General features: G+C 38.7%; 1 non-coding gene and 1 pseudogene across 1 annotated transcript; one reads left to right on the top strand and one right to left on the bottom strand.

Annotated features, from left to right (window-relative positions):
- Positions 1 to 8,757: 8,757 nt before the first annotated feature.
- On the bottom strand, positions 8,758 to 8,864 carry LOC136401907 (U6 spliceosomal RNA). Its single transcript, XR_010750831.1, has one exon. It is a non-coding gene; the product is annotated as a U6 spliceosomal RNA (small nuclear RNA).
- A 1,865-nt stretch (positions 8,865 to 10,729) lies between these two features.
- Positions 10,730 to 42,978, top strand: LOC136398322 (small ribosomal subunit protein uS2-like; annotated as a pseudogene).
- The last annotated feature ends 29,111 nt before the right edge of the window (positions 42,979 to 72,089 follow it).

A 72,089-nucleotide genomic window follows, 5' to 3' on the forward strand; every position in this document is an offset into this window, starting at 1 on the left:
ACCTCCAAAACTATAGCAAACTTATTTTCCAAAAAAACCTATGGTTAGAATAAGATTTTCACCAGACCTCTGAACGTAGGAACTTTAAAAAATACTTCTGAAAAGAATCACACATGGTTTTCACAAGAAATGAGGCCTTTCTTCGCCTGTATTTGATGTGTGTTTTTTGAAGTACAGCTTTTCTTCTGTAAGTGTACTATTTTACATTACTATGAAACTGATTTCATTTAAGAAATCACTGTAAAAAACAACAGTGTCAATGGGGAAAGAGAGCGTTTGCAGAGTTTTAAGTTCCTAGCAACAAGGGGGAAAAAAGAAATTTATCATGCATAGTATATTTCAGGGGTTTTTTTGTTTTGTTTTGTTTTTTACAGAGACAGAGAGAGAGTCAGAGTGAGGGAAAGACAGGGACAGACAGACAGGAACGAAGAGATGAGAAGCATCAATCATTAGTTTTTTGTTGCGCATTGCGACACCTTAGTTGTTCATTGATTGCTTTCTCATATATGCCTTGACCGTGGGCCTTCAGCAGACCGAGTAACCCCTTGCTTGAGCCAGCGACCTTGGGTCCAAGCTGGTGAATTTTTGTTCAAACCAGATGAGCCCACGCTCAAGCTGGTGACCTCAGGGTCTCGAACCTGGGTCTTCCACATCCCAGTCTGACGCTCTATCCACTACGCCACTGCCTGGTCAGGCAGTATATTTCAGTTTTGAAAGTGAAAATTATATTAGTTGATCAAATCATCATTAAACAAATTTTAAACATGTGAGACTAGATAAAAATAAATGAGATTTTAAATGTTATTAATAATTGAAGAATATGCATAAACTGTTAAGAAGTTAGTATTTTTTACAGCACAAAATCAAAATAAATAGTAGCACAGTTCATAACTGCCAAAAAGAACCACAAGAATAAGTTGTCAGATGAACAGCCAGCCACTCAAAACAAACATGCATGTGTTCCTAGTGCTGTGTGAACAGCAACCTTCCTCCTGCAACTGATGTATAGCCAACAGCTGCATGTGATACAAATCATGTTCTCTAATTACTGTATCTCCATATATCCTACTTGTACTGTGAAAACTCTTACTGTGGAAGAAGTGCCTATTCATTATATCTGCCAGTCTTAGTACAAAATTCAATCAGGAAACTCTAGCTCACCAACACTAAAGTATCACTTTACCCTTCAAGGAACCTTAAAGATAAGGTATAGGTGTGATGGTATGTTAAAATTCTGACTCCATCATTTACTAGTTATGTGATCTTAAGACACTGATTGAGTCTTTCTGAGTCTTGGTTTCCTCATCTATTTAGTGGGGATAATGATACGTCTAGGGTGCTTGGGATAATTCATTAAGATGCTCTTAATCTCTAAGCACAAATATTAAAAATCCAATAAATGGCAGCTATCAGACAAGTGATTTCATTGAAAAAACAAAAAACAAAACGTGGATGGATCATCCAGGAAAATAATATGGAGTTTCCTTCAATAAATTAAAACTGAAACTCCCATATAATCCAGCAATTCCACTTCTGAGTATAAGTAAACAAAACCATTATATTGAAGAGATATCTCTATTTCTATGTTCATTGCAGTATTATTCACAATAGCCAAAGTATGGAAACAACCTAAGAGTCTGATGGATAAGTGGATAAAAAAAATGTGCATATATGTGCAAGAAATATCATTCATCCTTAAAGAAAGAAGAAAATCTGACATTTGTGACAACATGGATGAACCCAGAGGATATTCGTCTAAGTTAAAAAAAGCCAAACAGAGAAAGATAAATACTGCAAGGAATCATTAATTTTTAATATTTTCTATTTGCTAATACATGCATTTAAGCTATAAATTTCTCTCTAAGTATGTTTGTATTGCTATATGTTTTGATATGTAGTGCTCTCACTGTATTTTTTTCCCCTGAAGTCAGAAGCGAGGAGGCAGTCAGACTCGCATGTGTCCCGCTGGGGATCCACCTGGCATGCCCACCAGGGGGCGATGCTCTGCCCATCTGGGGCATTGCTCTGCTGCAATCGGAGCCATCCTCAGCGCTCGAACCAACTTTGCTCCAATGGAGCCTTGGCTGTGAGAGGGGAAGAGAGAGACAGAGAGGAAGGAGATGGGGAAGGGTGGAGAAGCAGATAGGCGCCTCTCCTATGTGCCCTGATCAGGAATAAAACCCAGGACCTCCACACGCCAGGCTAATGCTCCACCGCTGAGCCAATCAGCCAGGGCCTCTCACTGTTATTTAAATACTCCATAGTTCCCACCATAATTTCTTCTTAGAGCTCTGTACAAGGTCAGGCAAAAGTAGGTTTACAGTTGTAAGTACACAAAACACAGTTTATTCTTGTATTATTATTTATTCTATTATTTTTCACATGAACTGTAAACCTACTCTTGCCCCATTCTGTATTTAGAAGTATGTTTTTAGATGACAAAACATAACAATTTTTACACAGTCTCATGATATTCATTTTACAATATAATAATATACAGTGGTATACAAATTTAATTTGTTCTGTAACCAAGCTTGTAAATCATTCAACTCATATATCAAACTGCGGATACTAGACCCATGTGCCAACATGCCAACTAGCGGCAGCTTCCCGAATCATCACTCATATCTCAGAATTTCGCTTGGATCTCAAACAAAAATATGGACCGAGTTGCAGCTCGTATCTTAAAAATTTGTATGTTGGTCTGTTTGTATCTCAAGGTACCACTGTATTTATTGTATTGTGTGGTATTACATTACATTACTGGAAAGTGTATTCTCTATGGTTTTGGTCCTTTAGAATATGTTCAACTTTCTTCTAGCACAGTATGGGCCTTTTTAAAAATATTACATGTATGCTTGAAAACAATGTGAAATGTATCAGAATATCTCATTATTAGTGACTTAAGCAATAAAGACCTTTACTTATCTTATAAAACTAGATGTCTAAAAGTTAGCTGCTCCAGGGTTGAAAGCTTACAGCAGTAGCTCGATGGGGTCATATAAGACACAGTCTCTATTTTTTTTTGTCCCTCACTCTCTTTGGTCCTCATACTTGGTCACAAGATACAGATGTCACTGTACCAAACATAACATCCTCACACCATTCTTACAAGAAGAAAACAAGGGCATAAAAGGCTCTTTCCTCGTCAAGCTCTTTTATTTTATCTAAGAAGAAAAATGTTTCCAAAAGCTCTCCATCAGGTATTGTCTTACATCTCATTGGTCAAAACAAGTCTCATGGTCATCCAGGCTGCAAGGCCACTGGAAAATGAGAATATATAAAGTGGGGACAAGATAGGCATGATGTGACCCCATACGTGAGATGACAGAGACTTCACTACCTCAAATAAGTGGCTTCTTTGGTCAACAAGCACTGGCAATTAAAGACTTTGAACCCAAACATGACTTCCTCTCTGAGTCAATGGGCCAAAACTTGTTACATGGTGCTGTCCAATTACAAGGGCACTGGGAAGTATGGCTTCCCATGTACCCAGAAAAACAATATTAGTGAATATGGTAATGGCTACCACCATCCATGTAGCTTTTCATTTCTATAAGTTCTATAATATTTGTTTTCAAAATACCTGCTTTTTAAAAGTAGACTATATTTAGAATTTTAGGTTCACATCAAAATTGAGAAGAAAGTAGAGGGAGTTCCCACATGCCCCATGCCCTTCCCCACTCCCAGCCTCCTCTACTGTCAACATCCCAGCACCAGAGTGGTACGTTTGTTACAATCAATGAACCTTCATTGACTCATCATTATCACCTAGCATCCATAGTTCATATTAGGGTTCACTCTTACTTTTTTATATGCTGTATTTAAACAAAAGTATGATGACATATATTCATCATAGAGAATAGTTGCACTGATCTAAAAATTCTCTTTGCTCCACCTGTTCATTCCTCTCAACTTCCTTAACTATGGCAACCTCTGAGTCTTTTACTTCCTCCATAGTTCAGTTTTCATCAGCATGTCATAAAATAGGATTCATACAGAAAGTATAATTTTTCAGGTTGGTTTCTTTCACTTAAGAATATGCATTTAAGGTTCCTTGGTACCCTGTTGAAGATCATTTGACATGAGGGTTTATTTTTGAACTTTCCATTTTGTTTCATTGGTTTCTTTGTCTGTCTTTATGCCAGTACCACACTGTTTTGATTACTGTGGCTTTATAATATGTTTTGAAATCAGGAAATGCAAATTCAATTTAGTGTCCCTTGAGATTCCATATGAGTATTAGGGTGAGTTTTTCTATGTTGGCAAAAAACACCATTGGGATTTTAATAGAGATTGCATTGAATCTGTAAATTACTTTGGGTGGTATGAACACCTTAACAATATTGTCTCCTAAACATTGAATACAGGATATTTTTTATTTTTTGTCTTTAATTTTTTCAGCAATGTTTTGCAGTTTTTAGTATATAAGTCTTTTAGCTCCTTGGTTAGGTTTATTCCTAAGTATTCTATTCTTTTTGATGCTATCATAAATAAAATTTTCTTAATTTCCTTTTCAACTGTTTGTTGTTAGTGTATAGAAATACATCTGAGATTTGTGTTCTGATTTTGTATCTGACAACACTGCTAAATTCATTTATTAGTTCTTGTTTCATTAAAATCTTTTTTGTTTCCTGTGACAGAGACAGAGAAAGAGAGACAGAGAGAGGGACAGATAAAGACACACAGGAAGGGAGAGAGATGAGAAACATTAAGTCTTTGTTGCGGCACCTTAGTTGTTCATTGATTGCTTTCTCATATGTGCCTTGGCCAGGGGGCTGCAGTAGACTGAATGACTTCTTGCTTAAGCCAGTGACTTTGGGCTCAAGCCAGCGACAATGGGGTCATGTCTATGATCCCACACTCTAGCCAAAGACCCCGTGCTCATGCCGGATGAGCCTGCGCTCAAGGTGGCAACCTCGGGGTTTCGAACCTGGGTTCTGTATCCCAGTCCAATGCTCTATCCACTGCACCACTGCCTGGTCAGGCTTATCAAGATCTTGTAGTTTTCTTCATATAGATCTTGTACATATTTTGTCATCTGCTCATTTTTTATACAATGCTCTTATTTCAGTATAGATTGCATTCTTCCTTTTGTATTTTAAATCATTAAAAAACTTAATTATTTTATAATTTTTCTCAAATTATTCCATTATTTCTGGTTGCACCTGCTGCTTCACCTTTATGGGGGCTTTTCCTTTATATGGTTTGTAATTTTTTTTTCTATTCCACTTTCAAAAGAGTTTATTTATTCAGGCAGGTAGAGGTATCCTGGGTTATGGAAGTATGGAAGATACACAGTATTTTCAGGCTCGTTTCTGCAAACATGTTTTTTTCTATGCTATTAATGGCCCTGGACTAATTCATAGATTATGACTCCTATATCACACAAGTAGAATAAATTTCGTTGACACACATACACATAGTACAAGCTTGGGATTTTATTTTCCAGACAGATGCCAAGCTTCTTTACCACATATCTGGGCCAGAGAAGGAGTTTGTCTAGCTTGTGAATGAATATAAGAACTTCTAAGTTCTAGGGTCCATTCAGGGTCATCAATTCTGGTTTCCCTACCCTCTGAAGGCTTGTTAGCCAAATATTCTATTTCTGTGTGGGTGTTAAGAACTCATCCCTCTGCTCATAGGTCTCATCAGACTCCCCAAGTCAACTTCCTCCCTATAGCAATGGGGTCTCGCAGTGCAGCTGGTGCACAGACACAGAAACATCACTCACAGCCCCTTCATCTATAGAGAATCACTATGAGGTCTGTTTGAAGGCTTCAGAGCAGCAACTCAGCCTAAAGCCTCTTCCCCTTCCAAGGGTCTAAAATATCTAAGAAATTAATTCCTATGAGATAAGCATTACCCTCTTCTCTTTACATGGACATAATCTAAACAGACTTGTCTTGGCAACAGTACCTCTGGGAACATTTTGTATAATAACATTGGCACACATCTACTCAAATATATTATTCCCATCTGTACTCATTTAGTAAAAAAGCAATACATTCACATATTAGTGTAAATGACAAGCAAGGAAATAAGCAAGAAGAAGAAAGAAAAAGAGACATTTTACAAATTATCAAGACATGAGTACTGAAAAAAATTTTTAACAAGATTAAAATAAGCAGCCGATCTGTGGTGGCACTATGGATAGAGCATTGACCTGGGAGGTTGCCAGTTTGAAAACCAGGCTTGCCTGGTCAAGGCACTTATGAGAACTCGAATGAGTTGATACTTCCCACTCCTCCCCCAACTCCTTCTCTCTCTCTAACCTCTCTCTAAAATCAATAAATAAAATCTTTTTTAAAAAATTAAAATAAGCATTGCTCCTAAGAGGAAGCTAACATACATCTCTTGGTTTTTGTAAATGCAGCAACCTTATATTTTTGGTTACAGAACTCTTCTTTGCTGGGATAACCCACTCATGCAGTTTGGGTAGGGATGATGCTAGAGGAGCAAATAACCAGCCTGGCTAACTAGTAGGACTCATTCCATTAGCCTCAAATAGCCACAAATGGGGTTTTTCTGCTGGAGTTAAAGAAAAATGGTCTCTTTCAAAAGGTTAATTAAGGAGGGCTTATTTATTTATATTTTATTTATTTATTTATTTATTTATTTATTTTTATTAATTTTAATTTACTGTGTTAACATGGATTCAAGTGTCCTACTGAATATAACACCCTCACCACTCACCCCCATGTCCTTATTTACACCCCTTTTGCCCTCCTCCCCCTAACTCCCACACCCTTTCCTCTGGGATTTGCTGTCCTGTTATCTGTATTATGTATATAAAATTTCACTAATCCCTTCACCTTCTCTGATCCCATACTCTCATCCCCCTTCCCTCTGACAGATGTCCCTCTGGTCCTTGTGACCCTGCCTCTGCCTCTATTTTGTTCCTCAGTTCACTTTGTTCCTTAGATTCCACATATAAGTGCGATCATATGATACTTGTCTTTCTCTGCCTGACTTATTTCACTTAGCACAGCAGTTCTCAACCTGTGGGTCACGACCCCAGCGGGGGTTGAACGATCAAAACACAGGGGTTGCCTAAAGCTATCGGAAATATTTTATTTAAAAATGTATTGTATAATAAATATGTATTTTCCTATGGCTTTAGGCAACCCCTGTGTTTTGGTTGTTCGACCCCCGCCGGGGTCGCAACCCACAGGTTGAGAACCGCTGACTTAGCATAATATTCTCCAGGTCCACCCATGCCACCGCAAAAGGTAAGATTTCCTTCTTTTTCATGGCCTCCTAGTATTCCATTGTATATATGTACCATATGGTTTTTTTTCTTTGTTTTTGGTTTTGGTTTTTTTGTGACAGAGACAGAGAGAAGGACAGATAGGGACAGACAGACCAGGAGGGAGAGAGATGAGAAGCTTTAATTCTTCAATGTGGCACCTTAGTTGTTCATTGATTGCTTTCTCATATGTGCCTTGATGGCTACAGTAGATCCAGTGATCCCTTGCTCAAGCCAGTGACCTTGGGCTCAAGCTGGTGAGGCTTGCTCAAACCAGATGAGCCCGCACTCAAGCTGGCAACCTTGGAGTTTTGAACCTGGGTCCTCTGTATCCCAGTCTGACAATCTATCCACTGTGCCACCTCCTGGTCAGGCTGTACCACAGCTTTTTAATCCACTCATCCACTGATGGACAATTGAGCTGTTTCCAAATCTTGGCTATTGTAAACAATGCTGCAATAAACATGGGGGTGCATTTCTTCTTTTGAATCACTGATTTGGTATTCTTAGGATATATTCCTAATCATGGGATAGCTAGGTCAAAAGGCAGCTAGCTCCATTTTTAATTATTTGAGGAAACACCATACTGTTTTCCACAGTGGCTGCACAAGTCTGCATTCCCACCAGCAGTGCAGGAGGGTTCCCTTTTCTCCACATTCTTCCCAGGATTTGTGTGTTGATTTGTTAATGAGCACCATTCTGACAGGTGTGAGGTGGTATCTCATTGTGGTTTTAATTTGCATTTCTCTGATGATTAGTGACGTTGAACATTTTTTCATATGCCTATTGGCCATCTGTATGTCCTCTTTGGAGAAGTGTCTGTTCAGTTCTTTTGCCCATTTTTTTTTTTTTTTTTTTTGCATTTTTCTGAAGCTAGAAACAGGGAGAGACAGTCAGACTCCCGCATGCGCCCGACCGGGATCCACCCGGCACGCCCACCAGGGGCAATGCTCTGCCCACCAGGGGGCGATGCTCTGCCCATCCTGGGCATCGCCATGTTGCAACCAGAGCCACTTCTAGCACCTGAGGCAGAGGCCACAGAGCCATCCCCAGCGCCCAGGCCATCTTTGCTCCAATGGAGCCTTGGCTGCGGGAGGGGAAGAGAGAGACAGAGAGGAAGGCGCGGCGGAGGGGTGGAGAAGCAAATAGGCGCTTCTCCTGTGTGCCCTGGCCGGGAATCGAACCTGGGTCCTCCGCACGCTAGGCCGACGCTCTACCGCTGAGCCAACCGGCCAGGTCTTTTGCCCATTTTTAAATTGGATTGTTTACCTTCCTGGCGTTGAGTTTTAGAAGTTCTTTGTAAATTTTGGTTATTAACCCCTTATCAGATGTATTGGTGAATATATTCTCCCATTGTGTGGATTGTCTTTTTATTTTGTTAATGGTGTCTTTTACTGTACAAAAGCTTTTTAGTTTGATATAGTCTTATTTGTTTACTTTGTCCTTTATTTCACTTGCCTGTGTAGATATATCGGCAAAAATATTGCTACGAGAGATCGGAGAGTTTAAAAAATATGGAATGCTTCACAAATTTGCATGTCATCCTTGTGCAGGGACCATGCTAATCTTCCCTGTATCGTTCTAATTTTAGTGTATGTGCTGCTGAAGCAAGCACAACTAGCGAGGATTTAAATCTGTGGTTGTCTGCAGCCATTTTGCTCCCCCATGGAGAGAACTTGGTAAAGGATGACAGAAGAGAGACAAAAGAGCCAACAGAAAAAAGGGAGTGTAGCTTGACCAAGCAGTGCAGTGGATAGAGAATCAGCCTGGGATGCAGAGGACCCAGGTTTGAAACCGCAAGGTCACCAGCTTGAGTGTGCACTCATCTGGTTTGAGTACAGGGACACTAGCTTGAGCATGGGATCATAGATATGATCCGATGGTCACTGGCTTGAGCCCAAGATCTCTGGCTTGAGCAAAATGTCACTGACTCAGCTGTAGCCCCCCCGATCAAGGTGCGAATGAGAAAGCAATCAATGAATAACTAAGGTGCTGCAACTATGAGTTGATGCTTCTCATTTCTCTCCCTTCCTGTTCATCTGTCCCTCTCTGTCTCTGTCTCCCATTTAAAAAAAAAACTTTAAAATAAAAATAAAAAAGGAGTGTAATAGAGATGGCCATGTGCTTGTCAAACTAGTCCTTCCCTCTGATCACACAATGAGACTATTTCTGCCTTCCTTGCAGATAACTGTAGCTGAACTCCGGCCAGTGGCAGTGACCCTCTAGGCTCTCCCCCACTCTGTTGGCCAGATAGAGAGAGTTCAGCAGAAGACTCTGAGGCCCTAGGAGTAGCAAGCTAGAAGTGAAATAGTCTTGACGCCCTCCATCACCACATAAAAGGCCACCCCTGAACATTTTCATCAAACTATTATGTGTACAGAAATAAGTTTACGACCTGGTTTGAGCCATTACGCTTAGAGCTAGCTACTCCACTGGAAGATCCTTTTCCTATAGTTGGTTTGAATTGGGTTTCTTTTTCTTGCAATGAGTACAGTTCTGATTAACACGAGAGGAAATATGCAAAAGTTTTACAAATCAATGATGGTATAATGTAAAGGGAGCTCCAAAATCAGGTTGCTTTCTAAGAAGAACCAGAACAATATTAAAGTAGGAAGCGCCTGAAAGGCGTTGTCAGTTCAAATATCTCTCGAATTCTAGAGGCCAGAAAATTTCTCCTCCAACTTCTATAATTTTCAATAAAAATTACATTGCTAATTATTGAAATAATATGCAGTAGTCCTTTTGCACTTTAATCATTAGTATATAATATTCCAATAATGATTTATCACTAAGACTGGTAGGTCAATATGTGAGACTACAATGATAAACCTCAGCCTCATGAGTTAGAGACCAAGAGGAGTTTAGAGATCGTCTAATCCAGCTCTTTCATTCTACAGATGAGAAAATGATGGCCCAGAGAGTTGAAAGTTCACATAGTAAGCAGGAGGCGAAACCAAAGTTAGAACTCAGATTTTTTAAGAGAGGAAGAGAATGAAAGGACAAGAGGACATGGATGATAAAGCAAGAAACCTAAGAGAAAAGGAGGAAAGGCGACCCAGAGCATAAATAGAGGACGTAGACTTAAATTTAAGGATAAACAGCTACATTTAAACTATAAGGAAAGGGTACAGATTAGCTTTTAGGGATATAAGGAAGTTGCATTTATTATAAACACTGTAACTTATTGATTTATCATACTATCTGCCTGACCTCTATTATGACAGGGACTGTATAAATATGGCATACGGTCTCTTGAAAAAGGGAAGCATCAGGGAACCAGGGAGAAAGGGCCACAGAAACAGTGTCAGAGTGTAGACAGTGAACTTTGCCAACTTCACCGCTTAGCCGATGCTCATTCCCAAGAACAAAAAGTCCAAAATTTAAAATTAAGCATATAAAACTTTAGAACCATTCAAGTGAACAGGCTGACCCAGAGTGTGAGGGTGAGGTTTGTGGAGTAAATGTGTCCCTTGGGATGAAATGGGGAGGGTACTGCAAACAGAGACAAGTCCTACCAACTGCCGAACAGCTGGGAACAAAGGCCAGGCTGCACAAAGGTAAGGAGTAAGAACACCTTGCATCTGTTGGGTGTGAGAGTGATGTGGCTGCATCATCTGTCGTACCATGGACTGCCAGGCTGGCTCCACTCGTTCTGGGTGGCTAGGCTAGGGCCTCCTTTCTCCCTTACCTTCCCACATGCATCTCTTTTCAAGCTGTGCACTCCATCAGAGAGGGTATGCTTTTCTCATTGGGAGGGGGCATTCTTCTGAGAAGAGTGTACTTATTACCAGGGAATGATCCAACTTAATTCAATAGCCCTGATAGAATCTCTTAGTGCTGACATAATTTTTTACCCTAAAGGATTATCTCTAGTGCCAATAGCACCCAGAATGGCTAAGCCCTCACAGGAAAAGAGATTCTAGCTCTGGAATGAATAAAGATTTAACAAGAGGAGTCCAAACACGTTCACACTTTTATCTAGAAGAGGAAGCCCCCCTAAATTAAGAGCAACATGGTAGAAACAACCACTATGAAGACAGTGAAAGATGTCCTGACCTTTGTGCTTCCTTTGCGTGTATGTTGGAGAGGCGACACAGCTTCATGAGCTTTCAGATAATGACAATGCTCCCCAGGACCTCCTATCTTCATACTTACTTGATGTCAGTTACATTTGTGCCCTCCTGAGTGCCTGTCTATATCTCATTCTAGAACTCTTGGCCCTCATACCCATCTACCCACAATACTCTTCTCCTTTAGTGTCCCACAGGCTCAGAAAATATTTATTTGGCATCTACCATGTGTCAAGTAACGTTCCAACTTGAACTTATCATTTCCACTCTCCTACAAAGGAAAAGTGGATGAAAACTGGGGCCAACATCAGAGTTTCAAATTGGACTCAAGTGGGAAGCACCCACAGAGTACCAGGTACCATCCCAAGCACTTCCACCTATGTATCTCATAAAATCCTCACACTGATCCCCCGAAATAAAAAGCATTACCTCCATTTAACAAAGTGAGAAAACAAGTACATAAAATAGATGTTTTCAAGATTTTTATATTTCAAAAACTATTTCAGGGAGTCACATAGGATTACTAACTATTTTGACAACTAGGAACACTAAATAAGTCCTTGACTATAACTTCATAAAAGATAGGCTATGTTAGTCTGACCTGTGGTGGCGCAGTGGATCAAGCATCAATCTGGAACACTGAGGTCACCGGTTCAAAACCCTGGGCTTGCCAGGTCAAGGCACATATGGTAGTCGATGCTTCCTGCTCCTCCTCCTTCTCTCTCTCTTTCTCTCTCTCTCTCTGTCTCTCTTCTCTAAAATGAATAAATAAACAAAAATAATTTTAAAAATAATTAATGTAATTAAAAAGATAGGCTATGTTACATTAAAAAAACCTTAAATGCATATTACTAAGTAAAAGAATCTGAAAAGGCTACATACTATATGACTCCAACTATATGACAATATAGAAAATACGAAACTATGGAGACAGTAAAAGGATTAATGATTGCAGGGGGAAGGGGGGAAAGAGGCACACAGAGGACTTTTAAGGTAGTGAAACTATTCTGTATGATTCTGTAGTGGCAGGTATACGTCATTATACATATGTCCAAACACACAGAATACACAAGACCAAGAGTGAACCCCAATATAAACTATGGACTTGGAATGATAAAGATACGTCAGTGTAGGTTTACCAAGTGTAACAAATGTTTCATTCGGGTGGGGGCTGCTGATAATGGGGGAGGCTGTGCATATTGGGGAGCAGGGAACATATGGAAAATCTCCTATCCTTCCTCTTAATTTTCCTGTGAACCTAAAACTGCTCTAAAAAAGTTTTCTTCGTGAACATAAACAGTTCTTTCAATTCAGTAAATTTAGCTTTATGGAAAATTTGTATTGTCATTATTTTTCTCATTTTTTTTTTTTTAAATAAATTTTTATTAATGGTAATGGGATGACATTAATAAATCAGGGTACATATATTCAAAGAAAACATGTCTAGGTTATTTTGTCATTAAATTATGTTGCATACCCCTCGCCCAAAGTCAGATTGTCCTTCGCCACCCTCTATCTAGTTCTCTGTGCCCCTCCCCCTCCCCCTAACTCTCCCCCTGTCCTCCCTCCCCCCACCCCTGGTAACCACCACACTCTTGTCCATGTCTCTTAGTCTCATTTTTATGTTCCACCAATGTATGGAATCATGTAGTTCTTGTTTTTTTCTGATTTACTTATTTCACTCCTTATAATGTTATCAAGATCCCACCATTTTGCTGTAAATGATCTGATGTCATCGTTTCTTATGGCTGAGTAGTATTCCATAGTGTATATGTGCCACATCTTCTTTATCCAGTCTTCCATTGAAGGGCTTTTTGGTTGTTTCCATGTCTTGGCCACTGTGAACAGTGCTGCAATGAACATGGGGCTACATGTGTCTTCACGTATCAATGTTTCTGAGGTTTTGGGGTATATACCCAGTAGAGGGATTGCTGGGTCATAAGGTAGTTCTATTTGCAGTTTTTTGAGGAACCACCATACTTTCCTCCATAATGGTTGTACTACTTTACAGTCCCACCAACAGTGAATGAGGGTTCCTTTTTCTCCACAGCCTCTCCAACATTTGCTATTACCCGTCTTGTTGATCATAACTAATCTAATAGGGGTGAGGTGGTATCTCATTGTAGTTTTGATTTGCATTTCCCTAATAACTAATGAAGCTGAGCATTTTTTCATATATCTGTTGGCCATTTGTATCTCTTCCTGGGAGAAGTGTCTATTCATGTCTTCTTCCCATTTTTTTATTGGATTGTTTGTTTGTTTGTTGTTGAGTTTTATGAGTCTTTGTAAATTTTGGAAATTAGGCCCTTATCTGAGCTGTTGTTTGAAAATATCATTTCCCATTTAGTTGGCTGTCTGTTTATTTTTATATCAGTTTCTCTTGCTGAGCAAAAACTTTTTATTCTGATGTAGTCCCATTCATTTATCTTTGCCTTCACTTCTCTTGCCATTGGAGTCAAGTTCATAAAATGTTCTTTAAAACCCAGGTCCATGAGTTTAGTACCTATGTCTTCTTCTATGTACTTTATTGTTTCAGGTCTTATATTTAGGTCTTTGATCCATTTTGAATTAATTTTAGTACACGGGGACAGGCTGTAGTCGAGTTTCATTCTTTTGCATGTGGCTTTCCAGTTTTCCCAACACCATTTGTTGAAGAGGCTTTCTTTTCTCCATTGTGTGTTGTTGGCCCCTTTATCAAAGATTATTTGACCATATATATGTGGTTTTATTTCTGGGCTTTCTATTCTGTTCCATTGGTCTGAGTGTCTATTTTTCTGCCAATACCATGCTGTTTTGATTATTGTGGCCCTATAATATAGTTTAAAGTCAGGTATTGTAATGCCCCCAGCTTCATTCTTTTTCCTTAGGATTGTTTTGGCTATTCGGGGTTTTTTATAGTTCCATATAAATCTGATGATTTTTTGTTCCATTTCTTTAAAAAATCTCATAGGGATTTTGATGGGAATTGCATTAAATTTGTATATTGCTTTGGGTAATATGGCCATTTTGATTATATTTATTCTTCCTATCCAAGAACAAGGAATATTTTTCCATCTCATTGTATCTTTTTCGATTTCCCTTAACAATGCTTTGTAATTTTCATTATATAGGTCCTTTACATTCTTTGTTATGTTTATTCCTAGGTATTTTATTTTTTTTGTTGCAATCGTGAAGGGGATTATTTTTTTGAGTTCGTTTTCTAATATTTCATTGTTGGCATAGAGAAAGGCTATGGACTTCTGTATGTTAATTTTGTATCCTGCGACCTTACTGTATTGGTTTATTGTTTCTAATAATCTTTTTGTGGAGTCCTTCGGGTTTTCGATGTATAGGATCATATCATCAGCAAAAAGTGATACCTTTACTTCTTCTTTTCCAATATGGATGCCTTTTATTTCTTTGTCTTGTCTGATTGCTCTGGCCAGAACTTCTAGCACCACGTTAAATAAGAGTGGAGAGAGTGGACAACCCTGTCTTGTTCCTGATTTAAGGTAGAAAGTCCTCAGTTTTTTGCCGTTTAAAATGATGTTGGCTGATGGTTTATCATATATGGCCTTTATCATGTTGAGATATTTTCCTTCTATACCCATTTTGTTGAGAGTCTTAAACATAAAATTGTGTTGTATTTTATCAAAAGCCTTTTCTGCATCTATTGATAAGATCATGTGGTTTTTGTTCTTTGTTTTGTTGATATGGTGTATTACGTTAACCGTTTTGCGTATGTTGAACCATCCTTGAGATTCTGGGATGAATCCCACTTGATCATGATGTATTATTTTTTTAATATGTTGTTGTATTCGGTTTGCCAGTATTTTGTTTAGAATTTTAGCATCTGTATTCATTAGAGATATTGGTCTGTAGTTTTCTTTCTTTGTGCCATCCTTGCCAGGTTTTGGTATGAGGGTTATGTTGGCCTCATAAAATGTGTTTGGAAGTATTGCTTCTTCTTCAATTTTTTGGAAGACTTTGAGTAGAATAGGAACCAAGTCTTCTTTGAATGTTTGATAGAATTCACTAGTATAACCGTCTGGGCCTGGACTTTTATTTTTGGGGAGGTTTTTAATAGTTTTTTCTATTTCCTCCCTGCTGATTGGTCTGTTTAGGCTTTCTGCTTCTTCATGACTCAGTCTAGGAAGGTTGTATTGTTCTAGGAATTTATCCATTTCTTCTAGATTGTTGTATTTGGTGGCATATAATTTTTCATAGTATTCTACAATAATTCTTTGTATATCTATGATGTCTGTGGTGATCTCTCCTCTTTCATTTTGGATTTTATTTATTTGAGTCCTGTGCCTTTTTTCCTTGGTGAGTCTTGCCAAGGGTTTGTCAATTTTGTTGACCTTTTCAAAGAACCAGCTCCTTGTTTTATTGATTTTTTCTATAGTTTTTCTGTTCTCTATTTCATTTATTTCTGCTCTGATTTTTATTATCTCCTTTCTTCGGCTGGTTTTGGGTTGTCTTTGTTCTTCTTTTTCTAGTTCCTTAAGGTGTGAAGTTAAGTGGTTTATTTCGGCTCTCTCTTGTTTGTTCATATAGGCCTGAAGTGATATGAACTTTCCTCTTATTACTGCTTTTGCTGCATCCCAGAGATTCTGATATGTCGTATTTTCATTTTCATTTGTCTGTATGTATCTTTTGATCTCTGCACTTATTTCTTCTTTGACCCATTCATTTTTTAGAAGTATGTTGTTTAGTTTCCACATTTTTGTGGGTTTTTCCCCCTCTTTTTTACAGTTGAATTCTAGTTTCAAGGCTTTATGATCAGAAAATATGCTTGGTACAATTTCAATTTTTCTAAATTTGCTGATATTGTCTTTGTGGCCCAACATATGGTCAATTCTTGAGAATGTTCCATGTACACTAGAGAAAAATGTATACTCTGTCGCTTTGGGATGAAGTGTCCTGTAGATGTCTATCATATCCAGGTGTTCTAGTATTTCGTTCAAGGCCACTATATCTTTATTGATTCTCTGTTTGGATGACCGATCTAGAGCCGTCAGCGGAGTATTGAGGTCTCCAAGTATGATTGTATTTTTGTTAGTTTTTGTTTTAAGGTCAATAAGTAGCTGTCTTATATATTTTGGTGCTCCTTGGTTTGGTGCATATATATTAAGGATTGTTATGTCTTCTTGATTCAGTGTCCCCTTAATCATTATGAAGTGACCATTTTTGTCTTTGAGTACTTTTTCTGTCTTGTAGTCAGCATTATCAGATATGAGTATTGCTACACCTGCTTTTTTTTGGGTGTTGTTTGCTTGGAGTATTGTTTTCCAGCCTTTCACTTTGAATTTGTTTTTATCCTTGTTGCTTAGATGTGTTTCTTGTAGGCAGCATATAGTTGGATTTTCTTTTTTAATCCATTCTGCTACTCTGTGTCTTTTTATTGGTAAGTTTAATCCATTTACATTTAGTGTAATTATTGACACTTGTGGGTTCCCTACTGTCATTTTATAAATTGCTTTCTGTTAGTTTTGTATCTAGTTTGATTCTTCTCTTTTGTTTTTCTATCATTTGTTTCTGTTTGTTTGTGTTCCATACTTCTTTCCTCTGTTGCTACCTTTTTTAAGTCATGTGTTTTTGTGGTGGTTTTTTCTAGGGTGGTTACCATTAAGTAATGAAAAGGGTACCTACCATATTCATTGTAGTACCCTATCTTATACGTATTTCTGCACTTCATCGTCCTTTGCTACTGTTAATCTCCATTCTCTCCCCCCTTTTTTTTTTTCCTTTGTTGTCACAGTTTAAGTTTGGTTTTATTGTGTTCTTGGTGGAGCTGTTACTTGTGGTGTTGTTTTCTTTTGTTCTTTGAATCTGGTTGGAAAACCCCCTTTAGTATTTCCTGGAGTGGGGGCTTTCTCGTGATAAATTCTCTCATCTTTTCTGTATTTGTGAATGTTTTTATATCTCCTTCATACTTGAAGGATAGCTTTGATGGGTATAGTATTCTTGGCTGAAAGTTCCTCTCTTTCAGGGCTTTAAATATTGGGGTCCACTCTCTTCTAGCTTGTAGAGTTTCTGCTGAGAAATCTGATGATAATCTAATAGGCCTTCCTTTATATGTTGTACTCTTCTTTTCCCTGGCTGCCTTGAGAATTTTTTCTTTGTCATTGGTTTGTGTCATCTTTATTATGATGTGCCTTGGAGTGGGTTTGTTGGGGTTAAGAAAACTCGGTGTTCTGTTTGCTTCTTGAATTTGAGGCTTTAGTTCTTTCCACAGGCTTGGGAAGTTCTCGTCTATTATTTGTTTGAGTATATTCTCCATTCCATTTTCTTTCTCTTCTCCCTCTGATATACCTATTATTCTTATGTTATTCTTTCTGATGGAGTCAGATAATTCCTGTAGGGCTTTCTCGTTTTTTATTATTTTTGAGTCTCTTTCTTCTTCTCTCTGTTGTGCCTCAAGTTGTTTGTCTTCTATTTCACTAATCCTATCTTCAATCTGGGTTGTTCTGCTAGCTAAGCTTGTTACCTCGTTTTTCAGCTCGTGAATTGAGTTTTTCATTTCTGTTTGATTTGTTTTTATAGTTTCAATTTCCTTGGTAATATATTCTTTGTGTTCATTGAGTTGTTTTCTGATCTCCCTATATTGCCTTTCCGTGTTTTCTTGTATATCTCTGAGTATTTTTAAGATTTCTATTTTAAATTCTCTGTCATTTAGCTCCAAGGCTTCCAATATGTTAAGTCTTTTCTCCATAGATTTTTCCACATCTATTTGTGTTACCTCTCTTTCTTTTGTATCCATAATATTCGATTTCCTCTTTCTTATTGGCATCTGAGGGTGGTCTTGTTGATAGCACTAATTAGAATTAATAAAGAGTAAAAAGTAAAAAACAAAAAAACAAAAAAAACAAAAACAAAAACAAAAAAAAAACCCAAAAAACAAAGGGTAAAACACCCCACAAAAAAAAGCAGTAATAATTTATTATTTCCCCCTTTTTTTTTCTTTGCTCTCCTTTCCTCCTCTCCCCTCCTCAGGGAAATATCGTGCCTATAATGGAGGGCCTGGTTTGCGGTGTAGAGTTCAAGGGGGCAAAAAATAAAAAAATAAATAAAAAAATTAAAAAAAATAAAAAAAAAATAAAAAAAAGGAAGAAAATCTTAGACAAGCATAAGTTGATCTGCCTGCGGGTGACGGTCAACCAAGAGATATAATGAGAGGGACAAGAGGGAACCAGAAAAAAGGACAAAAAAAGGAATAATCAATAAGAAAAAATAAAAATAATAAGTAAAAATACGTTGTATTAAGTGGAGCAAAGACCAAATACAATGGAGACCTTGGGTTGGGAGGACCCAAAATGCCACAAAAACAAACCAACCAGAAAAAAACAAAAACAAAACCGAAAAAGAAAAACAAAGCCAAAAAAAAAACCTTGAGTCCCAAATTAACTAATTTGTTCGTGATTGAGGATTAAATGGGAGGAAAGTAAAATGAGAAAAGAAAAAACGAATAGAAAGGAAAAAATAAGAAAAAGAGAAAAACGAAGGAAGAAATAAAAAAGGAAGAGAAAAAGACAAAATAAGGCAAAAAAAAACAAAAGAGGAGAGAGTGAGAATTAAGTGTCCTGGAGTATAACCCCAAAGGAGGGTGAGGATGAAGAAGAGAAATAAAATGTAACACTTATGGGTAGTGTAGTTCAAGAAAAGGGAAGCATAAGATGGGCAGAGAATAGAAGGACTGAGGTGGAGGAAATAAAGGCAATAAGATAGAAGGAACAAACAACAACAACAACAAAAACAAACAAACAAAAAAAAACAAACAGTGGAACAAGCTGCAAAGTCTGTGGATTTTTCCTGATTTTGAGATGTCAACCTCTTCCTCCTTCTCCTCTCTCCCTCTTCCCGGTCGGCGACTCTGCACCCCAGGCCCTGCTCCTGCGCCACACCCAGGCAGGGACTTGTAATTGATGGGGTTCTACGGCAATGTCACACAATTGGCTTTAGTCTTGCTGGTAGTCAAGGCCTGCCGGCGTCTGCAGGGTCTACCGACGAGAGAGTTCGCCTTCGTGGATTCTCTCTCCCAGTCCCCCCTTCCCGAACCAGCAGCCTGGTGATCCAGCCACAAGGCTGCCACTGCTTCTGCCTGGGGAGTAAGAGGCTCAAAGAGCTGGGAAATCCCCACTCTATCCCCACTCAGTGCAAGGCTCTGGGAAGGGCTCTGACAGTCAGGGCCTCCAGTGTAATCAGGCGGGGGTGGGAGTCAATTGTTGTCAAGGTGATTGTTCAGCGCCTAGCATTCCGTTGGACCTCTCAACCCAGGCTTTCCACACTTTGTAGCCTGTTTTGGCCGGTAAGAAGAGGCACTAGTCTCTGCTTGCGACTAGTGTGCTATAGATCTTATTATCTGCCAAGTCCTTCTTGTTAGCGTTTATCCCTGGATATGGAGGCTCTATCAATCAGAAGTTGCCCCCGCCCCTTTAGCGAGAGGCACCAAAAAATATCAAGCCTCTTGTCTTGGGTCGGTGAACTGAGAGAGATCTTATCAATTAGAACCGAGGGTGCGCAGATTTCACGGGTTAAGTTAATTTTAGTAATTGGGTCGCAGCTGTGCTCCCGAAGGTATTTCAGGCTGCCTGCGTGCGCCCCTCCCCCAACGCTTGATTGTTAGCTTGAATGGCTGGGTGAGGTGCCCCGCCCGCGGAGAGAATCTCCCAAGTAGGGAATACCGCCCTGGGGCCTCTCCCGCTCCCCGTGCGCGGGCCGCTGGGAACGTTAGCGGTGCTCGGTCTGCAATGCTCGGTCTGCAACCAGACCGGGAGCGCGCCAGCGGCTGCTCGCCGCTTGTTCTGCAACCGACCCGGGCTGGCGGCGGCAGCGGCGGCCGGCGGCGGCTTCCGAGTGCGGGATGACTTACCACAGGCGCACTTTCTCGCGGCTTGAATGAACGTCCCTGGGGTAGCTTCCTCCACACCCTCGTCTCTCAGATTCGAGTGATAACAGTCCTATTGCTTTCAGTTTGCTCCGAAGATAAATTTTCCTGTTTCTAGTTGATAAATTTGTTGTGATTTTGGGGAGATCTGTCGGACGCGCTGCTCACGGCGCCATTTCCATGACGTCACCATTTTTCTCATTTTACTGTTAACCAATGAAAGCGCTCTCACAGGCCCCGAACCTGGGGACCATTCATCTGTATTACCTGCTCAGGGCTCCTGGATTCACTGATCAGGCGCTATAAGGGCTTCATGGTATTTGCATAAAGAACCAGATTATGGCTCTCTTCTCTAGCCATCTTTCCAGAAGCCCTCTGTTGGGCAAATTAAATTATGTTGCCTTTCCTTAAAAGCTGTAAAACAGAGAGCAGCTCCAGCTCTACCTTAGGGGAGCTTTAGCTCATTCAGTGGATTACTTTATACTTAAAAAAGGAAAGAATGATCATCTGTGGCCTTTTCAGAAATAGGTAACTTTTAGAATATCCAGTTTCTTCAGAGGTAAACTGTAATTTTTGAAGAGAAAGATATTTTGTCATAACTGAATTTTGTGAAGATTATAAGTTTACTCACAGTATTATATTAATATAAATAAATCAGATATCAGTGGACCAGGGCTTAAAATTTTAGTTTTCAGAGTAAGTACAGAAATTATTTTTAAATTATGGACTAATGAACTCTTCTAAATTTTCAAAAGCAATAAAAATTTGTTTTATATGAACTTTATAATATTGAAAGAAACTGATATTTTTTAAAACTGTAACTAAGTTTGGAAGTTAGATAATACCCAGTATGTGGTGAAACCTAAAAGTCCTTAAAGAAGTCAAATAATGCTGCTTGCTAGATCTAGCCTAGTGGACTCGAGGCTCACTAACATTAAAGAGGATGTATTTACTATTTGGAGTGACAGATATATTATGCAATTAATTTTTTGTAATAAAATATAATTCAGGGCCCTGGCCGGTTGGCTCAGCGGTAGAGCGTTGGCCTAGCGTGCGGAGGACCCGGGTTCGATACCCGGCCAGGGCACACAGGAGAAGCGCCCATTTGCTTCTCCACTCCTCTGCCGCGCTTTCCTCTCTGTCTTTCTCTTCCCCTCCCGCAGCCAAGGCTCCATTGGAGCAAAGATGGCCCGGGCGCTGGGGATGGCTCTGTGGCCTCTGCCTCAGGCGCTAGAGTGGCTCTGGTCGCAACATGGCGACGCCCAGGATGGGCAGAGCATCGCCCCCTGGTGGGCAGAGCGTCGCCCCTGGTGGGCGTGCCGGGTGGATCCCGGTCAGGCGCATGCGGGAGTCTGTCTGACTGTCTCTCCCTGTTTCTAGCTTCAGAAAAATGAAAAAGAAAAAAAAAAAAAAAAAAAAAAAAAAAAAAATATATATATATATATATATATATATATATATATATATATATATATATATATATATATAATTCAGTGAAGATAGCGGGGCCAAAACCAGCAATCAAGGCAAAATATAAATAGATAGAAAGGGAGAAATAAAATTATAAGCAGTGATATAATTAACATATTTGGAGTTGTGATTATTTGGATAATTATATTACATTTTTGGTCGAGTTAAAACCAGCTTAGGAATAAACACAGTATTTGCCTCCTCCCACAACCACACATCAAAGTTACAACTAAACTACAGAATAATCATCATTCAGAATTGCCTGATTTGGCTGCATGGAAACCCTACAACTAAGGAATTAAAGAAGAAGCCAACACTGAGACTGATAGGAGGAGCAGAGACGTGGAATGGGCTGGTCTCATACTCATGTGTGACAGACAAAAATTGGGAGGGGTATGTTGGCTGCAGAGGTACCCCTGATGCATGAGGGGTCCCAGCCCCACACCAGGCCCCCCATCCCAGGGTTCCAGTGCCGGGAAGATAAGTTCTCATAATTTCTGACTGTAACAACCGGTGGGTATTGAGGCTGAGGAGACAGAGTGCTGCTAGAGCCAAAGGCAGTTCCTCTTAAAGGGCCCGTACATGGACTTACACAGACTCACTGCCTCTGAGCTTCAGAACTGAGGCAGCAGCTTGAAGGACATCAGAGAACTATGGGGAGCAACTGAATTGTCCCACCTCAGGGCAAAAGCTGGGTGGCAGCTTTCTTCCAGACAAAAGTGCAGGTAGAGGCCATTGTTCCTTTAAAGAGCCCTTCTTACCCCCAAAGAGGTGGCAGGTGGGTACCACACCTGAGACTCCATTTCCCAGGCTTACACTGTTTACCCTACCTTGATGATTCCCTGTGCCCCACCCACCCAACTTTAGGGACCACCCAAGGTGTTGCCAGTGACTTTTACATACAAATGGCCTGTCTTGGCTGATGCTTCAGATTTTCCTAAAATCTCTCAAACAATCAAAAATCATCTGGCCTCAACATGCCCTGTACCACTTGCTAAGTGGCCCCAGGCCCAGCACAAATGGCAGCTGGCTTTGGTTTGCAGCTTGGCCTCACATGTGCACCTCCAAGCCCAGTACAAGTAGCAACCATATGCAGACCACTTTACAGCTCATGCTGGGGGGCCCCCGAGCAGGACACAGGCAGCAGCTGACCTTGGCATGCATCTCACAGGAGGCCCCAGAGCCTGCACACCTGGGGGACAGCTTCAGGCCATGAACAAGCATCACCACCCAACCACTTCCTCACGTGACACACTCAAGGGGGGCAAACTCTGTGGGTAACAGAGCCCCACTGAAGTAAGTCCTGCCCTGTGGGGTGAGTCTCTGAACAACTGATCCTCCAGGGTGATCACAGAACAGTGGTTGATGGTCCTAGCCAGTTCTTGCAGCTGATCAGCATGGTAGTAAATCCCTCCCATTGAGAATGGAAGGATGTTTCCATTCTTCTAGAATAGTTTCCCAAACAAGAAAAAGCAAAGGAGTTTATCACCACCAAACTAGTATTACATGAAATGTTAAAGGGTCTTCTTTAAGAAGATTAAAAAAGAGCATAACCAGGTAGTGGCACAGTGGATAGAGCATCGGACTGGGATGCAGAGGACCCAGGTTCAAGGCTCTGAGGTCGCTGGCTTGAACCCATGAGCTCACTGGCTTGAGCATGGGATTAGAGATATGACCGCATAGTCACTGGCTTGAGCCCAAAGGTCGCTAGCTTGAAGCCCAAGGTCACTGGCTTGAGCCCAAAGTTGCTGCTTGAGCAAGGTGTCACTTGCTCTGCTGTAGCCCCTTGTTCAGGGCATATATGAGAAAGCAATCAGTGAACAACTAAGGTGCCACAATGAAGAATTTATACTTCTCAACTCCCTCCCTTCCTGTATGTCTGTCCCTATCTGTCCCTGTCTATGTCAAAAAAAAAAAAAGAAAGAGAGAGAGAGAGAAATATAAAGAATAAAATGGTAATGAATATATATATCTATTGGCAATTGAATCTAAAAAAAATTTTTTAAGTGAACAAGCAGAACAGAAATAGACTCATTGATACAGAGAATATTTTGATGGTTGCCAGATGGGGGGAGGGGGAGGTGGAAGGGTTAAAGAGGTGAAGGGGTTAAGGAGTACAACTTGGGGAAAAAAGAAGAAGTACAAACTGATTGTTACAGAACAGTCCTGGGACTGCAAAGTGTGGCATAGGGAATATAGTCAATAATATTCTAATAACTATGACTGGTGTCTGATGGGTGCGAGATTTATCAGGATGATGGCTTAGTAAATTATGTAATGTCTAATTGCTAGATTGTACACCTGAAACTAATACAATAATGCATGTCAATTGTAACTGAAAAATAAAAATGATTTAAAATTGGGGAAAAAAAGTTGAGTCAGATAAAACTTTTAATTAAATTTATTAGGATCACACAAGTTAACATAATTACTGTATATACATTTTAGGTGCCCAATTCTTCAACAAATCTCTATACACAATATTGTGTGTTCACCTCCCCTCTCCCCCCGTCAGGTCTTAATCCATCACCATTTATCCCCCCAGAGCCTCCTCCTTCAACCCCTGGGCAATCACCACACTGTTGTCTGCGTACACGAGAGGTTTTTTGACCTTTCGTGCTCTATCCCTCCACCTTCCTCACCCAATTTTCACCCCGACAGCTGTCAACCTGCTCTTCATGTCTGAGTCTGTCTAATGAACAAAATGAACAAAAAAAATTGAATCAAATAAAAATGTTTATGTTTGTAAGTTAATAGATGATCAAATACCACAATTCCATATAATTCAAGCTGATGTCTCACAATCCTCAGTATATTTTAATCAGGCTTTTGGAACACGTATGTTTATTTTTATATAGGAAAATTTTAAAGTACTGTGTTTTGGCTTTATGCCAGATTATCACAGGAAAATCAACAACAGAACTAAGAATATAATCTAATAGTGTAACAGCATTATTAATTATACTAATTCTATTTTTCTTGTGAGAGAGAGAGAGAGAGAGAAAGGGGGGTAAGAGTGGGAGGCATCAACTCATAGTTGTTGCTTCTCATATGTGCCCTAACTGAACAAGCTGGGGGTTTGAACCAGCAACCTCAGCATTCCAGGTTGACACTTTAGCCACAGTGCCACCATGGGTCAGGCTAGTATACTAATTCAATAGCACTCATTGAGCACCTACCACATACATGCCAGGCAGAGTGTAGAAGTGTGTGTGTGGGGGGGGGGGGGGGTAGGGGGGAGCAATGTCACATGCTTCACAGAGATTTGTATATTTGAAGTTTGCCAAGCAGAGAGTTTAACCGTGTGAAGGCACAGGACAAAAGAGGTAATTAAGAGTGCCTCTTTTTTACTTTTACTTCTGTTATCAAGCTGAAGTGTTTATTTCTGTTTTTCAATGGAAACTGTTTAAAGAGGATGTGCTAACTTAGTCAAGTTATGTAGTATCTGAATACCCAGCAAAGCCAGGCTTGGTCAGTAGTTTCATATGCTAACACCAACAACCAAAGCACTTTCTGCCAGGAATTTTTCAGCTGACTGAACAGTTTCATGAACTGACATTGTGGCAAAATATTAGCTTTAATAATGAATCTGCTAATTCTTCTTCCCTGCCTGTCTTCTTCAATGTTATGGTCCCACTCTAGCTAATAAGCCCGCAAATAAATATTTGTTGAATGAAAAATTAGCTGGTATTTACTCCTTGATTATAGCATAATAATTCCTGCCAGATAAAATATGTTCACCATGCTTATTTATTATATATAAACTTTTAATAAATATCACAAGTCATCATAAAATTCATCTATTCTAACATCTTCCCCTACCAAATAATACCATTATCTCTGAGTTTTTCCAAAAAACCAAATCCATGTAAAAGATTAAATTAACAAAAAATTAGAAAATTATTTTAAGTACAGGGTTGGGCAAAAGTAAGTTTATAGTTGTTCACAGGAAAAATAATATAATAATTAATAAACAATAATATAAGAATAAACTTTGGCATACTCACAACTGTAAACCTACTTTTGACTAACCCTGTATTTAAATATTCTTTTATTGAAACATCCTAATTTGTACGTTTTGTTTGTATGTATATCTTTTGTACTAGAAATATAATCAGAGCTATGTGTATGCAAAAATTCTGTTTCCTTTTATGTTCTATAATATAGTACAGTATAACTATTTCATAAAATTGTTGTGAGAATTAATGAATTGTATAAGAAAAGATTTTAAGTAAAAAACAGCCTACTTTAAGTAAAAATATCATTATAATAATTCTACATTTTTGTCCAGTTATAATATACAAGAATCATTTTATAAGTTTCTTGTATATTAACTTCCAAATAGTCTAATTTAAAAATGTTGGGGTTTTTTTAAGTGATAGGAGGAGAGATAGTGGGACAGACTCCCGTATGCACTCCAACCAGGATCCACCCAGCAATCCCTGTCTGGGGCCGATCATGGAACCAATCAAGCTACTGGCTGCAGGAGGGGAAGAAGAAGATAAGGGGGAGAGGGTGGAGAAGAGAAGCAGATGGTCACTTCTTCTGTGTGCCCTAACCAGGAATCAAACGTGGGACGTCCACATGCTGGGCCAACGTTCTATCCATTGAGCCAACTGCCCAGGGCCTAATTAAAAAATGTTTTAACCTATATTTTATGCAAAAGAGAAAATCTAATTATAACATTATCAAATGATTGAAATAAAAGCACTGTCAATTTAAGTATTTCAACTGCCAGAGTTCTATAGGCCAGATAATAATTCTAAATAATAGTTACATTGTTAATTGTTGAAATAATACGTAATAGTCTTTTTTTCTCCTCAGTCATTAAAATTTTATATAAATTTCCAAAAATAATTTATCACTAAGACAGGTATTTTTCTAAGTAATGTATCATCAAACCACATTTTGTTTCTGGTGTCATCTGCTGAAATTAATCCATGCTATAAAATGACACATTGACTAAAAACTTGATAAACTTTGGAATTAAGTTCATCGACATGCTACTAAAAATAGACCCCTTTTAATTTTTTCAACAAATTAAATATGAACATGATGATAGAAATACATTAGGATAATAGAAATTTACCCTACATTAGTTTTTAATGAATCTTAGATATCACAATTCTTCCATATTCCAAATCTTAATTAGTCTTCAAAAATAATAACTACAGCCTCTTTAGGCTGATACTGTACTAAGCACTTCATATGCTTTACTTCACAAAATCCTCACAACTTTATGCAGTACTGCACATATTAATATCCCCATTGGATAGAAATGGAAACTGAGACTCAGAAGATTAAGAAATTTGTTATAAATAGAAAAACCAGGATTTAAATACTTCAGGTTATTATCTGAGTCCAAAGCCCATAGTCATAACTAAACATTCAATTTTAAGAAAACTAAGTCCTAAACAAAGAGAAGTGGAAAGTCAACAAATTAAAATACAAAGAAAGGTTGGATATGAAAAATGATAATGCTAATTGTTAAAGAGAGAAGGCAACATAAACTACACTGAGTCTTATTATATTTACAAAATAAGTGAGTCAAATGAATTTTCTTTTTTTTTTCTTTTTTTTTTTTTACAGAAACAGAGAGAGAAAGAGTCAGAAAGAGGGATAGATAGGAACAGACAGACAGGAACAAAGAGAGATGAGAAGCATTAATCATTAGTTTTTCATTGCGACACCTTAGTTGTTCATTGATTGCTTTCTCATATGTGCCTTGACCGCAGGCCTTCAGCAGACCGAGTAACCCTTGCTCGAGGCATCAACCTTGGCTCCAAGCTGGTGAGCTTTTTGCTCAAATCAGATGAGCCCGTGCTCAAGCTGGCAACCTTGGGGTCTCGAACCTGGGTCCTTCACATCCCAGTCCGACACTCTATCCACTGCGCCACCGCCTGGTCAGGTGAATTTAAGATATCAATTTCTTTTGGCAATATTTTCAAGATGATCGCAGAGAACAATTTTTTTTTTTTTTAGAGTTTCTTGTTGGAATTTTTTTTCATTCTATAATCACAATTCAACGTCTTTTCATCAGTGAGTTTTTCACACCTGTGGAATGGTTTTACTAAATAACACACATACTTTTCTAGGCATTTTTTTCTTTTTTAAGCATTTGATACCATGTTTTCACATATTCATGAGGAAATCAAATACAGATATTTAAGCTTTACACCGTCATTTCTCCTTCATGGGAAATTAAGCTACTTTCAAGTGATCAAAAAATTCATGATACACAACTAAAGGACAACAAACAAGGGTCACATTTTATAAGGCAGCAATTATGTTCATGTGGTATCAGTATAATTGAAAGACAGAAGACATTTCATTCATTAATAACACAGAATTTCTTCTAGTGGGTTTCCTAGAGCTCATTAGATATTCCCTGGCTGATTCTCCTAAGTAATTAGATTTTAACAGGATTTTCAACAGATCAGAGCAATCTCTGTGGGTGCCAATAGAAGAGTCCCCCTCTGGCCTTACCAGCAGGACAGAGCAGATAACATCCAGTCTGGGAGTTAATAGGACAATTACTGGCCTCTTTTAAATGAGTTACATTAATGCACTTAAGCTAAATGGCTCTGCATATGATTAAATATTAACATCTGCAAAATATGAAATCATGCAATCAAGTTGTGTTGTTTTAATTTCCCCAAAGAAAGATTTCAATTGTTCATATAAATTCCTTTAAATACAGTGTATTAAACATTTTTAGGGTACACTGAGAGAAAGGTAGAAACCAATTGTCTCATGCAAGATCCCAAAATATATTGACTTTTAGAATGCCATTTCTGGCTAGAATGGAAAAAAAAACCCACAAAATGGACAACTATAAAAAAATAATAGGTTTCAAACACTGGACAATAGGCAGTGCAGGACAATGATCCCTGAGAGAAGGGGAAATGAATCAGGTGGGCTCCCTGAGTTGAGAGGCAGAGTGAGAATTTGGGGAAGACAAGGTGGCTAGAATTCACAGCACAGAGTACTAGGGAGCAGAGAGTTACCACCGAACCTAAGAAAAGAACTCTGAAGATGTGCAGAGGGTCCCCGTCAAGTCTTCTGCCTAGTGTTGATCAGCACATGCATATGAGAAAACTACCCAAGGTTGGAGAAAGAACCACTGAGTTTAAATTTTTTTCAAAAACCCGTAAAACACCTCATATATATAAGGCAACAGGTAGAGAACTCAGAGGATATTGTCTCAGTAGTAGGAGCAAATTAGCCCTAGACTAAAAGTTGCTCTGGTCCTAAAAAAACAAACAAAAAAAAAACTTAAAGGCAAAACGTGTTGAATCACCTTGGTCAAATAGATTATGTTGGTCCTACTGAAACCCACATTAGCAAAAACCTCAAGGAAATCAAATTGGCCTAAATGAATTATAATCATTGCCTTTTTTTTTTTAAGATTTCTCAGAAAGAAAAAAAAAAGATTGCTCAGGCCTGATTTACACAATGAACTTGAAATACTTTGTAGCAAGCATACTAATGGATTTGATTGGTGTAGTGAACTTTTTAGTATGCCCTACTAAAAAACACAGAGTACTGAAACTAAGATGAGGATAATACACATGAAGGGGGGTAAAGGATAAAACTCCCATGGTTAACTGTAAGGTTTTTAAATCACCAGAAAGCAGAACTAAAACCTACAAATTGAAATTACAGGAAGACCAATTAAGCCCAATATAAAACTAAACATTCAAGAATCTGAGCTAAGCAAAGATCAAAGATATGGTGTCTCATCACTCTAAGTGTGCAAACATTGACCGTTTGACAGGGATTTTGCAGACTGGCTTCAAGCGTTGTACAGGAGAGTGGATTAGGCAGCATTTAAAGATCTAATCTTTAAGTCTTTCACAACATTCACAAGATCTGATTCTATAATCCTAAACACTTTGTGGTCATCCAAGGATATTCTTTTGCCTTAATTTCCCCATAGGATGACTATAAGAACCTGTCCCTTTATTGTATTATATATAGGAAATATTGGACTGGAAGAAGACCTAGGGTAGTACTGGTCCTATGACTAAATTGTGAGTGGCTTTGAACCACTCACTTACTATTTCTTGGTTTTGGTTTTTCATCTCAAGTATGGCTTTGTCTCAAGAGTTCATGCCACTTTATAGACTTTGATTCTCCAAGTCTCTGATTCTTAACTGTGTCAGCCCCAACCTGGAGAATAACCAAAATTCAATGTTTCTGGCATTCCAAAAAAAATGTAAAATCTCTGACATTATAATTCCATGATGTTGATATGGGAAATTACATAGTCATAACTGACGTCTACCTGTTTGCCCTGCCAGTACCCATTTACAGTGGCTAATCACAAAGAAAAGTTCTGGAAGCTTCTCTAGTTATCAGTTGTTCTCACACACCAGCTCAAACATTCAACTTGCAGCTTGTATTACCAAACAGATTCACATTCCTGATAAGAATCATATTGTTATCAACATAGAGCTCCATGTTTTATAGGACATACTTGAGCTCACTCCATGCTCCCTGGAGCTTTAGCACAAGGGAATGTCCTTGTTGATCAAGCTACCCAAAAGAAGATTATTTGGAGCAACCATGACAGATCAAGCAATTCAGTCTCATACTATTCATCACCAGAACGCTGCAGCCCTGTGTAAACAGCTTCAACTTTCTTGGGAAGCAGCACAGCAGATTGGTAAATCCTGTCCAAGGGGTCCTATACTACAATATGTCCCTTCATTTGGAGTTAACACTCAAGGACTCCTACCAGGACAACTTTGGCAAATGGATGTTACTCATATACCTTCATTTGGCAAACAGTCCTATGTCCACGTTACAGTGGATACCTATTCTGGATTTATAGTAACCTCTGTCAGAACAGGAGAGGCTGCTAAGCATGTTATAGCTCATTGTCTGTATGCATTGTTCTATTATTGGATTTCCTAAACTGGTTAAACTGACAATGCTCCTGCATATGTAGCAAAAGCATTTACTGTATTTTATCAAACCTTTTGAATTATGGGTATTTCTTATAATCGTTAAAGTCAAGGTATTATTAAAGTGTACCCAGCAAATATTTTAAGGTCAATTTTAAAAAATTTAAAAGGGGGGAGTCATATCCTGGAACTCCTACGGGTCTACCATATCATACTTTTTACTTAAAAATGTTTAAATTTATTTTGAATGCTGATGAACAGGAGATGCCAAATCTTTTTCTCCTGCAAACTTCTACCTTCCTTTATTTGATCCAGCTAATAACACTGTTTTGTCTTTTTCCAAATAGCTCCAGATATACGGAAAAGGTTTATATAGGCAGATGGGGATCCTCAAACCCCTCAGTGAGATCTTCTGAGCATGGCTTTTAAGGTACCAAGAGGCAGAAAGAGCCCAATAGAGATCAGGTGAACTACCAGCTTTTAGGATATGCCCTTAAAGGCTCCAACGCCCCAAAGGGGTCTCATAGGATTCCATCTGGGTCCTGCTTCAATAGTAAATAGGAAGGTCATTGAGTTAAAGCCTGCCAGGCTTACATGCCTTGCTGTGAGGAAAAAGGGACACTGGAAGGTAGGCTTCCCCCTCACTCCTCTAAGGGAGGGTTCAGTCTCTTCCAGCCCTGCTCCAGCCACCTATGACCTAAGCTTGCCCAGAATGCTGGGGTTTGCCACTGAAGGCTGAAGGTGCCCAGGGCCGTCGGCCCCATCTACAACACTGTGGATGAGCCTAGGGTATTTCTTCCAAGAAACAGGTAAACTGATCTCACTTGCACAAGGGCCACTTAACTATGTCTTGCCTGAATAGTCAGGTTTTTTATTCTTCTCTCGAAGATCTCTGTTGTGGGTGTTGATAGTCCCATTTTCTGCTGCTTTGTTTAACATATAGTGTTTCCTTTGTTCCTCCTACCTCAGTGTCCCACTCATATTTCAGGCTGGGACCTACTCCTAATTTAGAGCTCTCTTTCCCCCTTTGCCAACTTCTATTATGAATCTACCTTTGCCACTCAGCTTAGTGTATCCCAAGGTTCTCTTTACTAAGCCACAGTCGCAGAGCTCCAGGGAAAAGCAACCTGGTCTCATCTCTCCAGGCAGAGGAGAACAGAAGCTCCATCTCCACACATGCTGCAGATGTCTTTTCCAATATACCTGAATCATTATCAGCTAGAAGCAGTGGTCATTGGGACTTGGACGTGAGCTGCAAAGTATAGAATTGTGACAATTCCAGTTTCATGCGGACTTTTCCTGGATGTGGACTTTTCCTGGACTCCTGCTCCTTGTGACAGCTCCTAATGGACTGAACTGGGGTTGCATTGCATTTTCAGGGATTTGGAATGGTGTTGGTGCCAACTTGGACTTGGTGAACATGTTAAGGACACTACTCTTTTATGGATTCTTGCTGTATTGGCCAAGTGTTTGCTTAAAGGCCTTAATCACTGTAAAAAAAAAAATAGAGGACTGGATAAAGAAGATGTGGCACATATGCAGAGGTCCCCAAACTTTTTACACAGGGGGCCAGTTCACTGTCCCTCAGACCATTGGAGGGCCGCCACATACAGTGCTCCTCTCACTGACCACCAATGAAAGAGGTGCCCCTTCTGGGAGTGCGGCAGGGGGGGCAGATAAATGGCCTCAGGGGGCCACATGCAGCCCGCGGGCCGTAGTTTGGGGACGCCTGCACTATGGTATACTGCTCAGCCATAAGAAATGATGACATCAGATCATTTACAACAAAATGGTGGGATCTTGATAACATTATATGGAGTGAAGTGAGTGAATCAGAAAAAACGAGAACTGCAGGATTCCATATGTAGGTGGGACATAAAAATGAGACCAAGAGACATGGACAAAGTGTGGTGGTAATGGGGGGGGGGGGGAGGAGGGAAAGGGGGAGGGGGAGGGGCACAAAGAAAACTAGACAGAAGGTGACGGAGGACAATCTGACTTTGGGTGCTGGGTATGCAACATAATTGAATGACAAGATAACCTGGACATGTTTTCTTTGAATATATATACCCTGATTTATTGATGTCACCCCATTAAAAGTAATAAAAATTTATTTATAAAAAAAAGAATCATATTGTCCCTATTCCCAAAGCAACTCTTTGTGCTATAATCCAAAGAAAGAACAAATAGATGAGCTTCAAGTTCAATTTTTTTAATGCCATTACAATATTTTAAAGTATTAGTTTTATCATTTACTGATGTTTTAAAAATAATATAGAGAGAATACTACCAAGAAACATGCTAAATGAATCACTCTTTGAAAAATGCCCCAATACAGCACAGAAAAATAACTAAAACTAATTCTTACAGCAATGAATCACAACTGACGGTCTAGTCATTTGCCTACACCTAACTCCTAAGTTGCTAAATCCAGAAGCAATCTCTTTAAAAGGAGAAAACTGCTTAATGTTCTCTGTCCAGTGTCTACATTGTCATATCCTTTTGTACTCCAATTAGAAATGGGCCTCTGTAGATTTCTTTCTTCTCTTAAACTTTCCTGCATTTGATCCAAAAACTCTACCTCAAAAACATAATTAAAGTAAAACTGACCTCTTATTTCTTGCCAGAGGATTGGATGGTTGCAAAATCTAGTTCTAAATGTTTGAAATCATAGAAAAATCAACATTTCTTGTCATGAAATTCCCACTTCATGCAATTTTCTACCTCCAAAAGATGTTTTCTTAACACAGTTGTCATTACCCAACTTTTCTATCTGTCATCCAGAAGCACTCAGGTAAGAAAAAAAAAATCTAGGGATAGCTAAATAACAAGAAAAGCCTACCCTCAGTAACTGTTAGATTCAGAAATGAATAAAAAATAATGATTTATGCGTTGTACTTTAAACATTTCAATGTATAAACATTCATAGTGTCACTGGCAACCTTAAGAGGTAAAATAAGGCATGAACTCTCATTCATAGGAAGGAAAAATCAGATAGAATCTCTTGCCTAAAAATGTAGAGGGATTAAGCAAAGAAGAAAAAGAAAGAAATTATTAGCCTGGTCACACTATGACCTTGCTATAGCCTGAACTGTGCCTCTCCTCCCCTCCACAATTCCTATGTTGAAGCCCTGACTTGGAATATGACTGTTTAGAGAAAGGGTCTTATAAGGAAGCATTTCAAATTAAATGAGGTCAGAAGGGTGGGGCCCAGATATGATAGGATTAGTGTCCTTATAAGAAGAATGTCCATTCAGTCTCTCTGAGTAAACACAAAGAAGACATGTGAGCACAGCAAATGGTGGCTGCCTACAAACCAGAAAGGAAGTCCTCACCAGAACCCACCCATGCTGGAACTCTAATTGGGAACTCATCGCATCCAGAATGGGGAGAAAATGAATGTCTGTTTTTTAAGCCAACCAGTCTATAGTATGCTTCTACGGCAGCCCAAGCTACCTAAGACTGAGCTAATGATCATGAAACTCCTCTTAGAACCAAAGTCTCTTAACTCTCAGTCTTGTAGTACAGGGGCCAGCACTGAAGTACTGAGAATGACCACTTACATTTCTAGCAATCTTTCCGGAACTTATCGTTGTGGCTGCCCTGAAAGCTGCTGTCTCTTCATTTTTCATCAAATAACAGAAATGTTGCTATTATGAAATAACCCTCAGAGGGGAAAAATGGAAACAGCATCATAAATGTGTAACAAATCCTATAGATTTCTCCCTAGCAATAAACTTTTGAACTAATTCCTTTGTTTAAAATTCTACTTTTAGGCCTGACCTGTGGTGGCGCAGTGGATAAAGCGTCAACCTGGAAACGCTGAGGTTACCCGTTCGAAACCCTGGGCTTGCCTGGTCAAGGCACATATGGGAGTTGATGCTTCCTGCTCCTCCCCCCTTCTCTCTCTCTCTCTCTCTCTCTCTCTCTCTCTCTCTCTCTCTCCCCTCTCTATAATGAATAAATAAAATCTTAAAGAAAAAAAAATTCTACTTTTAAAAATAATTCCACTTATTGGGGAGTGTTTTTTTTTCCTATTTTTAATATTTTGTTTTAAAATTTTTTATAAGATTTTATTTATTCAATTTTCAGAGAGGGGAGAGAGAGAGAGAGAGAGAGAGAGAGAAAGAGGAGGAGCAGGAAGCATCAACTCCCATATGTGCCTTGACCAGGCAAGCCCAGGGTATCGAACAGGCAACCTCAGCGTCCCAGGTCAACGCTTTATCCCACTGCACCACCACAGGTCAGGCAGTATTTCGTTTTATGTAGAGAGCCAAGGCATCTCTCTTTCCCCCTTAATCATTAGACTTTAATTGCTAAAAAAAAAAAATTTTTAAGAGAGAAGCAGGAGACAGAGAAACAGACTCCCACATGCATCCACCAGGCAAGCCCCCTATAAGGTGATGCTCTGCCCATCTGGGGCCATTGCTCCATTGCTCAGCAACTGAGCTATTTTTAGCACTCAACATGAGCCCATGGAGCCATCCTCAGTGCCCAGGGCCAACCTATGGCTACAGCAGGGAAAGAGAGAGATAGAGAGCGAGGAGGGGGTGGAGTAAAGAAGCAGATGGTTGCTTCTACTGTGTGCCTTGACTGGGAATTGAACCTGGGACTTCTATACACTGAGGCAACACTCTACCACTGAGCCAACTGGCCATGGCTAATGGCTAAAATTTATAAAGAATAACTAGGCATGCTCCAACTGGCTCAACTCTTCTTTCTCGTGAGGTGAATCTGTCCACAGAAAGCACAAATTCTTTTCTCTTCATGTTAAAATTCTACCTAGGCATATAAGGAGACGCAGGACCCAGTGGATAAGTGTACGTAATGTCAGGATTTGTTAGAAAGCCCATTTGGCTCCCATCCTGAGCTAACTTAGTCTGTATCGGTAATAATAATGGAATTTTGACTGACATATTTTCTGCACTTTTTTTTATTTCTTAAATTATTCACAAAGAGGAAAAGCAGGATATTATCTAATGCAAGTCCTTTCAGAGACCACCAGCTTAACTGCAGGACAAGCCTTTGTAGTCTACTACCATTCCTATTTGAGAGGCCAGGAGAAAACATGAACCTTAATGGAGGTAGAATTATCTTTGCAATGACTGCGGTAAATGTTTGTTTAAGGAGAAAAAAAAAATGGAAAGAGAAGATATACCATATATGCCCAGCTTTAATGCAAAGCCTATTTCTAACATATACATTAGAGTAATTGTTCAAGAACAGTTCATCCATGTGAAAATATTAGCACTGTAATTCTGCCAAGGTCAGCAAGACCTAGTGATTTGCTGAGATATCACCTTCATTTCACCAGGTAAATAAAGACTTCTTTTTCACTACGTTCTATCCAAGAAGGCACTCCATAGCAACAGTTAAATTATGAATACAGCACATATGTTCCATACCATATCATTTACAGCACAATTTAGCATAGACATAATGCTTTGTAACAAACTACAATACCATTCACAAAATGCATTTAAATAGCATAATTTAGTTCATTAAATTCAGCCATTTATACTAAATCAAAATCATCATAGGAATTGAAGAGAGTACACAGTTGTTTGTTTGAATAGTTAAGCTAGGTAAGTCAATTTCTTTTTGAAGGTCAAGGACAGAGTTGTTTCCATTTTCTGTTATAAAAAAGTTACAGCTGGTGTCAGAAGATAATTTAATGTCACCTCAAGATGAGCCACCCTCTTTTTGCCCCCCCCCGGTTGTATGTCATATCATTGCCACTCCTGAAATAGATCCAACTCCCCAAAAATATTATGCATACTAGTTAACGAGAATGTGTCCGTAGATTTTACAAAAACTCAAATGTACAATTTCTTCAAATTGCTTACCAAAATATGAATATTTGGCGCTAAGAAGGGATCAAACACTAGATCACAGTGCAGGTAATCATCTGTTTGTCTGTCTGCTGTTCACACCCCACAGTAAGCCTCTGGTGGGTAGAAGCCTAGTTGACCATATTTGGATTCCTACAACCTAGCACAGTGTCTGTTGATTGCAAATTCCTTAAAAGCAAGGAATGGTTCTTTTATTTATTTACTTTTATTTCTCATGACCCTCACCATGATATTTTACACATACTCAGGAAATATGTGTTGATTTAAAAATCTTGTCCGGAAAAGAGGAAATACTGCCCTTGATAGACCTTGAAGATATGCTAAGCGAAATAAGACAATCAGAAAAAGCTAAGAACCGTTTTATTTCACTCATATATGAGACATAATACTGAGACTCATAGACACAAACAATAGTATGGTGGTTAACGGAGGGAGGAGAGTAGGGGGCTGGTTGTGGGTAAAGGGGACCAAATAAATATATGGTGACAGAAGGTGGTTTGACTTCGGGTGATAGGCACACAATGCAATATACAGATCATGTAGCATAGAGATATCTGTACACCTAAAACCTATACAATCCTGCTGACCAATGTCACCCCATTAAATTTAATTTAAAAAGAAATAAAATAAAATAAAAATATTGTCAGAAGGACTTACCTCAGGATATGTTTTATAAACATACAAATTCAATATATGCAATATATGTTTTATTGTCTTAGTAAACCTCAGTGCCTAGAAAATAAAGGCAAAGTAAGAGGAGAGAGTAGACCTCAGGATTTAACGAATTATTTGACCTGATCTCACTGTTTCGCTGTCCGGTGCACTCCGAGCAGAACTGTACTCCAGGTGAACACAGCTATGTCTTCACTTCACAAGTCTTTCTTTCAGCCTTTGGCTGAAAAGCTTTCACTACAAACTCAGCAATAATCAACAGCACGAGGACTTGAGCTCCAGGACAGCTGCTTTAAAGCCAATGCAATCTAGCCAACATTCACATGCTCAGGATTTATCCAGATATTTGGTAACCTTATGTATGCCTTGCATGAGGCACCGTGTTAACCACTGAGGATATAGACTCAAGTAGGACCTAAACTCTGTCCTCAAGCTGCTTAGAATCTAGTAGGGCACACCATCAACAGTGCAGGTGTGCTTAGAGCAACCACACCACCTTGATAGTAACATACTAATTCCCTCTACTTGGCACTGCCCACCCCAGAGGAAGAATAAATTTCCATTCTCAGCACATTTGGGAAGCTCAATGACACACCAGAGGAAGTCTAAAGGAGAGCTGCCAGGGGGAAGGGTTGCCTTCCCCCATTCCCTCCCCTCAGGTTGCCTTTTCCCTTCCTTAAAGTAGAAAAAGAGTAGAAAAGAGTGTATGGCCTGACCAGGCAGTGGCACAGAAATAGACTGCCGGACTGGGATGCGGAGGACCCAGGTTCAAGACCTCGAGGTTCATCTGGTTTGAGCAAAGCTCACCAACTTGGACCCAAGGTCGCTGGCTTGAGCAAGGTGTCACTCAGTCTGCTGTAGCCCCCTGGTCAAGGCACATATGAGAAAGCAATCAATGAACAACTAAAGTGCCACAACGAAAAATAATTGATGCTTCTCATCTCTCTCCCTTCCTGTTTGTTCCTATCTATCCCTCTCTCTGACTCTCTCTCTGTCTGTCACAAAAAAACAAAAAAAGAATGTATGAAGACTGGGGTGTGGGGAGATTATTTTTCACTGAAAGTAACTGTTCTTGAAAGTATCCAAATATTGCTGAGGTGAGTACTGCTGATTTGAGGTACAATGTCAGACTCCATTACCATGAACAGTCTCTCACTGTGTCAACTTCCTACATTGAAAGTATCAATGGCTCCACAAAGCCCAAGCAGTCAAGTCCACACCCCTCAGACTGCATTAAAGACTTCTGTAATCTGGCTTCCACTATATTTCTCATTTTAACAGAGACTGCTAATTTCCTCTTGTCTATTCCCCACCTTTTCTATTAGTAATAAAAATTTTTAGCTGGAAACAAAGCCACCCAGAATAAAGTGTATGTTTCTGAGTTTCCCCTGTAGCTAGATGTGACCAATTCAATGGGATGCAAATGGTAAATGTCAGGTGGCAACTTCTGGGAACCTTCAGAGACAAAGGACGTGTACCTCATCCTGCTGATTGAAATATGAATGTCACGACTGAAGTTCCGTCATGAACCATGATGACAAACGCCATACCCTAGGGATAAGTGAAGCATAAAGCCAAAAGGAATTGTGTCCCTGAGGACTTTGTGAAACAGAGCCACCATACCAGTCCTGGATTGCTTACCTCCAGATTTTTCACTGAATGAGAAATTATTTTCTATATTATTTCAGCCACTATTTGGAGACTTTGTTATTTGCAACGTCTCTTTCTCTCAGGTCCTCCTCTCATTGGCCTGCTATGAACCAGTCACCGAGCAAAGTCTCTAAATACATCATCTCATTTAATCCTTACCGATGCCCTGTTGGGTGGCTCCTATTAGGAGCTCTAAACTACAGATAAAGAAACTGAGACTTAGAAAGATGAATTTACAGTACTTGCTGTCAGGAGGCAAAGTCAGGTTCCGAGCCCAGGCAGTTTGTCCCCAGAGTGTATGTTCTTTATCTCTACATGCTCCATTACCCGCCTTAGTCTCAGCGGCTTTCCCTATTCCGTGTCTTGACTCATGTTATTCCCTTGGCACCTAAAATGACTTTCTGTCATCTGTTGTCCTTTCCTTTCTCTAGATGCCACCCACCAAAGGAAGGCCTGGTGCAGAGCAGAAATACATCGCTCCTTGCATTGGTCCCTTGTGGCTTGACTATGCCTCTATTACATCACGCTGCATCTCCTGCCTTGCCATCTCATTAGTTGTATTAGGTGCCAGTTTTCCTCAATATATTTTAAGTTCCTGAGCACAAAGGACAAGAAATATATTTTATTTGTCCTTGTATTTTCTGTATGCCTAACAGTAAAATTTAATAAATGTTGTTCGAATCACTAAAAAAAAAAGTTCTCATTGAAAGACATGAGTTTTTGACTATTTTATAAATGAAAGACAAGTGGAGAGTTATAGTTCTAAATAATTGAAACTCTATAACTGCATTATCCAATAGAATGTTCCACAGTGACGGAAATGTTCTATATCTGTGCTGATACAGCAATCAGCAGCCACATGTGGCTACAGAGCACTGGAAATACGGCTAGTACAATTGAGGAAATAAAATCTTTATTTCATTTCATTTTAATTAATTTAAATTTAAACTGCCACTTGCAGATAATGGTTATCATATTGGATGCTGCATCTCCACAGACTCCATTAAAGCTCTATAAAACAGCTCCTTTATGCTTTGTACGGAGCTGAGGCTTAGTAAATGTCTGCTTCCTCTCTCTCTAAAAATCAATTTAAAAGAAAAGGTGAGGATGGGTCTCACTAGGCTTGAAAGAATGAGTCCAGATCACTCTACTTAACAATCATTCATCATAAATCCCTTTCTTTTTTTCCAGTGGAGAAATGACAAAAACTCATTCTTAGTTATAGCAAGTCAGAGCAAAAAAAGCCCTTATATTATCAGGACAAACTCTAAATTTTAGGGCCATCAGCAATTTTCCACTCTTGCTTTTACCCCACAGAGGTGGAGCACTAAAAATATAGTTAGGGATTCACACTCTTAAGTGAGTTCTTCTAGTGGCGGGATTCAGCTGGTTCGCACCAGTTCTGCAGAACCTATAACTAACATTTTGTTGAGTTCCACAAACTGGTTGTTAAAGTGGCACTTGCAATCAGGGTTCTCTCTAAGAGCACCTGGGCAGTTGCCCAATGTGGAAATTACAAATTCACATTCCTTACTTTTTGTTAACATCCATCTGTGCAACAGTGTGTTCTAAGTGATGTAGTAATGTTCATTCAGCTCATAGATGAAAAAAATTTTTGACAGAACTATGCTCGTAACATTTATTTATTCATTTCATAAAACTCATGATGAAATACTACATTTTAATTCCCTCACATTTGTTACTTAAGTAAACAAACATATAACATTAAGCAGTGGTTCTCAAAGTGTGTGCCAGGGCACACTGGTGCATCCTAGAAGATTTCCAGGTGTGCCCTATGGTATTCCAGAGAAATATGTGCCTGTTGGGGACCAAAAAACCAATAGGGTTTTTGGAATTTAGATTTTTGGGGAACAGAGGTATGGGGAATTGGCTGTAAACTGACAGTCTGCCCAACCCCCCACCTCACTTGCCTGATTAGGTTGCAAAAGGCTGTTAAGCTGTGGTGCTGGATTGTTTACACTACTCCCCATGTTCCCCGGAAAGACTGAAGGCAAGTTTCTTCTATCCTTTGTTTGGTGTAAAGTTAAGATGATATGTATAGTGGGGGTTTTGGATTGATGATTAAACATAAGGAATTGTCTCTTGAAGCCTTTTGGATTTCTATTAAAAAAAAAGAATATGTGGCAAGATCTAAAAAAGCTTTGAACACTTGACTACAGTTTTCAACATCCTATTTATGTGAGTTAGGATTTTCTACCCTCAACAAAATTAAGAGTAAAAAGAGAGGAATTCTTCAATGTCTTGATGAGGAAATGAGAGTTTCTCTTTCAAATATATACCCAAACATTGAAGAAATCGCTAGGACACATCAGGCTTATGTTTCTCTTAAATACAAGAATGAAAAAACTTAACACATTCCCACCAGGACATGTCGAATTTACTAAATCTTACTAAGAATGTATCTCTATATATAAAAAAGATAACTTTTTTGTCATATTTTTATTTTTTAACTCCTCTTTTTTATGAATTCTAAAAAGCATAACTCAAAAAATGTAACATAAGAATGTTTTTTAGGCCTGACCTGCGGTGGCACAGTGGGTAAAAGCGTCGACCTGGAACACTGAGGTCACCAGTTCAAATCCCCAGGCTTGCCTGGTCAAGGTACATATGAGAGTTGATGCTTTCTGCTCCTCCCCCTTCTCTTTCTCTGTCTCCTCTCTCTAAAATATGAATAAATAAAATTAAAAAAAAAACTCTTATTAAAAAAATGTTTTTAATGTCAGAATAAATTTAATTTTGCCACATTTATTTTGTTTAATTACCATAAAAGCACACTTGGACTTTATTTTTTTTAATATTTGACTTAATTATTATAACATATTTCTCAGAAATTTGTATATAGTGCACCTACAATTATTTATAGGATTTTAATGTGCCCCAACTTCAAAAAGTTTGAGAACCACTGACGTAAAGAGAAAAAGAGCCAAACAACCTGGGGGTAACAACTTGTATTGTTTTTTTGTCAGGTATTATTTAATATTTCTTCATTAATATTTTAAAACTCTTTCTCATAACATAATCTAGTTCTATGTACCTCTTTTGTTGTTCTTATTTAAATATTAAATACCTGAAATAATAAACTACCTTTCAGTTTATCATTTTTTTATACTTAAAGTGGTCATTAGGGCAGAGACCCGGTTGTTAAATTATTTGAATCCCACCACGGAGTTCCTCCGAGCCTGGCCATTCTGGGTGTGACCTTTCATCAAGTCCCTGGCATAAGGCAGAGTGTCATCTCCTGGAGCAAAGCCAGAATGTAAGATGAAAAGCCACATGCAGAGGATGACGCAAGGGAAACAATCACAACTCTCATATTGAGAGCCAGAAAGAAATCTGAGGTCTTATGCACACTAGTTCTTAAGCCTGGGTGTTTTATTCAACATAATACCTCCCTTAACACTTTATTTTTCAGGATTTCCAGCCTCCAAAGAATGAACGTACTAATAATCAAACTCTGGGTGTATCACTGCACACTACTTAGAGGGGGTCCATGTGGCATTGTACTGGATTCCCACAATAACTTGAGGGGAAACTTTCATCAGGAAGGAGGAGAATGTCCTCAAATTCCTTGCAACAGGAACCCATTCAGGTGGCAGCAGCCCTGACTTCCAAATGCCACAGTACATTTACAAAAGGAAAAATAACAGCATCTACAACATAAATGTGAAGGGGACCTGGGAGAAGCTCCTGCTGGTGGCCCATGCCATTGTTGCCATTGGAAACCCGGCTGCTGTCAGGGTCATGTCGCCTAGAACACTGGCCAATGAGCTGTGCTGAAGTTTGCTGCTGCTAATGCAGCGACTCCTGTTGCCGGACGCTTCACCTCCAGGACCTTCACTGACCGAACCCAAGCAGTGTTCCAGGAAGCTTGTCTTCTGGTGGTTACTGATCCCAGGGCTGACCACAGCGTCTCACAGAGGTGTCTTATGTCTGTTAACCTGCCTACCTACCGCAGGTCTGTGTGTCCCACTCTTCTCTGTGCTATGTGGGCATTGCCATCCCCTGCAACAAGGGGGCTCACTCAGTGGGTCTGATGTGGTGGATGCTAGCCCAGGAAGTTCTGCACATGCGTGGTACCCTCTCCTGGGAACACCCATGGGAGGCCATGCTTGATCTCTGCTTCTACAGGGATCCTGAAGAGATTGAAAAAGAGGAACAGGCACAACATAGACACAAATTTGGCTTTAGGTTATTAGGCAAATCAGACTTTACTGATTAAAACAAGAAACAGACTGAGATGGACTAGGGAGGGGCCAAAGAGAACACATTTCCTAATAACAGTCATTATTTTAAAAATCCAGATTTAGGGCATACATCCCTTACACTTGTGAACATACAGACTCCCTGCAGTCTTCTCAGGGATTCTGGTTTTGTAAAATAATCAGTTGGTGGGGAAAAGCAGAAAGATGCCTGAGTAGAAGAAAAAAATCAAGATTTTGTGGATAGGTAATCAGAACAATGCAAAGTTACTGCCTTTTGTCTAATGAAATAAACATCCATGGCACCTCAAGTGAGTCATTTAATCTCTCTGAGCCTTTAATTTTTTTTTAAAATCTGTTTTTAATATTCTCAAGAAGGGATATAACAGATAACAGTTTTGAAAACACTAGCCGAGGTGCTGACTGGCATTCGTTCCTGATCTAGAGTCCCATGACTGTCAGACAGAAGGATCTACAGCAGCAACTGACACCCTGAAACGTGAAACATCAAGATTAACTTGGGTAGTTCTGAAAGCATGTTAGGCAGCTGTATAGACCAAAGCAGTGTCCTACATACTTCACAAAATGAGAGAATTCAGAGTGAACTGAAAATGTTTACTACCACCCTGATTTAAAAATTGTTCTAAGTAGGGGTTATTTAGGTACAACTGTTGAAGGAAAAGAGCCCATGTAACCTTCTTTCAAATATTCATAGATTTTTGGGTTTTTTTTAACTCATTCTTCAAATTATATGTTTGCTAAATGATATTGTGTAAGCAATCAGTATCAAATACAGTTATAATCCTACTCTACTAAGCAAAATAATTTCCTGAGAAATCACATGAATTGCTTTCTTCATATTAACTTAGTCCAGAAACAGTACCACATTTGGTCCTATCAGGCCTAAACAACTTCATGATTCACTAAATAGCTACTAAATTTCAAGCATAGCAGCACAGTGCTTAAAGAAAATAAGCAGAACTTAAGAATCTGGAGATCTTTAAATGTATAAAAAGTTTTTGAAATATTGTATATAAAGCATCATGTTACATAAAACTTTGAAAAAATAATTCATAGCATTGATGCTGCATATTCTCAAGCTTCTGACTTCTAATACTTGGCAAAAAAATGGCAGAGAGGATAAAAGGTGGGTTTTTGGAATCATGAAGATTTAACTATAAATCTCCACTACTTAACTAGATTTGACAATTAAGTTCTCTGAAATTCTTTTACCTCCTCTATAAGGTAAAAGGATAATAATGCCTTTGGAAGATAATTATGGGGCATGAGATGATGCATGCATCTAGTTCAGTACCTAGCACATAAAAGATGCTCAATAAAAGGGAACTTCTAACATCACTAAAAATTGCTAGTGTATTAGAGCTAGGAGAAACAGATGTATATCCAATAGGACTCTAAAGATGCAAGTGACCAAAAACCCAACTCCAATCACATTGAGAATAAAGAAAATGTATTAGTTCATGCAACAGAAAAATACAGATATAGATTTTCGTCACTTTCATCTAAAGCTGATCTAGTTTAGAGTCACCATCTATCTCTACATCTCAGCTTTTCTGTTACTATACTAATATGCCACAAAAAGGCAATGTGCTATTCAGCAATTTCATGCCTATATCCTCCCAGGTTCAGTCCAGCAAATAAGAGAGTGGCTCTTCCTGGTGGCTCCCACACAAGTTTTGGGCATTCATACTACTTATGTCATGGGTCCACCCCTAAGTCAACAATATTACTAGGAATGGTAACTATGTGAGATGCTGGACGTGATTAACTAATTTAATTGATTGTAGTAATCATGTCACAGTGTACATGTATACCAAATCATCGTACTGTGCAATTTAAACATATACAATTTTATTTGTCAGTTATACCTCAATAAAACTAGGAAGAATAATAAAGGAATTTAAAAAATGTTAGTAAGAGTATCTGGGGAGGGAAGAGAAAGTGGCGACGGGGTAGGCAGATGTTACAACACCCACTTCCCAGAACCAAAGTGGATTACAACTTAACTTAGGAACAATCATCTTGAAACACCAACTTTAGACTAAACTAAGAGGAATCTATAACCAAGCATCACTGAAGAAACCACACTGAGCTGGTAGGAAGGGTGGAGATGCAGAAAGGGCTGCCCCACTCTCATGAGCAAGTGAAGGCCTGGAGGATCTCTCATGGCAGGTTGGGTTGCCTGGAGATTTGTGGGTCCTCAGCCCCAGGACCGGAGCCCCAGCCTGGAGCCCCAGAGACCAGAGAAGGCCTATGGACAGTATATATCTGAAAGAAGAGCTGGGTTACTATTTGCGAGAGGGAGACAGAACTCTTAGACCCAGGCTCCATCTTAAAGGGACTGCACAGGAAACATCACTCACAACCACTTACCTGGGGCTCCGGAAGTGGGGAGTACCAAGAGGACTAGAGTTGCAAGAGAAGATAGTCTTGGAGGCACAGGGAGAGACTGTGGGGGACAGCCACCCTAACCCCTGTTCTGGGTAACTCCCCAAACCTAAAGTGGCCATTTTTCCTGGGAGAACCAAAGTCAGCAACAGGAAGCAATTACCCCACCCACCAGAGGCTCTACTGCTCCAGTCAGTGCAAAGAGTTGCTTAGAAGCAGGGGGAGCATCAGAGACACAGATTTTGAGTGCTGAGGTCTGGGCTACACTGCCCCCCACCATGCTGCTGAATAGCCTCTGGAGGGTGGGAAAGTGTGGCTGTGGTGGTGGTGGTCACTGCAGTCAGCTGGGAAGCCCATGGGGCAGCGGGGAGCAGAGCCAGGTGAGGCATGCTGCACACCCACAGGGGGGCACAGCCCAGCGAGATGGCCCATGAGGGACAGAGCCCAGCAAGGCAAGGTGTCCCCCATGCCCATGGGGGGTGGAGCACAGTGAGGTGACCCGCACACCCCAAGGGCAGCTCACAAGCCAGCGCACCCAGTGGTGCAGGAGCACAAGTGCCCAAGGCCGCGGTGGCAGCAACAGCAGGCCAGCCACACCTCAGGAATAAACATGCCACACACACTAGCCAAGAGTAGACAAAGTCCAGCCTAGGAATGCAGCTGATATTTACAATGGCATCTGGGCCCAGCAGGGGCAGCTGCAAATTCTGGATCACCTGTAACTCCAAAAAGGTTGCTAAGAGCCAGTCATAAGCACTGACACCCACTGGTCTGTGCCATGTTCTGGCCAGGGAGGTCCAAGGCTGGCACATCCAGCAGCCAGATACAGAGAGCATCAGCTCAGGACCTAATAATCCTAGTTAAAGTGCTATCTTAAGGAAGGGCACCTCACAACTGACCAGCTGAGGTATAAAAAATGCTGACACAAATAGCAAAAAGTATAGTAGCAGCAGACAAGTAGCCCACAGCAGATTACAAACGACAGTTGATGCCAACCCAAGAAAATCTAGAAACAGCACAACTGAAAGCTGGAGGCAGACAACACCAACCCTATACTGAGCTAGCTACAAAAACAACACATCCAAAGGAGCAGTCTATACAAAGACAAAATGAGAAGACAGCAAAATCCAATCCAAATGAATCAACAAGAGAAAACCCCAGAAAAAGAACTGAATGAAATGGAAATAACCAAGATACCAGATGTAGAATTTAGAATAATAATTGTTAGGTGGCTCAAGGATCTTAGAGCAACAATGGATGGACATAATGAGCATCTAAATAAAGAGATAGCAAGCATCAAAAAATACATTGAAACCATAAAAAAGAATCAGACAGCAATGACAAATACAATATTAGAAATGAAGACTACACTAAAAGGAATTAAAACCACGCTGGATGAAGCAGAGGATTGAATCAGCGATTTAGAGACAAGATAAAACAAAGCACAGAAGCAGAACAGCAAAAAATAAAAAAGGATCAAAAAGTCTGAGGAAAATCTAAGAGAGCTCTGTGACAACATGAAGAGAAACAACATCAGCATCATAGGGGTTCCTGAAGGAGAAGAGAAAGAACAAGGTATAGAGAACCTGATTGAAGAAATCATAGCTAAAAACTTCCCTAAATTGATGAAGAAAAAAGTCGCACAACTTCAAGACGCACAGAGAATCCCATTAAGGCAAAACCAAAGAGACCTACCACAAGACACAACATAATTAAAATACTAAAACTAAGAGATAAAGAAAGAATACTAAAACCTGCAAGAGAAAAGCAGTCAATCACATACAAAGAAGAACCCATAAGGATGACATCTGACTTTTCAGCAGAAACACTTGAGGCCAGAAGGGAATGACAAGAAATATTCAAAATAAAGCAGAAAAAGAGGCTACAACCAAGACTTATTTACCCAGCAATGCTACTGTTTAAAATTGAAGAAGAAATAAATAGCTTCCCAGACAAAAAACAATTCAAAGAATACATTACAACCAAACAAATGCTGCAAGAAATGTTAAGGGCCCTGTTGTAAACAGAACAAGGGGGGGGGGGAATCTATAAAAAAAAGGAATGCAGATTTAAAGAATAAAATGGCAATGAACAACTACATATCAATAATAACCTTAAATGTAAATGGATTAAATGCTCCAATCAAAAGACATAGGGTGCCTGACCAGGCGGTGGCCCAGTGGATATAGTGTCGGACTGGGATGCAGAGGACCCAGGTTCGAGACCTCGAGGTCGCCAGCTTGAGTGCGGGCTCATCTGGTTTGAGGAAAAGCCCACCAGCTTGAACCCAAGGTCACTGGCTCCAGCAAGGGGTTACTCGGTCTGCTGAAGGCCCGCGGTCAAGGCACATATGAGAAAGCAATCAATGAACAACTAAGGTGTTGCAACGCGCAATGAAAAACTAATGATTGATGCTTCTCCATTCCTGTCTGTCTGTCCCTGTCTATCCCTCTCTCTGACTTACTCTCTGTCTCTGTAAAAAATAAATAAATAAATAAAAATTAAAAAAATAAAAAAGACATAGGGTACCTGCGTGGATAAGAAAACAGGACCTGTACATATGCTGTCTACAATAGACCCACCTCAAAACAAAAGATACACATAGACTGAAAGTGAAGGGATAGAAAAAAATATTTCATGCAAATGAAAATGAAAAAAAAGCTCGGATAGCAATACTTATATCTGACAAAATAGACTTTAAAACAAAGGCTATAGTAAGGGATTAAAGGTCACTACATAATGATAAAGGGAGCAATCCAACAGGAAGATATAACCATTATAAATATCTATGCACCTAAATACAGTGTGTCCATAAAGTCATGGTGCACTTTTGACCAGTCACAGGAAAGCAACAAAAGACAATAGAAATGTGAAATCTGCACCAAATAAAAGGAAAACTCTCCCAGTTTCATACCTATTCAGTGCAGTTTGATGTGGGCTCACACACAGATTTTGTAGGGCTCCTTAGGTAGCTATCCCATATAGCCTCTACAGACTCTTCACTGACTGATGGCCTACCAGAACGGGGTTTCTCCACCAAACTGCCGGTTTCCTTCAACTGCTTATCCCACCGAGTAATGTTATTCCTATGTGGTGCTGCTTCCTTATAAATGCGCCGATATTCACGTTGCACTTGATCATGGATTCAAATTTAGAGAGCCACAGAACACACTGAACTTTCCTCTGTACTATCCACATCTCGACTGTCATGGCCGTGGGCTGCTTCACTGTATACATGGTTTTATGTCATCATCTGTGCATGAGCACATGCTGCCACATCATCCTACAGAAACTGGGAGGGTTTTCCTTTTATTTGGTGCAGATTTCACATTTCTATCATCTTTTGTTGCTTTCCTGTGACCGGTCAAAAGTGCACCATGACTTTACAGACACACTGTATATAAAGCAGATTTTGAAGGACATAAAGGACGAGATCAACAGCAATACTTTAATAGTAAAGAATTTCAATACCCACTAACATCAATAGATAGATCCTCAAGAAACAAAATTAACAAAAAACAGCAGCCTTAAAGGACACACTAGATAAACTGGATTAAATAGAAATCTTCAGAACCTTTCACCCTAAAGCAGCAGAATATATATTTTTTGCAAGTGCTCATGGTACATTCTCTAGGATAGACCACATGTTAGGACACAAAACAAGTCTCAATAACTTTAAGAAGATTGAAATCATATCAAGCATCTTTGATCACAATAGCATGAAACTAGAAATCAATTACAATTAAAAAAAACTGAAAACAGTCAAACACTTGAAGCCTAAATAGCATGTTATTAAATAATGAATGGGTTAACAATGAGATCAAGGAAGAATGAAAAAATATCCTTGAAACAAATGAAAATGAACATACAACAACTCAAAATTTATGGGACACAGCAAAAGCAGTCGTGAGAGGGAAGATCATACCGTTACAGACATACCTTAAGAAGCAAGAAAAAGCTCAAATTAACAACATAACCCTGCATCTAAAAAAACTAGAAAGAGAACAGCAAGTATAGCACAGAGGAAGTAGATGGAAGGAAATAATAAAGATCAGAGTGGAAATAAATGACATGGAGGCTAAAAAACTAATACAGAGGATCAATGAAACCAAGAGCTGGTTCTTTGAAAAGGTAAACAAGATTAATGAACCTTTAACCAGACTCACCAAGAAAAAAAGAAAGAGGACTCAAATAAATAAAATTAAAAACAAGAGTGAAGAAGTAACAACTGAAATAGCAAAAAGACAAAGAATTGTAAGAAAATACAGTGTGTCCGTAAAACCATGGTGCACTTTTGACCGGTCACAGGAAAGCAACAAAAAGACAATAGAAATGTGAAATCTGCACCAAATAAAAGGAAAACCCTCCCAGTTTCTGTAGGATGATGTGGCAGCATGTGCACATGCACAGATGATGACGTAACACCATGTATACAGCGGAGCAGCCCATGGCCATGCCAGTCGAGATGTGGACGGTACAGAGGAAAGTTCAGTGTGTTCTGTGGCTCTCTAAATTAGAATCCATGACCAAAGTGCAACGTGAATATTGGCACATTTATAACGAAGCGCCACCACATAGGAATAACATTACTCGGTGAAATAAGCAGTTGAAGGAAACCAGCAGTTTGGTGGAGAAACCCCGTTCTGGTAGGCCATCAGTCAGTGAAGAGTCTGTAGAGGCTATAAGGGATAGCTACCTAAGGAGCCCTAAAAAATCTGTGCGTGAGCCCACATTGAACTGCACTGAATAGGTATGAAACTGGGAGAGTTTTCCTTTTATTTGGTGCAGATTTCACATTTCTATTGTCTTTTATTGCTTTCCTGTGACCGTTCAAAAGTGCACCATGACTTTACGAGCACACTGTATTATGAAGAACTGTATGCCAAAATATTAGATAACCTAGGTGAAATGGACAAATTTCTTGAAATATATAATCTTTCAAAAATTAATCTGGAAGAACCAGAATACTGAAACAGACCAATTACAACAAATGAGATTGAAACAGTTATCAAAAGGAGTATCTGTTATTCTGGTTAGCAAAGACTGAATCACTTGGTCTATTTCTGGTGGAGCCCCAACAACAACTTGGGAAAGATCATTCTGCAAAAGAAATGTGGGTAGCTTCCAGAAATAATGAGCAGAAGAAAAAATAAATATATATCTAAAAGATCTTTTTTCTTTTTGCCTGACCTGTTGGTGGTGCAGTGGATAAAGCATCAACTTGGAATGCTGAGGTTGCCAGTTCAAAACCCTGCCCTTCTCTGGTCAAGGCACATATGGGAGTTGATGCTTCCTGCCCCTCCCCCTTTCCCTCTCTGTCTCTTTCTCTCTCTCTCTTCTCCTCTCTCCTCTCCTCTCTAAAATGAATAAACAAATAAATTTTTTAAAATGATCATTTTTAAACCAAATTAATAGCAAAGCACCAAATAAGGAAACAGACATTGGTAATATCTAACTAAAATTTAAATGTACATTCTTGTTGCCAAATTCTACTTCAAGAAAATTATCCTACAGATACATCACAACACTGTGTAAAGATGTTATTTAGAGAGATTCCAAGATGGCAGCAGAGTAGGCAGACACACAGACTGCCACCTCCTGGGACCAAACTGGATTACAAATTAATTTAAGAACAGTCATCATGAAAAACCAACTTTGGACTATAAGAACAGGACTCGAAAACCAAGGAGTACAGAAGAAACCCACCAAGCCTGGTAGAAAGTGTGGGGATGCAGTGGGGGCTTTCCTGCTCCCAGGAGCGAGGAGAGGCTGAGAATCCAGAGGATTTCTCATTGAGAGAAGAGAGACCTTGAGAGGCGGAGGTCCTCAATCCCAGGACTGGAGCCCCAGCCTAGAAACCGAGAGACTGGAGGAGACAGCCTGACAGCATTCATTGGGGAGAAGAGTGGGATTTCTGTCTGTGGGAAATAGCTGTCAAAGAAGTTGCAGCCTTAAAGGGCCAGAACAGAAAATACCATTTATAGCCACTTTCCCTGGGACTCTGGGGGCAAGAAGGGCTGAGAGGACTGTTCTTGCATGAGGAGAGTAGGGAGATCAAGGTACAGTGACACAAATGGGGACAGGAGAAGAATAACTGAGCTGAGTCATTTTCCAGTGCTGAGGGAGCCATAGCTGGGGGGGAGGTCGCTCCCTCCATCCAGCACAAGCCTAGCGTGGAGCCAGCTGACCCACCTCCATAAAGTTCTCCAGCTCCAATCAGCATGAAAGGCCAGTCAGAAAAGAGAAAGTAAAGGGGAGGGGCAGTGACTCAGGTTTCCTGGGAAACCTGAGCTACACCTACCCCTTCTAATATGAGAACATGCCCAGCCCCCAGAGAATAACTGGGCATACCACACCTTCTGGATCTCAGAGGTCACACCCACCGCATTCCTGGATAGAGTTTCAACTGGGGCCAAAGAAAAAGTTATTCTCAATACTCCCCACCCCGTCTTAAACACGGAAGCTACCTGCTCAAATCAGCAAACACAGAAGCTCCCTGCTGGACTCAGTAAACAAAGAGCAGGGGAGTTAAGACTTTTAAACAGCTCTCTACTAGTTATGGAGAATTAAAATCCAAGCAACCAGCAGAGGCTTGAGGGATAAAAACCTGGAGGAGAAGCTGCATTCCATATACAACCTCAGACCCACAACCCTAACAAGCTTGCAAACCACACACAGAAAAAAATGGGAAGACAAAGAAATGTAATCCATATGAATCAACAGGAGAAATACCCAGAAAAAGAACTAAATGAGATGGACAAAACCAAATTACCAGATGCAGAGTTTAAAATAATAATTGTTCTGACCTGTGGTGGCGCAGTGGATAAAGCGTCAACCTGGAAACACTGAGGTTGCTGGTTCAAAACCCTGGGCTTGCCTGGTCAAGGCACATATGGGAGTTGATGCTTTCTGCTCCTCCCCCCTTCTCTCTCTCTCTATCTCTCTCTCTCTCTCTCTCCCCTCTCTATAATGAATAAATATAATCTTTAAAAAAACAAAAAACAAACAAAAATAATTGTTAGGATGCTTAAGGATCTCAGAGCTACAATGAATGGACTTAATGAGCACCTAAATAAAGAAATTGCAAGCATCAAAAAGGACACTGAAATCATAAAAAAGATTCAATCAGAAATGACAATTAAAATATTAGAAATGAAGACATCACTAGAAGGAACCAACAGCAGGCTGGATGAAGCAGAGGATCGAATCAGCAAATTAGAAGACAAGATAAATAAAACCACAGAAACAGAGCAGCAAAAAGAAAGGCTCAAAAAGTCTGAGGAAACTATAAGAGAACTCTGTGATAATATGAAGAGAAATAACATCCGCATCATAAGGGTTCTTGAAGGAAAAGAGAAAGAACAAGAGATAGAGAACCTGACTGAAGAAATCACAGCTGAAAATTTTTCTAATTTGATGAAGGAAAAAGTCACACAAGTTCAAGAAGCACAGAGAATTCTGGTAAAGAGAAACTCAATGAAGCCTACATCAAGACATATCATAATTAAAATACCAAAGTTAAAAGATAAAGAAAAAATACTTAAAGCAACAAGAGAAAAGAAATCAATTACCTATAGAAGAGTCCCCATAAGTATGACATCTGACTTTTCAACAGAAACACTTGAAGCCAGAAGAGAATGTCAAGAAATAGTCAAAGTAATGCAAAACAATAGCCTACAATCAAGACTTCTTTATCCAGCAAGATTATCATTTAAAATTGAAGGAGAAATAAAAAGCTTCCTAAACATAACAAAAAAAAACTCAGGAAATTCATTACAACTGAACCAGTACTGCAGAAAATGTTAAGGGGCTTGCTATAAAAAGAGCAAAAGAAAAAAGAAATTGAGAAAAAGAGGATTATAGATTTAAAGAATAAAATGGCAATAAACAACTACATATTAATAATAACCATAAATGTAAATGGTTTAAAAGCTCCAATCAAAAGACATAGGGTAGCTGCATGGATAAGAAAACAGGACACGTACATATGCTGTCTACAAGAGACCCACCTCACACAAAAGATATACATAGACTGAGAGTAAAGGGATGGAAAAAATATTTCACGCAAACAAAAGGAAAAAAAGCAGGGATAGCAATACTAATATCTGACAAAATAAACTTTAAAACAAAGACTACAGTAAGAGATAAAGAAAGTCACTACATAATGATAAAAGGAGCATTACAACAGGAAGATATAACTATTACAGTGGTTCCTTGAGATATGAATTTAATTTGTTCTGTAACCGAGCTCGTAAGTCAGTCAACTCGTATATCAAACTGCTGATACTGGACCATGCACCAACGCACCAACTAGCAGCAGCTTTCCAAATCACAACTCATATCTTGGAATTTCGCTTGGATCTTGAACAAAAATATGGACAGAGTCACAGCTTGTATCAAACAAAATTTGTATGTTGGTCTGTTTTTATCTCAAGGTACCACTCTATGAATATATATGCACCTAATATAAGAGCACCTAAATATATAAAACAGTTTCTGATGGACAAAAAGGGCAAGATTAACAAAAATACTATAATAGTAAGGGACTTTAATACCCCACTTACATCAATGGATAGAACCTCCAGACAAAAAATTAACAAAAAAACAGTGGCCTTATTTGACACACTAGATCAATTGGATTTAATAGATAGCTTCAGAACCTTTCACCTTAAAACAGCAGAATATATATTCTTTTTAAATGCTCATGGTACATTCTCTAGGAAAGACCACATGTTAGAACACAAAACAAGTCTTAATAAATTTAAGAAGATTGAAATAGCCTGACCAGGCAGTGGCGCAGTGGATAGAGCATCAGACTGGGATGCAGAAAACCCAGCTTTGAGATTCCAAGGTCGCCAGCTTGAGTGAGGGCTCATCTCATTTGAGCAAAAAGCTCACCAGCTTGAGCCCAAGCTCACTGGCTCAAGCAAGGGGTTACTCGGTCTGCTGAAGACCCGCGGTCAAGGCACATATGAGAAAGCAATCAATGAACAGTTAAGGTGTTGCAACGTGCAATGAAAAACTAATGATTGATGCTTCTCATCTCTCTTTGTTCCTGTCTGTCTGTCCCTGTCTATCCCTCTCTCTGATTCTCTCTGTAAAAAAAAAAAAAAAAAAATTGAAATCATATCAAGCACCATCACAACAGCATGAAACTAGAAATCAACTACAATAGAAAAACTGAAAAACATTCAAACACTTGGAGACTAAATAATAGCATGCTATTAAATAATGAATGGGTTAACAATGAGATCAAGGAAGAAATAAAAAAATTCCTTGAAACAAATGAAAATGAACATACAACAACTCAAAATTTATGGGACACAACAAAAGCAGTCTTGAGAGGGAAGTTCATAGCACTACAGGCATATAAGAAGCAAGAAAAAGTTCAAATTAACAACTTAACCCTGTACTTAAAAGAACTAAAAAAAGAACAGTAAGTAAAACCCAGAGGAAGTAGAGGGAAGGAAATAATAAAGATCAGAGCAGAAATAAATGACATAGAGGCAAAAAAAAAAAAATACAGAAAATCAATGAAACCAAGAGCTGGTTCTTTGAAAAGGTAAACAAAATTGATGAATCTTTAACCAGACTTACCAAGAAAAAAAGAGAGAGGGCACAAATAAATAAAATTAGAAATGAGAGTGGAGAAGTAACAACTGAAACAGCAGAAATTCAAAGGATTGTAAGAAAATACTATGAAGAACTGTATGCCCAAAAATGGGACAACCTAGATGAAACAGATAATTTTCTTGAAAAATATAATCATTCAAAAATCAATCCGGAAGAATCAGAAACCTAAATAGACTGATTACACCAAAAGAGATTGAAACAGTTAAAGCTCCCAACAAACAAAAGTCCTGGGCCTGATGGCTTCACAGGCGAATTTTACCAAATATTCAAAGAACTAACTCCTATCCTTCTCAAGCTATTTCAGAAAAATCAAGAGGAGGGAAGACTTCCAAATTCCTTTTATGAGGCAAACATAATCCTCATTCCAAAACCAGGCAAAGACAACACAAAGAAAGAAAACTATAGGCTAATATCTCTAATAAATTTAGATGCTAAGATTCTCAACAAAATATTAGCACATCAAATCCAGCAGTACATGAAAAAAATTATACATCATGATCAAATGGGATTTATTCTGGGGAGGCAAGGCTGGTACAATATTCACAAATCAATCAACATGATTCATCACATAAACAAAAGGAAGGATAAAAACCACATGACAATATCAATAGATGCAGAAAAAGCACTTGATATAATCCAGCACCCATTTATGATCAAAACTCTCAGCAAAGGAGAAATACAGAGAACATACCTCAACATGAGAAAGGCCATCTATGACATACCAACAGCCAACATCATATTCAATGAACGAAAGTTAAAAGCAATCCCCTTAAGAACAGGAACAAGGCAGGGGTGCCCCCTTTCACCACTCTTATTCACCATAGTTCTGGAAGTCTTAGCTACAGCAATCAGACAAGAAGAAGAAATAAAAGGCATCCAAATTGGAAAAGAAGAAGTAAAATTTTCATTATTTGCTGATGACTTGATATTGTACATACAAAACCCCAAAGTCACAGTCAAAAAAACTACTGGAACTGATAAATGAATTCAGCAAGGTGGCAGGATATAAAATCAATATGCAGAAATCAGTCTCATTTATATACACCAACAATGAACTGTCAGAAAGAGAAACTAAGGAAACAATTCCCTTCACTATTGCAACCAAAAAAATAAAGTACCTAGGAGTAAATTTAATGAAGGAGGTTAAAGATTTGTACTTGAAAAATTATAAAACATGGATAAAAGAAATCAAGGAAGATACAAACAAGTGGAAGTATATACTGTGTTCATGGATAGGAAGAATAAACATTATTAAAATGTCTTTACTTCCCAAAGCTATATATATATTCAGTGCAATTCCTATTAAAATACCAATGTCATACTTCAAAGATATAGAACAAATATTCCAAAAATTTATATGGAACCAAAAAGAAATCCAAATAGCCTCAGCAATCTTGAAAATAAAGAACAAAGTGGGAGGCATCACACTTCCTAATATCAAGTTACACTACAAGGCCATTGTAATCAAAACAGCTTGGAACCGGCATAAGAACAAGCATACAGATCAATAGAACAGTACAGAGAACCCAGAAATAAACCCACACTTTTATGGTCAATTGATATTTGACAAAGGAGATAAGAGCATACAACGGAGTAAAGACAATCTCTTTAACAAATGGTGTTGGGAAAATTGGACAAATATATGAAATAAAATGAAACTAGACCACTAACTTAAGCCATTCACAAAAATAAACTCAAATGGATAAAAAAACTTGAATGTAAGTTGTAAAACCATGGACATCGTGGATGAAAACATAGGCAGTAAGCTCTCTGACATCTCTCGCAGCAATATATTTGCTGATTTATCTCCACAGGCAAGTGAAATAAAGGACAGGATGAACAAATGGGACTATATCAAACTAAAAAGCTTTGCACAGCAAAAGACAACATAAACAAAATAAAAAGACAACCTACCCAGTAGGAGAACATATTCACCAACACGTCCGATAAGGTGTTAATAACCAAAATCTATAAAGAACTTGTAAAACTCAACACCAGGAAAGTAAACGATCCAATCAAAAATTGGGCAAAAGAACTGAATAGACACTTCTCCAAAGAGGACATACAGATGACCAATGGGCATTTGAAAAAATGTTCAACATCACTAATCATTAGAGAAATTAAATTAAAATCACAATGAGTGTATCACCTTACACCTGTCAGAATGGCGCTCATTAACAAAACAACACATAACAAGTGCTGGCAATGGTGTGGAGAAAAGGGAACTCTCCTGCACTTCTGGTGGGAATGCAGACTTGTGCAACCACTGTGGAAAATAGTATGGAGATTTCTCGAAAAGTTAAAAATCAAACTGCCTTTTGACCCAGCTATCCCACTTCTAGGAATATATCCTTTGAATAACAAATCACTGATTCAAAAGAAAAAATGCACCCCCATGTTTATTGCAGCATTGTTTACTATAGCCAAGATTTGGAAACAGCTCAAGTGTCAGTCAGTGGACTAGTGGATTAAAAAGTTCTGGTACGTATACACAATGGAATACTACAATACATGGCCGTGAAAAAGAAGAAATCTTACCATTTGCAACAACATGGATGAAACTGGAGTCTATAATGCTAAGCGAAATAAGCCAGGCAGAGAAGAAAAAATATCACATGACCTCACTTATATGAGGAATCCAATGAACAGTGTGAACTGAGGAATGGAAGAGAGGCAGAGAAGGGGTCTAAGAGTCCAGAAGGAAAGAAGGCAGAGGGAAAGGGGATGAGAGGAGGGGATCAAAGAAAAGAATGACAGTATTGAAAGTATATACACATAACACAGAGAGATAGAGGGCAGGATAGTAAATCATGGAGGGAAGGGGGAAGGCGGTGGGGGGAGGGGACAAAGGGGGTATCAAGGAGAACAAGGGGGGGAGATATATTTGGGGGTACACTTGTAACTATGTAAACACAACAAATTAAAGTCAATTAAAAATGATGTTATTTAAAGGATGATAATTGCAGCATTGATTTTAAGGGTAAACATCCACTATTATAGAAGTTGTTAAATTATGATATCAATAGAGAAGAATATTGCACACTTATATTTAATGAGGTAGACTCTATGTTCTGATATGGAAACATGATATGGAAAGAAGTCTATGACATTTTGTAAAGGGAATGAAGCAAATTGCAGAAAAATAAGAAAATGTGGTCTTGTTTGTGTATTACATAAAAATTATTGAAAGAGGCCCTGGCCGGTTGACTCAGTGGTAGAGCATCGGCCTGGCGTGCAGGAGTCCCGGGTTCAATTCCCGGCCAGGGCATACAGGAGAAGCACCCATCTGCTTCTCCACCCCTCCCCCTCTCCTTCCTCTCTGTCTCTCTCTTCCCCTCCCGCAGCCAAGGCTCCATTGAAGCAAAGTTGGCCTGGGCGCTGAGGATGGCTCTGTGGCATCTGCCTCAGGCGCTAGAATGGCTCTGATAGCAGCAGAGCAATGCCCCAAGATGGGCAGAGCATCGCCCCCTGGTGGGCGTGCCGGGTAGATCCCGGTCGAGCGCATGCGGGAGTCTGTCTGACTGCCTCCCTGTTTCCAACTTCAGAAAAAAAAAATATTGAGAGAATATCCAAAAAATGTATAACACTATTTATTGCTAAGGAAGAAGTACTAGAGAGTTGCGAATGGCACAAATACTTTTCACTTTATATATATTTTGGGGGGTTTTGTTTACCTGAGTATACATTATTACTTTAAAAAGTTAGTCCAGAAAACACCCATCATTGCACTATTAACATGACTTTCAACTAGTACCATAGGCTCTAACGGAGCAAAAATAACTTTGTTATTTGTGCTAAAGAAGTTCATTAAATTGCCTGACCAGGCAGTGGTGCAGTGGATAGAGCATTGGACTGGGATGCAGAGGACCGAGGTTTGAAACCCCAAGGTTGCTCGCTTTAGCACGAGTTCATCTGGCTTGAGCACAGGGTCGCTGGCTTGAGCATGGGATTATAGAAATGACCCCATGGTCTCTGGCTTGAGCCCAAAGGTCACTGACTTAAAGTCCAAGGTCACTGGCTTGAGCAAGGGGGTCACTCGCTCTGCTGTAGCCCCCGCCCCCCAGTCAAGGCAACATATGGGAATGCAGTCAATGAACAACTAAGGACAACTAATTGATTCTTCTCATCTCTCTTCCTTCCTGTCTGTCTGTCCCTATCTGTCCCTCTCTTTGTTTCTCTCTCTGTGTCACACACACCAAAAAAAAAAAAGTTTATTAAATGTTAATAAGATTGTACCATAAGAATCTACATACATACAAAAAGTATACAAAGCTTGTTAAAAAGCAATATATATCCATGTGATCTAGCAAATTATCTAGGCTACTGAATCAACTTGATTCATTTATTTACTTTGTTTATCAGTTAGACCAGCCCATCACAAGATTTTGCAACAATAAATTGGCCCCTGGACAGACTCATTCAGGCAGGCAGCAACTCCATCAAACCTAATAATTATCAGGCAGTCCTCCATAAGTCATCATGACTATTCATTAAAGCAATGCATATGGCTCTTACCTACATGTGCTAGCTTTTTGCTTTTATGGTTCAACAAATTTATGAATCTATATCCAGCAGAACAAAGAAAATTAGTATAGAAAATATTATACTAGCCCTGGCCAGTTGGCTCAGTGGTAGAGCGTTGGCCCGGCGTGAGGAAATCCCTGGTTCAATTCCCGGCCAGAGCACACAGGAGAAGCGTGCATCTGCTTCTCCACCCTTCCCCCTCTTCTTCCTCTCTGTCTCTCTCTTCCCCTCCTGCAGCCAAGGTTCCATTGGAGCAAAGTTGGCCCCAGCGCTGAGGATGGCTCCAGGGCCTCCACCTCAGGTGCTAGTATGGCTCTGGCTGCAACAAGGCAACCCCCCCCCAGATGGGCCGAGCATCGCCTCCTGGTGGGCATGCTGGGTGGATACCAGGCAGGCACATGCAGGAGTCTCTCTGACTGCCTCTCCACTTCTAACTTTAAAAATATATAAAAATAATAAAAATAATAAATAAATAAGAAAATATTATACTTGGGCTAACAGTTTAAAATTAGAAAATAAAAAATAAAATTGAGAGATGTTGCTAGTAACAGTGGAATTCATGACTTAGCAAATATCTGTTGATTGGCTTCTATTTGCAAGGTACAAACAAGGCTAGATTCTAGAAATAGGAAAAGAAACATATGACATTGCTTGTGCCCACTGTTTTATTTTTGTTCGAGAAGATAGCACGTATATTGAAAAAAATAATTGACAGCATAAGGTAATCACTGGTGAATGGCATATACAGTGTGTCTGTAAAGTCATGGTGCACTTTTGACCGGTCACAGGAAAGCAACAAAAGATGATAGAAATGTGAAATCTGCACCAAATAAAAGGAAAACCCTTCCAGTTTCTGTAGGATGATGTGGCAGCATGTGCACATGCGCAGATGATGACATAACACCGTGTATACAGCGGAGCAGCCCACGGCCATGCCAGTCGAGATGTGGACAGTACAGAGGAAAGTTCAGTGTGTTCTGTGGCTCGCTAAATTCGAATCCGTGACCAAAGTGCACCGTGAATATCAGCGCGTTTATAACAAAGCACCACCACATAGGAATAACATTACTGGGTGGGATAAGCAGTTGAAGGAAACCGGCAGTTTGGTGGAGAAACCCCGTTCTGGTAGGCCATCAGTCAGCGACGAGTCTGTAGAGGCTATACGGGATAGCTACCTAAGGAGCCCTAAAAAATCTGTGCGTGAGCCCACATCAAACTGCACTGAATAGGTATGAAACTGGGAGAGTTTTCCTTTTATTTGGTGCAGATTTCACATTTCTATTGTCTTTTGTTACTTTCCTGTGACCGTTCAAAAGTGCACCATGACTTTACGGACACACTGTATATAAGATTTTGTTTGAATAAAGAAACTCAAGGCTTTACAAAGTTTGAAGTCCACTGGGTTCAAATTCTTAAGTACTGTCTCATTTTAAATATTCTATTCTTCTTGACTATTCAAACACACTCCAATACTATTTGTCTGTTCCAACCTGTTCAAGAGACTTTTTTTATGTTTACTTTATTGATTTTAGAAAGAGATAAAGGGAGGGATAGAGAGAAAGAGAGAGGAACATTGATCTGTTCCTGTTTGTGCCCTGACCAGGAATTGAACCAGTAACCTCTGTGCTTTGGGACAATGCTCTAACCAACCAAGTCATCAGGCCAGGGCTCAAGAGACATTATAATTAAACCTTAGAATCCTTTCCATCATTATAATTCTGGATCTATCCTTTCAAAAAAAGAAATTGATTTTTCTCCCCTTCATTCGTATTTATCAATCTATTATTTGTAAGTTCTCCTTGCCACATTCTTAAATAGGTAAATAGAATAACTTTTATAATTGCATGAACTGAAAAGTGTATAGAACTTCAAGGTTAAGGCTCCTGGCATAAGATTTCACTACAAACGACAGAAGTCCTCTAACCTTTTGCTGAGGTATCAGTTTAATAGTAAGAGAAAATCATACCTTTTATTGAATTACTCTATAGAGAACTATCACAAGAGTCCTCTGATGGTCTAACTATGGCTAAACTGTATTCCAAAAAGAACTGGTCTTAACAAAGTTCAGGAAAGGCCTTTACCAGAGATGTAGTAGAGTCAAATCTTTATCAACAACATAAACTATACATTTCAGAATTGGTATAATCCTACCTTTTTTTTTTTAAGTGAGAGAGTAGGGAGAGAGCAGACAGGGACAAACAGACAAGAAGGGAGAGAGATAAAAAGTATCAACTCAAAGTTGCCGCACCTTTGTGGTTCACTGATTGCTTTCATGTGTCTTGACCAAGGGGCTCCAGCTGAGCCAGTGACCCCTTGCTCAAGCCAGTGACCTTGGGCTTCAGGTCAGTGACCATGGATCATGTCTATAATCCCACACTCAAGCCTGTGACCCCATGCTCAAGCCAGTGACCTTGGGGTTTTGAACCTGGGTCCTCAGCATCCCAGGCCATCACTCTATCTATTGCACCACCTGGTCAGGTGGTACAATCCTACCGTAAATGTTGTGCTAATCTCTATGTTTAATTTTATAATTCTGAAATTCCTTACACATGAATGAAAAGAATTGTTACCATTAAGCCTCCATTTGCTGAAATTCCTTTAGTCAGTTTTCATTAAAGACAGTCAAACACATACATCATTTCTGGACTTTTAAATTTTATTGAAGATGTATTACATATGGTTTAATATTTCAGTTCAGCAATGGCCATCAGCAATAAGCATTATTCCAAGAGTGGGATTAATTAAATATTCTAGCAAACACAGTGATCCAAATAGCAAAGAAAAATCCTGGGCACTGAGCCCAGATTTCCCACCCTCTCTTATGGTGTGGCTCATTTCTCTCTCAGATAAACTAGATAACCAACAAATCTTTCATCATTATTAGTCAATGTGTAGATGTGCAAGAAATGAGCAAACTCTTCCACCAGGTCTCCTACTACATTTTTAACTAGAAAAATTGCACAAAATCAAATTGCCCCATAAAAAATATATATATTTATTTTTAATTTTTTTTCTTTTTAAATTTATTTTATTGATTTTAGAGAGAGAGGAAGGGAGGGAGAGACAGACAGTCAGAAACATTGATCTGTTCCTTTATGTGCCCTAACTGGAGTAAAGATTATTATCCACATTTTCCATATCTGGAAACTAAGGTCCAGAAAGGTTTTAAGACTTGCCCAAAGTCTTACCACCAGTTAAAAGGAGTAGCAGAAACCAGGACTCTGAACAATACAGTTCTTATTCTTCTAGGTCATATCACCCTCCCACTGCACTATGCTGAAACTCCTTCTATAGCCAACAATTTATTTACCTTCCATAACACACATTATTCTTGACCTCCAGTGAAAAAGCTCCAAGTACGAATATTGTTCTGTTAACATTAGTAACTTATTTCTTAGAGGTTTCAAAAAGGTTGTAGTCATTGCTAACACATTAAATGTTGAAATCTAGAATTATAATTGTAAACAATTCTGTAAGTTCTACTTTGGGTAGTTAAAGACAAATCTGTTCACCTCTTTTACCAGCATGTGAATATACCTAAATCCAAGCAAAGAAGGCAACAATGTTAGCACTTCTCTTGGGAAAGTAGTATTAAAACATTTAAGCCTGACCTGCAGTTGCGCAGTGGATAAAACATCGACCTGGAATGCTGAGGTCACCAGTTTGAAACCCTGGGCTTTTGCTTGGTCAAGGCATATATGGGAGTTGATGCTTCCTGCTCTTCCCTCCTTCTTGCGCTCTCTCTCTCTCTCTCTCTCTCTAAAAATAAATAAATAAATCTGAAATAAAGAATATTTAATAAAAAGACATTTAGAATTATTAATAAATTAATTATTAATAAATATTTGCTGAATGAATAGATGAATTCATTAATTAATATAAGAGTCTCTCAAATAATTTGTTTCTATTTTCAAAAGTTAAATTCAAAATAAGGCCCTGGCCGGTTGGCTCAGTGGTAGAGCGTCGGCCTGGCATGCAGGAGTCCCGGATTTGATTCCCGGCCAGGGCACACAGGAGAAGCACCCATCTGCTTCTCCACCCCTCCCCCTTTCCTTCCTCTCTGTCTTTCTCTTCCCCTCCTGCAGCCAAGGCTCCATTGGAGCAAAGTTGGCCCGGGCGCTGAGGATGGCTCCATGGCCTCTGCCTCAGGCGCTAGAATGGCTCTGGTCACAACAGAGCAATGCCCCAGATGGGAAGAGCATCGCCCCTGGTGGGCTGGCCGGGTAGATCCCAGTTGGGCTCATGTGGGAGTCTGTCTGACTGCCTCCCCGTTTCCAGCTTCGGAAAAATACAAAAACAACAACAACAACAACAAAAAACAAAATAAGAATAAACTCAAATACAGTACTGTTTCACTTAAGGTCTAAGTTAAACCAATAACACCATATTCAATACTAAACTATATATATAACAGCCTGACCTGTGGTGGCGCAGTGGATCAAATGTCGTCAACCTGGAATGCTGAGGTCGCTGGTTCAAGATCCTGGGCTTGCCTGGTTACATGCAAGAAGCAAGGTGATGCTTCCTGCCCCTCCCCCACACACACACAATCTGTTCTCTCTCTCTCCTCTAAAATCAATAAAATCTTTTTGCCCTGGCCGGTTGGCTCAGTGGTAGAGCATCAGCCTGGCGTGCGGGAGTCCCGGGTTCGATTCCTGGCCAGGGCACACAGGAGAAGCGTCCATCTGCTTCTCCACCCCTCCCCCTCTCCTTCCTCTCTGTCTCTCTCTTTCCCTCCTGCAGCCAAGGATCCATTGGAGCAAAGTTGGCCCGGGCGCTGAGGATGGCTCCATGGCCTCTGCCTCAGGCACTAGAATGGCTCTGGTTGCAGCAGAGCGACGCCCCAGATGGGCAGAGCATCGCCCCCTGGTGGGCATGCCAGGTGGATCCCAGTTGGGTGCATGCGGGAATCTGTCTGACTGCCTCTCCGTTTCCAATTTCAGAAAAATACAAAAAAAATAAAATCTTTTTAAAAATTAAAAAAAATAAACTATATATATAATACAAATATGCTTTAAATGTTTAGTCAAATTTTACCAAAATGATCTATGTTGTTATGATAATAGTTCTGAAGCAGTTTATTATAATTTATACATTCTTCCATAGCAATAAATATATGTAAAATATTTATTAGGAAGAAAAAATGTATGTATAAAATATGTAGATATGCCGAGCATACTACAACATGTAAGATGCATGGTAAATATTTGCAAGAAAATGGCTATTATAACATTTACTTTAACCTCACTTAATAGCAGGCTATCTTCTACGCTCAAGATTTTCATTCCTGAAGGGCAGTCTTTATTTGTAAACTGAAAGCTTTCAGAATATATGCTAGGGTCCTGAACATTTTTTTATTTAGGAAGAATCAAAGACTCTGTTTTAGCTTTGCTTATTTATGCTGGCTTTAGTAGACTTCAAGTCTAAATTTTATGATTTCATTTTCATAGTTTATCTGTGATAACTGAGTAGATTAAGAATTTTCTACAAAACAAATACTTAATAAGGCAATAAACCTGTTGAAGGAATAAATTAGCAGGCAGGTTATGCTTTTAAGATATCTACACTACAGAAAAGGTATTGTACCTACTCTACCTAGTGATTAGGTTTATATTGCAATATGACTCATAAGACTCACTGCAGTGAATAAAAATTTAGGCAATTAGTGATCTTATTTCTTAGGAAGAACTGCTTGCTATCATATATTAACACAGATCTCGCTCAATTAAAATTGCTCACAGTCAGCAAAAATAATTTCTACACTGTAATGAAATAATGAAATAATTATATGCAAGGGAGGACTTGTGATCTTTTTAATTATTCTATTCTTCATTTTTAAAAGGGCTATTTGAAAACGTACCCTTATAATTGATTGCTATAAATCAGTCAAATGCATTCTAAGGATCATAAATATTCTAACTTTTAAAAGACAAGGAAATGCTAAATATTCAATGGAATACTTCAATATTCAGGAAATTTAATCTGGGGGGAAAGGAGAGACTGCTCTTTGGAAAATAAAAAAGTAAATTTGTTGTCCCATGAAAAATGAAATATCTTGAATGTCAGTAACAGAAATGGAATTAACAAGAGATCTTTTTATTGTTTTTTAAGGTCATTAGGCTGTGAATTCTATAATTATGGAAATTGTCAGTCCAGTTCTGTAAGAATGTTTGCTCCCATCCATAAGGTAGTGGAATGTTCAATCAGTCTCTCTCGTGGGAAAGTTAGGTCATAACTGTAAGTGTACCAGCAAAATTGAATTAAGCAAAGAGATTTCATTAGTATTTATAGCCAGAAGGCATCTGTAAAAGTACAGGGCAAAGAAGTTATGTGGAAGTCAAAGGAGAAAAAAAAAATGGATTTCTAGTGACAAAGGCGAATCTGAAAGAGATATAAGTGTATAATGAATAAGAGCTATTGAACGCTACTGCAAAGAGGGAGTTGCAAAGATGTCAAATATTGATTTTCTTGAGTATGCCTTTGGACTACATATGTAATTGTTTGGATTTGCTGTCTTCATAGTACAACAATATTTGTAGTCAGAGGTTAAAAAACTTGATGTGAAATAGACTAAAAACTGAGAAACATGTTGGAGAATTATAATAATCTTCCCCACCCAGTATCTCATTTAAGAGGTTTCTATATTTTCTTGCAAAAGAACATTTTAATGAAGAAAAATGTTATATATTTTTTCAGATAAATGTTATATTTTTTTCAGAAAGAATATAAGATTCTTATTATTTGTTATTAAAAAATCTTTGATTGACTTTCACCATCAATTATTTTAAATTAAACTAGGTTTTGTACTTATTATTTTATTGAATGGATATTCTTGAACCATATATCTAATTTTGAAAGTACAGTTAAACCATATTTTCTTTTTCAGTTTGATGATAATGAATCCAGTTAAACTAAGCTGATAATTAAAATCTGATGTTATCCCTTTAAAAGAAATACCTCCGACAATATTTTCTTTTTCACTACTCAAACTCCAGAAAGAAAACTTCTGTGTTTTAAAGTCTATATAAGCACATATATTTAATAATAAATTGCAAATTCAAGTCATCAAATTAATAGTCAAGTTAACATGTCCACTAGATAAAATACTTCTTAAAATGTTTTCAGCAGGTTGTTTTCTCTTTGAATATTTAAGTGTTAATAAAGAGTTTTAACGATCAAATGCTCTCTTTTTTAAAAATAATACTTGTTTCTTTTATATAATTTTATTTTATTATTTGTTAGGATCTTGAGCCATATTTATTAATATTATCTTGTTTGCTTTCCTACCTCAGGAAATTTAAAAATAACAGCAACTCTCCAGAATTTTACTGGACTTAAAACTACAGTGACCACAAAACTGAAAATACAAAGAAAGAAAAAAGGAGAGACGTTTTAAGCATTAGAGGCGGACAGCGGAACAAATAAAGGAACGGTATCATATATGGCAGAAGCCTATCATTTTACCAGTGCAGAAAAAAAAACTAGATAGGAAAACTGTAGAGAAGACAACTTCTACAGCACAAACAAGTTTCAGATTTTATTTTCAATGTCTCACTTTTATTTTCAATGTGTCCCTTCTGACGTTACTAAATATTTAATAGCAAAATAAAACAGAGTGACAACGTCGAGTCTATATGAAATCCGAAATCCTTTTTGCCAGCGTTTTGGAAGCCAGCAGGACGCAGAGGAGGTAATCCGACAGTAATGGCAGCTCCTCTCCGGGGTAAATACTTGTCAGGAACAAACATAATTCAATTGCACTCTTCTTTTCTGAAAAGGTTGCTTGTGGAATATCCATCATAAAGTCATTTCTATTTCTTAAGAGCTATTAGGGCCTGGCTCCTTGGCTTCATTAAGACACCCTTTTACAATACATTCTTTTATTTTAGATTTCATCCCACTTCTCAGCTACACAGTGCACACAGCAATTTCTCGGCTCCTAAGGGAGATGGCAGCCACGCCCCCCAGTGACTGGCATGCAGGGACAAGGCAGCAGTGAAGAGGAAGGCGGCTGGCGGGAGGGGGGCGGCGGGCGGCGGAGGGGGGGTATTTTTTGGCACCAAGTCGGCAACATTTCTTAAACCCTGGAGGTTGAAAGGGAGTTTGGCCAAGCCCGGCAGGCAGAGTGCTATATCATTTAGCTGGCACTAATATTACCATACTCCCCATTAGGAAAGCATCAGTCTCCCCGCCCGTTAATCTCACCCAATGTCTGGTGAAGCTGAAGAAGCTGGAAGTTTTGAGAATCCCTGCTGCCAGACCTCAATGTTACCTAAGCAAGCATTAAGAGATTATGGTAATAATAGTTGTGCTTACACCAAATAAAAGGTCTCATTAATCAAGCCATATTGAGATAAACCTGTCACTGGACAGAGGAGACCAGAAATCAAATGCTGTGAAAGTTCTGACAGATTGTTAAATAGAAACCCTTTAAGATAGAATTTAATTTACTGTGATATTATAGATATTTATGCATCAATAGGCAAGTGCAGATTGAGTTCAGAGGTCAGCTCTGGTATTTGAAAAATAAAAGCACAGGATGAAACAAAAGGTGACAGTTACCTTTGTCTGAAATTAGGGCTCATTAGCCTAAATGGGAAGGTTCTAACTGATTCATGTAGGACTGAAACATAGCATGTGATGTGGTGTGCAATACTGGATAAGAGGCAAATCCAATTAAGGGGTCTTCATTCTGTTAAAGACTTGTCAAACAACTTTTTTTTAAAAATCCCAGGACCAGCAGCAGCCTGCCGTGGTCCTCTCTCACATCGCTGTAGGTGAATCTATTCCCTTTGTGGCATAATGGTTTAGGAGTGCTGGATTTGGGAGTCAGACAGAGCTGAGTTCAAATCTCAGCAGTGCTACTTACTAAATGTATGGTTGGTACTCTAATCAGTAAAGCATAGGTACTCCTAGGACCATCCCATAGGGCTACTGAGGGTTGTGATTAAGTTTGCAAAGTTAGTACAGTGGTTAGCAGTGCCCAAGAAACTGTAGTTATTGATTCTTCTTTTACTTCTTTCTCTCCCTCTTTCTTCTTTCATTCCATTTCTTGTTGTCTTTTCCCCCCTCTTCCTTAATTTTCTTTTCCCCTGCATATCTCACAGCACCAACCACCAGCACTAGCAGCACCTTCAGGCATCATGGAGTCTCTGGATTGAAGGGCCTACTGACCTTTGGATTGCAGACATAGTTCAAAATGAATTTATGAAAACCTCGTTTGTTTATACTGACTCATTCATGAAAGACTGTTGGAAGTTTCCTTGGCTCTATAATGTCTGCAATTTGCTTGTTCAAACTGATAGGATTAAATTCAGATTCTACCAAATTGTCCCACGGGTGCAGTATTTCCTCCTTTCTGTCAGCTCTTTGCCACAAATTTCTTATCAACTAGTACTTAGAAATACGTGTTCCTGACCTGTGGTGGCACAGCGCATAAAGTGTCGACCTGAAATACTGAGGTCACTGGTTCAAAACTCCAGGCTTGCCCAGTCAAGGAACATATGGGAATTGATGCTTCCTGCTTCTCTCCCCCTTCTCTCTCTTTCAATCTTTCTCTCTCTCCCCCTCCTCTAAAATGAATAAATGAAATCCTTTTTTAAAAAAGGAAGAAATACGTATGACAACTTACTAAGAAGATTTGCTTAATATTTTTTTTCCAAATTATTTCATTTATATGTGGAATCTAAACAAACAAGTAAACAAACAGAACAAAACAGAACATATTCATAGATAAAAAGAATAAAATAATGGTTGCCACAGGAGAATATATAGTATAAGGCCCCAGGAATATAGATATTAATATTCTAGTAATTTTGCATGGTGACAGATGGTTACTAAACTTATCATAGTGATCACATCACAAGGTATATAAATGTCAAATTACAATGTTGTACAACTGAAACTAATGTAATATTATATCCCAACTATACTTTAGTAAACAATTTTAAAAACTGAAAATATCAAATTTATGAGAAAAAGTAATCAAGAAGAGTTTCTTTGGATATTATTATTCAGAAATAAAAATATTTTATAAAATTGTTTATTATGTACTTCAATAAATTGTTTGTAAGTGTTAATGACTCAATATCTAAATGAAATAATCTTTATTACCCTGAATTTATTTTTTTATTGTGTAGAATTGTTTATACTGCTTTATTGAAGTATAAATTATACATAATTGATTACACCTACTTGAATGATATACTTCAGTATATTTGAACAAATCTGCACACCAGTGCAATCACCACCAATATCAAGATAGAGCATTTCATCATGACAAAATGTTCTCATTAACTCTTTTTTAGGCAACGCTTATCTCCTCTCTCCTGACCCAGCAAAAACTAATTTGTTTTTGTCCACTATAGAATAGTTCTTCCTGGTTAATATTTTTTAAGAGTCCCACACCTTTTATTCTTACAGTTTGACATGTATTTCAGTCTCCTAATTCATGTTTCCAATGCTTCTATATACTTCCTGGGTTTTGTTTTGTATTTTAATGTATCTTTCTTTCTACTGTCTCTGTCCCATTCCATTTATCCTGGTTGAAAGAAAAAAAAAGTCCTGAAAAAATTTTTTTAATAATCTCTCAGTGAATAACAATCATAGAAAAGATGTTCTGTAGAAAAACAAAGAGCACCTTACCAATACATGAAAGATAATTAGCAGTATGGTATACCATCCTGTTCCTACCACCCCCCAGGTCTAGAAAACAGCCAAAACAAATTCAAGATGCTACAAAGGAGCTGTATGTCTTTAAGAAAGTCATTTGTCTTCCCTGAGCTAGGTGCACCTCCTCCATGCTCTACCTACTCCTTGTGGATACCTATATCAGAACTCTTCCCACATTATTGAAATTGTCTGCCCACCTCTACCCTACAAACTATTCGTGGGTAGAGATATCTCATTTATCTTTGTATCCTCTGGCCAGCAGTAATGTTCTTGACAAATGTTTGCATAATTGATCAAAAGTATTCATATCTAGGCCGAGTTAAATGACCCATTGAAATCCCCTACATGTGTATTAATTGAAAGTGGCATAATTGACCTGTGTGTAAAGATAAAATGACTCAGACCACTTGAAATGATTTAATACCAAAACAACAGGCCTCAGAAAACTTCTCTTTAAATGTAGGAATGAAAGGGAGGAGAGGAAAAAGGAAGAGAAAATTGTCTACGACTAGAAACTTATGAAGGAAACCCCAATTACCTCATTCAGTAAGGTACCTCTAATACCTGCCACATTGCCTGGTATACAACAGGTGCTCAGAGTACATTGAATAAATGAATGAAAGAGAATAAAGAAGCAAACAAAAAACAGTTTTTGAAAAAGGTAGCACGTTCTTTTGCTTCCATATGTGTGCTAACTCTAGACAAAAGTTTCACAACTAAACAATAGATGTGCGCAAGGTAAAAAAAGGTAAATGCATCAGTCCAAATCTATCACCTCTCTGGAAAAAAAAAGAATAAAAACAAATGTCCTACTGCTGCACACATTGTCACTTTTTCCAATTTTCTTCTGTATATTAATAATCTATATCAGTCAAGCACATCATAAATATTTTAGGATCCCATGTAAAAAATAATATTATAATTTATATACCAGTTCAAAAAAAATCAATGGTGCCTTTTGATAATACACTTTATTTGGACATAGTATAGTCATCTATGCTATTTCTTAGAGCTCTACTAATATTTCAGCATTAAAAAAAAACTGTCAAGAACAGGCAACTGAGTAAAAAACAACAGTATTTAAATATTTCTAGGATTTTTATCCTTTTATTGAATAAGTTATCAGTTTACAAATTTGGTTCCTTTTGGTTAAACACTGATACAAGATCAAACTACACTGCAGTCCAAAACCTCAGCTCATTCTCCTTCTGCAGATTATTTCAGATCCTGGTCTAACACAACTATCCCTTTAGGACCAGTTGGATTGCCATAGTAATTGCTCAGTGACCACAGTTATTGCAACTTTGACACACGAATGACCACAGTTCTAGGTCAGCTTTCATTTCACTGAGAAATGAAGACACATTAAAAGTGGGACTACACACACACACACACACACACACACACACACACACACAGACTGAATCACAAACATAGTATCTATTATAGAGAGGAAATAGAAAAAATAACATCCATTTTAATATCATACAAAGACTCAGATTAAAAATACTATTATTTTTTTACTCCATCATTCCTCTCTTATAAGAACATGAAAAAGATCACATCCATACAGCATTGTAACCAGATATGCCTTTGTTTAAATGAAGTACATTCCTAAATGCAAATACCCAAACTACATAGCCCATAAATAATCCATGCAATGTTTTTCAAATTTCATATCTTCTAATAAATAAATACTTTAGAATAAGGCTGAGAGATTAATTTTTTATTATAAAGTGAATTTCAAGTTATCTAATTTTATTTCAGCTTAAAATGTGATTTTTAATAAACTATAAACAAGATAATAAAATAAACTAGATTATGAAGAATTGAATTAAAATTTATCTTTAAAATGAAACAATACATTTTAATTGAATCAGGCATCAAATACCTA

Source organism: Saccopteryx leptura, chromosome 3 (assembly GCF_036850995.1).
Source record: "Saccopteryx leptura isolate mSacLep1 chromosome 3, mSacLep1_pri_phased_curated, whole genome shotgun sequence".
Classification (NCBI taxonomy): domain Eukaryota; kingdom Metazoa; phylum Chordata; class Mammalia; order Chiroptera; family Emballonuridae; genus Saccopteryx; species Saccopteryx leptura.